Source organism: Sylvia atricapilla, chromosome 17, assembly GCF_009819655.1.
Source record: "Sylvia atricapilla isolate bSylAtr1 chromosome 17, bSylAtr1.pri, whole genome shotgun sequence".
Lineage (NCBI taxonomy): Eukaryota > Metazoa > Chordata > Aves > Passeriformes > Sylviidae > Sylvia > Sylvia atricapilla.
In genome coordinates, this window is record NC_089156.1 from 4567386 (window position 1) to 4637145 (window position 69760).

Sequence of the window (69760 nt, forward strand, 5' to 3'; positions counted from 1 at the left end):
TATGTGAGAGGAATATTTTTAAGTCACACAGAACTAGGTTTTGTTTTGTAAACTCTCTTTCCTGAAAGACATATTGTAAAATCCTAAAAAAAAAAAAAAAAAAAAAAAAAAAAAAAAAAAAAAAATAATGAACCATGACCTGGCTTTGCCCCTTGAATCCAGCCTGCCTGGAATGCTGAACACTTAGATTTGGGTCCAGACAGGAACCAGCAGAGCAAAACTGATGGAGAAAATTTTCAGTTGCTGACAAGAAGTGTTTCTAAGCTTTTGCCATTCCACACAAAGCCTCAGAGGTGTGTCTCTGCTCAGATGTCACCCCTCAGGAACAGGCACTGTGTCCTGCACAGCTGAGTGGGAGCAAAGGAGCCCCTGGCCTGGGGAAATCACCACTCCTGAGTTCTGCTCAGCCCAGGGACAAAGCAAACCTACTCCTCAGAGCAAGCTGCAAGACACTCCCTTGCTTTTCTCCACTCCTTGCAAAAGGCAATATTTAATACCTGCTGCTCACACACCAGCCCAGAGCGCAGAGTAACCAGAGCAAAACCACAGCCAGGGCTTGACTCAAGCACTGGGGAGAGAACCCTGGACACAGCCCAGGCTGCAAACACAGCCCAGCTCCACACAGGTGTGAGAACTCTGCACCAAAAAGGTGCTTTACACCTGCTGTTTCCCTCTCCCAGACCACCCAGGCTGGGAGGCAGCTCTCCATCTCCAGAGCAATTGGACAGATTTGTTCACTCTGTGTTTCCTGCAGGACACAAAGGGACATGTGGCTTGCTGCACCAGGCAGCCTTCAAAAGCCTCCCCACTACTGCAAATTAATTAATCTCAAGGAAGGAAGAGCACACCAAACACAAAGCAGGCTCTGAGCAGAAATGCTGCCTCCAGGGAAGTTATGCTGCCTCCTTCTCCTGCCTCCTCCATCTTATCCCTCTATAAAACTCAGCTTCAAGTCCCGACAAGCAGCGCTTTTAATGTTCTGAGCTGCACAAAGCAGCAGGGTGCACGTGCTCCAGAGCTGCCCCATCTCCTCCCAGCCCTCCCCTCTGCACCTCTGTTCACCCCAATTTCCAGGACACTAATTTAATGAAGATTAATGGGTACCCTCCAAACACGCACCGTGTGCTATTTCTGGAGAAGAAGCATCACGTCATTTTCATATTAAGGGAGCTTTTTTTCCCCACCCTGAGCACATGAAGTTGAAATGCCGCTTAGCACTGGGTGCCTGTTCCATTAAAGCCAGGGAAACCACTCCAAGCTTCACTTAAAAAGTGGATCAACTCCGTTTTTCCCATGGTATTTCCCCAGGAACAGCTGCATTTCAGCACTGCTGTGGGGGTTAAGAGGCTGCAAAGGTGGGGACAACACTTTAAACCACATCAGATGGCCAGAATAAGAGAAAAATACTGCAGCTGATGGATTAATATTCATCTTTGCCAAGTGTTTTGTTGATGACCAGTAGGATCACAAGCTGGCTGTTCAGCTTCTGCTCCAAAGTTGACTGAATTAGCAAAAAAGATTCATGGATTTCCCAACAGATACAACAGGGGAGGAAAAAAACCACCAAGAGTAGTTATTTATCAGCCAAGCTGTGTTTAACCACAGCTCTGAGACCCTTCATTGTCTAAGGGTGAGCTTAAACTATTCTTACACTGGTCCCAGATGTAGAGCAGCTTAAGCTGTGCCTAATCAGAGTCTAGAGAAGCTGATACACATCAGATCCTCGGCTATAAATAGGTGCTTACACCACCCTTAGGACTTTCTGTCCACTCCAACACCATCTGAGGGCTTGCAGGGTGCACAACTTGGCCATTCAGACTTCCTAGTTCTGTTTTCTCTCATTTTGACTTCATCCCAATGCTAACGCTTCAAACATTGCTACACCTTGCACCATTGCTAAAAGGAGGACCAAAACCAGAAAATTCCCTAGACTTTCCATCAAATTGCTTGCACAACTCCTTTCCTTGGAGGTGCCTTTAACCCACAGTCACTGGCCCAGTGCTGGGATTATTGTCTAAGTTTCCCTCTACCAGGAATTCGCACTCTTCCTCTCATTCTGGATCAATCCCACAGTTAGTCATTGGGGAAAAAAAGTCTTTGCAATCTGCAACAACTTCATGATTTAGGACACAAAGCCTTGTTTGACTAAATCATTGCACAGCAGCCCTGAGAGTGCCTGTTGGGAATATGCCAAATTCATATTTCTGTCATTTTCCCCATCCCGCCTGTCCGTACATCCATTTATCCTCATTTCATTAGCAAATCGCCCCATCCATTTACTCAGCTATTTGTCAGTGGGGCTGTCACTTTAATTACCTCTGTCTGCGTGGATTGCTATTATTTATCTGTCTTGTTTGCAGTGCACCAGCCACCAAAACATCCCTCCCTGAGCACAGCCACTGATATTATCGGAGAGCCTGACCCAGGGAGCAAAGCTCTTAGGGAGACAAACTGTTCCCAACACATTTGTGAATTGTTCCTGTCTCCTAACAGCGATGAGACCCCTGAAAAGTCAGTCAGCACCACCCCCTGAACAGGAAAGGGGTTCAAACCCCACAGGGCAGACACAGCAATGGGGCCTGGCGTGGGTATCTGCTGTTGCAGTCCATGGACACCGACCTGGAGCAGCATGGACAGCACCAAACATTGGAATTCTGAGAGCTCTGGGCCCATCTCCACCTGCACAGACCCTCTGAGGCTTTCCTCACCTATATCTGCAGGATTTGTTGTGACACTGCAGGGATGTCCCTTGCCCCATGGGATGACACCCTCTGGAAAGGTCCTGCACATTAACTCTTCCTTAGCTCTTTCCCTACGTGTTCTACTCCATCCCTGTCTCTGGAAGAGTGTTGAAGAAAGCCTACAGAACTCTCCCGTTGTTGAAGTTTTCTTGTTGAAACCCGCTGGAAAGGCTTCACAGGAGCCCCTTTGTGTGCAGGGGCTGGCAGCCACACTTGCATTAGAGGCAGGGGAAACCCTATTCCCTTCTCTAGGGAAGGGCTGTTTTTTCCAGCCTCCCTGACAGGGTTAATCTGGGCTGGGCTGGAAGGAGCAGCCCTTCCACGGCAGCACCATCATCCTGCTGCCTACCTGGGCTGCTTTTCTGTCTGCTCACCACACAGCTGAGCCCTGACTCAGACCTGCTGACCAGCACCTGGACTGGGGAGAGCACCACCATTCCCACCAGCTCATTCCAGCTGTGGTGAGCCCAGAGTCCCAGCTCCTGCACACCACTTCTAGCCTTGCCCAGCACCAGCTGGAGGCTGCACACCCCTTCTGGCCTCAGCCAGAGGCACTTGGAAGCCACAGGTGTGCACAAACCAGTTCCCTGAAGCCTTTAAAGCACAGTTTGTGACACCCCTAAGCCCGGCTCAAGGTGAGAGCAGCAGCCTGGCTTAGCCAGAACCATCCATGGCCTCCCCCTGGCAGGCACAGCAGGGCCCACACATCTTTCCCACTGGGTTTTCCCAGCCTCCAGCACTCTGTGGTTGCTCTTGCCGTGCTCACATGCACACCCAGCCCACACATTCCAGCACAGATCTCTTGGAGTCCCACAGTTGTTCTGTCTCCCTTCTCCTGGTGCCAACCCTGGCTGTGTCAGTGCCTCACACCCACAGAGCCCTGCTGTGGACATGGCCACGGTTTCTAAACATCCTTTCCTTCTGCAGCTTGTTCTCCCTCCGCCAGACCTGTCCCCTAATGTGCCCCACAAAATCGAGATTAGTACAAGACACCTCCAGCTGCTGGTGGTGGTGCAAAAACTCCCTAAATCTTGTGGAAGGTGTCCCTTAAATCTGGTGGAACTCCAGAAGGTGTCCTCGCCTATGGCAGGGGAATTGGAATTAAATTATCCCTAAGGTCCCTTCCAAGCCAAACAATTCCATGGTTCTCTCAGCAGGCATCAACACCGGGTTTTCTTCTCCCTGTGATGTCTGGGAGGGAAACACTTAAAACAGGAGGGCTCCTGGAAATGCCACCCCCTTCACAAGCTCCTGCAGCCCCTTAGGACGAGCCCCAGGGCCCAAAGCAGAGACTAAAGGCCACAAGAACAAGTCTGTTACTGGAGCTGCCGAGATCAAGGGCACAGCCAGTGTCTGAGGTCCTTCAGGAGGTGGGCAATCCTCGCTGGCAGAAATGCTGAGCACGATCTCGAAGGCACGGAGAAGTGACAAGCTGCTCTTGGAGGAGCAGAGGATTCCACGTGATCCTCTCCCGAGAGGTACAGGCATGGGTGGGGGCTGAGAAAGAAAACCCTCAGCCCTGGAACAGTGGAGTGCTGCCAGTTGTGATGGGTTTGTGATAAGCTAAAGAACATCCATGAGCACCCAACTTCAAAAGCAGGGGAAGGAGGAGGGGAGCTGCGAGTCAAACGCCTGGGGCAGCCCATTTTCAGTCAGCTCAGGGAGCCTATTTTTAGCAAACCTGGGTACACCTACAGGAGCACTGAGGCTGGAAAGGAATTCTTCATTTTAACAGCCCCCTTCTTCACAGCACTGTACAGGTGGCGTTTCTACAGGAGCCACTCCAGCCCCTGTCCCCAAGGAAAGCTCTTTGTGACACGCTCCCCCCAAATGAATAAAAATCAAGACAAGAGGAATTATTGACAAAAGGCATTATTGCCAAAAAGCCATCGCAATGTCAGATGCAGACAAGGCCTCTGCATGACAGACTCCTGCCCACTTCCCATCCCCTGGGGTACTTTGCATCAGCCTGTGGGAAAACCAGCCAGAATTCCCATGGGGACCTCCAGCTACGATCTGCCATGGGAGACACGGCCCAGGTGGGAAACCTGTTCATGGAAAACAGGCACATGAGACACCTGAACTGCAGCTCCTGCACCAGCTGCTTCAGGGGCCCTGCAAGGTGAACGAGGATCAGATCCAAAGTGATATTTTCAGACCCTTCTTTGTGTTAAAGGCCCACCAGCTGCAAAGGTTACAGCTCAGAAGCACATTTTCTGCTCGTCCCAAAGGCAGTATTCCAGTTTTCTGTGGGATGAAGGGTGTGAGGAGGGCCATGGTTTAGTCTGAGGGTTGAGGTGATTGGCTTTGTCTTGTGTCTGCCTCCAGCTCAGAGGAACAAGACAGCGCAGTGGTAAAAATCAGCCAGGTCACACCCCAAATACTGACCATTTCCCGCTGTCTGAATGTCACAAGGGTTTGGCCAAAGGGTTTCACTACAGGACACAGTGGCTCTGCACAGACACAGCAGAGAGGGTGCCCAGTGTCCCCAGAGCCCAAGGCTGGCACACCTTTCCTCCTGCCCAGAGTGCCACCAGCTGAGGCCAGGCAGCCAACAGCCCTCCAAGGCCAGCAATGGAAAACTTCAGGATGCCACAAGCCTTTCTCTTCAATAAATGACACCTCTCACTCCAAGGAGCCAACATCTTAATTTTAAAAAACCCCAAAAACATATTAAACCTGCCAATAATCCCCTTTCCTCCTCCCCTGCACTCATCCACTGTTAGTGCTGGAGTCCCTGGAATATGAGCACATCCTCCCAGAAATGAACTGCCTGAACAATACTGCCAACCCTTCTATTTCAGCTGATCTGGAGAAACCCCAGTCAAAAAAAATCAGCATTTCACAAGCAAAAAACAAACCCAAACTGATTCTGGTTTGCACCTTTATCCATGAGGTTGTTGTATGGGTCCCCCAAACCCCCAGGCTGTCCCTAGTGGGAGCTGTCACAGAGGGCGCAGTGAGATTCAGGAGTTATATGGATAGTTAATCTTGGAGCCTTTATCCCATCACGAGGGGTTCAGAAGAGCTGCCAGCCCCACATGCTTTGGGTTTGTAGCCACCAGCTCAGTGGAGAAATTCTTTGAGGGCTAAGCTCTCTCATCTCCCTGGGACAACTTTTGCTCCAGGTGAATTTTCATTTTTGCTGCTGCCACAAGACGGCTGACCCCAAATCCATACACCAGTGCAAGGGGGCTCTGCTCCACCCCACAGCCCCAAATGTTGTTTCTTAGGTCTCCAATTTCCAAAACTTGTGCAAAACCAAAAAAATCCCCACAAAACAAACATTTGCAATAAAAAAGAAAGCTACTGTTCTGTTCTTTTCTACACAGTTGGAGAAGGTAGCGGTGCAGTGACGGTGGAGGAGATAAATGAGAAATAAAACCATTAATTTTTCTTCCCAGCTTTGCCATCAAAACCAATCTGGAACCAGCCCACTTTCCTCTATCCACCACAAAGGAGGAGGACATTTTCTCCTCCTCCAAAGGAAATATTTCTAGGCAACCATTCTCCAGAAAATTTCTGCCTGTTCAAATATTTCAAGCTGGCGAAGAGAAATCATCTCTTGAAAGCCTGACAGCATCTCTCGCTTTGAAATGAGCACTGTGGTTTCAACTCAGCATTTTCTTGTTTGCATGCTAGACACACACTTGGATGGCATCGTGTTTCCCAGCTGAAGCCAACCACATCCCTGCACCTGCATAGCCAACAGCAACAGGAGAAGGCTTCGGCAGCAATTCAGATAGAGATCTATTCAGGCAGCTTTATTGATGTTAATGCAGCTACCTGGGATTTACACGCCCCTAAATCTGAGCACAGGTGGATGATAAATTCCTGCAACTGGTAACAATGTAGGGGAAGGCCAATTTCACCCCTGGTACAACAGTGCTGATGTCAGAAGCCGTGCACCAAGCAGCAGCTGTGTTCATAAGCCACCCTAATCAGGCAAATCAGTTTATTGCAAATAAATCTGCAGATTCACACAGCAGCCCTTGCTAGCTCCACCTTTGAGACTCCAATACAAAGTTTACTGCTTTAAAATATTGCCTTAAAAATAACATTTACAGCCACGGACATGGCAGTAATTTGGGCATGGTCACATCATCTTTTACAAAGTCCTCACCTTTGGAGAGGCATCATTTTGAAGCCACAGCAGTAGCTGTTTGGGGAAGTATAACCCAAACTGGCCTTCAAAGCAAGCCTCTTGGTCTGACTGGGGCAGCTGGGGAGGGATTTCAGTCAGAGACAAGCCAAGGGCTGAGGTGTCCCTGTGCTCATCCCTCAGCACACTGACTGGGAATCAGGACACTTTGCCTTTGCACTTTAAGCCCTTGTCCTCCTCATGGTCCCCAAAGTCCTTAAAAAGGGACTTTTAAAGGATGAAATCCTTAAACAGGCGTGACAGTGGCAGTGCTGTGTTGATGATTGGACTTTATCTTAAATGCATCTTCCAAACTTGGTGATTCTGATTTTAAGTCCCTCGGTGTTTTTTCCCCTGTTGCAGAGGTCTGTAAAATCTCCCCACTCTCCTGTCTGGCCAGAGAAGCAAGGAAGTTTGCTTCCAGTAGGGATCACCAGCACCCAAGGGATGAGCAGGAGCTGCCCGATGCTCTCAAAGACCAGTTATCCAGGGAGTCCTGAGGGTGAGGATGGCCTCAGCAGCACAGACAAGGAGCTGTGAAGATCAGACACACAGGAGAGATGGTAAATGGCCAAAACACAGCTGCTTCCAATGGATTTAGGACAAATCTGAGCCTTACAGCAAGACTTGGAAGTCAGACACTCAGGTCAGTTAGAGACACATCCCTGAGCAGATGACAGAAGTTTGGGTTGTTGCTGGAATCCCAGGCTCTCAACCCTTCCAAATTTACCAGCAGGTGGCCTCAAGGTGTCCCTGCTTCCCCACCAGGGTGTAACCAGCGCCCAGAGACCACCACACGCTCCCTGGGCTCAGCCTCCTGTTCCATATGAATCGTTTGCCACCCTGCCATGACTAATCTGGATTTACAACCCGGAAAGCGGCAGGGAAATGGATCTGATCAAAAGGATGATCCTCACAGCCAGAAAACAAGAAAGAGCTGTGTAGCCAGTTGTTCCAGGACACTTAATCCATCAAGCCTTTGCCATTCTACCCTTGGGCTTAGGCTGAGTCAGTTGTGATTTGCGTAAAACCATGAGAATTCCCTCCTCCTCTCAAAAAAAAAAAAAAAAAAAAAAAAAAAAAAAAAAAAAAAAAAAAAAGCCAGTTATAAAGTTTGTCAAGAAGTTGGGGGAAAGAATACAGGGACTCACGCTACACTTTTACATTCTGAGTCAGTGGCTGGGGAGCAGCCAGCTGGCAGCTCTCCATCCAAGGTATCTCCGAGCTTCTGAAAGCCAAAGCAAACACTTGGTTTTATCTAAAAAAAAAAGTCTTTGCATTCAGCTGGGTAAATTTGTCCTTTTGCTGCCAGTTGCACCTCAGGTGCAGGACCCTCAGGGCCACAGAAGTGAAATCCAACAGCTTTTGGGGCTACAGAAACACCTGGGCTGAGCCTTGGTGCAGGATCACTCCCCAGGCTGGGAGAAGGAGGAATTCTGAGTGCAAACATTCGCTTCAAAGAGACGAAATAGATTTATCACAGCAGAGGCTGTGGCAGCAGCAGGAGCCCTGGCACTCCCCTTTTATCTAATAAAAGGACCAAGAGGAAATTCCTAGTTCAGAAGCTGCTCAAGTGGCCCAGTAAACAAGGCTTTATCCTCCTTCCAGCCCATAAATCCAAACCTTTTCCATTTTGGGTCAATCACTTCCTCCAGCATGAAGATCCAGATTTTGCCAAGACTTTTTTTTTTTTCTTTTCCTTCATTCCCAGGAGCAGAGAATTTCCCTTGGCTTCTAGATCTAACATGAGCTGGGCTCAACCTTTCTCCACTGTTTTCCACCCTTTGGAAGTGATCCAATATCCCCCAGACTCAGAGGCTGTCCATTGGTTTTACTGAGTTCTGGATAAGAGCTTAAAGATGTTTCCTCTTCTTTTTTCCCCCAGCAGAAGTCAGAATCACTTTTCTGTGGTTTTACAAGAGCCAGCTGGAGAAAGGTTGGATAACCAGACATCCCCAAACCCAGGGGAGTCAAGAGAAACCCCGCTCCATGGGGTTTTATGCCAAGTTATTCCATACAACTCTCCTTTCATTTTCAGGAAAAGGCTGCCTGTAAGCCAGCAGTTCCTTTCCTCTTTATCTAATGATCAAGTTCCCTTTACAAGATGACTCAAAGACACCGGCCAGATGTGCATTTTAACTGCAAGTTCGTGGGGAAAAATAAAATCATCTACTACAGAAGTATCAGGCAGGAGAACTGCTTATTTTGCAACGTGGGATCAGTCTTTCCTCAGCTGCAGCCCTCTAGATCATGTTCACCCTGAGCCTGGTTTTAGCTGGAGATTGAACAACAAGCTGAGATAAGTAAGTTGCATTAACAGTAGAGATTTCCTGGAGCAGCAGGAAACATGAACACCTCATAACACCCCCAGAATCCCTTCAGATGCCTTGGCAGTGTGAGCCAGAAATGGATCCAGCGCAGCTGTACACCGAGCAGGCAGAGCTTCAGGAGTCTCAGAGCAAAGATGCCCACAAACCTGAGACAGAATATTGCTTTCCACCACACTGACAGGAGAAACGCCTCTTGTCTTTTTCCCACAGGAGATAACTGAGAAGGAACTAAATATTTTAGTCACTAAAGCAAATAAAACAGATTTTAGAATGGGCATTCAGGGTTTTGTAGGTCAAGGGAAGAAAGAAAAAAAAAAAAACAAAACACATAACCCTCAGCCTCCTTATAAATATCTCATAGATGCTGTAACTGAGAAAAAAATTAATTATGGAAGACGTGAACCAAAAACTGTAATGGAATAACAGAATCAGAGAACGGTTTGGGTTGGAAAGGGCCTTAAAAATCCCTTAGTTCAGCCCTTCTGCCATGGACCAGGTAAGAGATTCACCTGAATTCTTTGCTCTTGTCTGGATGCAGAGACTTTTATCAGCCAAGCCTTTTCTCTGACTTCCTCCACCTTCTGGACAGACTCGCACACTCTCCACGTAACAGGGCAAGATTTGGACCAACTTACTCCAAAAGTTACAGGCCACTTGGAGAACCTGCCCTAGCACAAGTCTATTATTGTACACCCTGTTTACTTAAATTCATTCCCCAGCCTGGGAGACTTTGCGCAAGGAAATTTACAGCTCGAGTTAATAGAGCAAAATGTAAAACTGCTGGCTTTTGGCTGAGGCTGCAAGCAAGGGACAGGCACAGGTTGTGACTGGGGCTGTTTTCACAGGGCCACTGACACAGAATGTGTTTTCAGGGAGTATTTGTTTTAAATAAGGAAAGTTTATACAGCTTGAGAAAATTATTGGGAAGGAAATTAAATCTCGTTCTGGTGCTCTTCCGTCTCACCTTGACACTCGGGGTTCTCCTCCCTCCCCCAGGCCTCGGTGAGGGCAGGTTTCACTTGCAGAAAATTGCCTGCCTCGTGCATTCTGATTGCCAGCCAGCTCGTGGAGCAGCCCTCTGCAGCCACTGCAGGGGAGAAGATGCAGGAAAAAGCCCATTTCCCCCCTGCCCCAGCCCCAGGCTGCAGTTTGGGGGCACAGGGAGGTTCTTGGGGGTTCATCTCCCCCTGGGCAACCTGCAAAGGGATGGGTGGGAACCATAAGTTGGGATCCTCAGGTGAGACTCCCCCGGTGCAGCAGGGCTGGGAGGCACCAGCTTTGCTCCACTGCTGCTCCAGAAGGAACCAAGGCAATGCTGGGAGCAGCTCTGCTGAGGGAAGCGTGGCCCTGGCAGGGATCAGTGCTCCTTCCTCCAGCCCAGCCCCTTCCCCTCCTTCCCCAGGGCTCCCCACCCCAGTGAGCCAGAGCAGAAAATCCAACACAAGGTACAAACAGCCCTGGAACAGGGGCCTGGCAGCTTTTAAAGGTCTTCTCATCTCTTCCTATCATCCCAAGAATTTCCTCCCCATCTTGCTGTGGAATTTCCAAGGGCCTGGAATGGCAGGACAAGGGGAACGGCTTCCCACTGCCAGAGGGCAGGGTTAGGTGGGATATTGGGAAGGAATTGTTCCCTGGGAGGGTGGGCAGGCCCTGGCACACAGAAGCTGTGGCTGTCCCTGGATCCCTGGCAGTGCCCAAGGCCAGGTTGGACGGGGCTTGGAGCAGCCTGGGACAGTGGAAGATGTCCCTACCCAGAGGGCAGAGGTGGAATGAGATGGCCTTAAGATCCATTCCAATCCAGACAATTCTGTGGCTCTGTAAATTTTGCAGCAAAGACTTGGGCACAGTTGCCATCCCGCTGGTCCTGTAGGGTGGGAATGACACTGTCCATAATAATAATAAAAGGAGCCATTTGAGGAAACAGGAGCCAGGTTCCTGCAGGCACAGCCATCTTCCATCCCAAAGGGGCCACTGAACATCCACTTCCCCCTCCCACACACCACAGAACGCTCCCAAATTCCCTACATTGCTAAAAGGCCTGAAATTCAAGACACCAAAAGCCTCAAGATGCACCTGCAGGCAGCTGGACGAGTTCCTAGCACACATCCTCCAGAGTTCCTATATCACAAGGGACCCAAACCTACCACTGCTGCCACTTAACAAACCCAGCAAGTCTGGGAATAAAATCCTCGGGGATGTGTTGGTAGGTTCAGTTCCCTGCTCCCACAAAACCAGTGATCCGAGCAACCAAGTGCCTCAGCAGGGCCTGCACCCCACAGAACAGGTTCAGCTGGGCTCCAAGTGCTCAGGAATCATTCCTGCTCCCTCCTGCATTTCCCCTTCCAGAAATCCCTCCTCCCACAGGTAAAGCAACCCTGGCTGAGCTCATCAGCAGGTGTCAGACAGGGCACTGCCCTTCCCATGGCACACAGCAGCGCAGATTGACTCAGCAGGTACTTGCCATGCTTCAGCTGGAACTAAACCTCCCTGACAGAAAAGAGGCAAAGCCCAGCACAGCCCGGCTTTGCTCAATCCCCAGCCCAAAAGGGCTCAACAGCAGCTTTCAGTTTACCTGTCAGAAGGAATTTATTCAGTGAACAGCTATTTCTACAGGACGCTTTCTAGAAACGGGGCTGGGAGGGGAAAAAATATCTCAATTGATATTTAGGGATGGGGAGGGAGATGAAGATTTTCAGGGACAAAGCTTCTGGCTACAGAGGCTCAGTGTGCCAGGCTTGTCAATCCCTTTCTGAGCCATGCTGAACTGGATTTATCCATGCCTGCCCAGGGACACTCCCCAGCAGGTGTTATTTCAGCTCATAGTGGTTATACCAAGGCCAGGGAAAAAAAAAAAAAAAAAAAAAAAAAAAAAAACCCAAGAGATTTATCCTGTGGCTTAAATCTGCAAAAAAACTCCCAAACTGAGTAAATTCAGTTGTGTCATCTCAAACACAAGGACAGAAATCTGCATCTCTCGCTTGAAAGACCTGAGCTCTGTCCTGACAGTCAACAGCCACAAAACTCCAGCTTGTCCCGAGGTTTTCAGCTGAAGGTTGGTTTGTTCCTTAAATCAAGGGGTCTTGTGGAGGAGCCACATCCTCTCCCTTTGACTAACCCCTAAATCAAACTGCTCCTAAGAACCTTTTGATTCCCCCCTGTGCCCCATCAGTAGTCACGACAGAGGGGCTTTTGTGTGCCCTTCTAAAAGCAAAGCCACAGAAAGGACCTCAGTCACTCCTCTGAAAGTCAGGAGGCGGCAGCACCTTGTAAATTCAAACAATGGATGGCACAGGGTTTTCTCAGAGCGCTTGAAGCCTGATGAGTAATTAACTCTGACACCCTTAGGTGTTATTAATCCCACTAAACAGGGAGGAAACCTAGAAAGGAAACCAGACAAGCCCTTGGACTCATCCCAGTTTGCCTCGGGAGCAAAGCTTGGCTTGGAAGAGCAGTGCCACTCGCCCGGGGCGCCACAAGAATCCCAGATCAGAGGGAAGAGGGACGCAGCTTCCCTGTCTGCAGGAGAGCAGGTACTTCCCCGGCTGGCGGCGGGGTGTGAGCAGGGCAGCAGCCCCGGGGAACCTGCCCGCAGCCCTCCCTGGCGGTGCTCACAGCTGCCTGCAGCGCTGCAAAGCCTCCCGGAGCTCATTCCAGAGCGCCTTTGTGCCAGCACAGCCCAGAGAGCTGGGGCTTGGTGGCAGCTCCAGCCGGCTCCTTCCCGGCTGTGTGTTCCCTCCTAAGGTGGCTCACACAGCAGCTGTCCCCTCCTGAAGGGCCACCAGGCCAGGTTCGGTCTGTGACACAGTCCTGCGCTATTTTTCACCTCCCCAGGTTAGCAATTTTTCCTATCTGCTCCATCAGAGAAGCTCCATTCATTAAATCCTCCACAGGAGCTCATCAGCACACCAGAGAGAACAGTGGAACGGTGCACAGCCTCTCATCCCTCCTGCTTCCCACAGGCTCAGCTTTGGAGTTTGAGCCACAGCCCGTCCTAACCCCTGTGCTCAGCCTCCACTTTCCTCCCACAGCACCGGGAGCTCTGTCTATCCACACCTGAGCATCTGGGGTCCCACAGCCAGCTGAAGTAGCAACAGTGACCAGAGCAAGGTCTTGGAACTGCAGTGTGGTTTGGGTTGGAAGGGACCTCAAAGACTGACTCCCTCACCATGGGCAGGGACAGCAGGTCGCTCCAAGGCCCATCCAACCTGGCCTTGGACACTCTGTGTCCCCTTCTAAAGCTAAGGCAGGGGAAAGGAAAAGGGCCTTGACCCCAAATACAAGCCGTTCCCCTGAAGAGCAGCCCCAAGCCCCACCACCCAGGCCAGCAGACCCCAGGGGCTCGCTCACCACAGGAGCGATTTTGTCATTTATCCCAACATGTGATTTTTGGGCTGCCAGGTTATAGACGGAAGGTGAAGTTTGGGAGTTACCAGGGCTCCAAGAAACCTGGTTAATTCTGCAGCCTGATAAGGACACTCAGATGCACACAGGTTAGAGTCACCTGCGTCACCAGGTGTGCTGGGCTGTCACTCACTCCTTGGATAGGTGACAAGACAGGGACACACCAGGACAGGGAGCCCGCACCACTCCCGGGGGACACGGCACCAGGACAGGGAGCCAACACCACTCCCGGGGACACGGCACCGGGACAGGGAGCCAGCACCACTGCCGGGGGACACGGCACCGGGACAGGGAGCCCGCACCACTCCCGGGGACACGGCACAGGGACAGGGAGCCCGCACCACTCCCGAGGGACACGGCACAGGGACAGGGAGCCCGCACCACTCCCGGGGGACACGGCACCGGGACAGGGCGCCCACACCACTCCCGGGGACACGGCACCGGGACAGGGAGCCAGCACCACTGCCGGGGGACACGGCACCGGGACAGGGAGCCCGCACCACTCCCGGGGGACACGGCACCGGGACAGGGAGCCCGCACCACTCCCGGGGACACGGCACCGGGACAGGGAGCCCGCACCACTCCCGGGGGACACGGCACCGGGACAGGGAGCCCGCACCACTCCCGGGGACACGGCACCGGGACAGGGAGCCCGCACCACTCCCGGGGACACGGCACCGGGACAGGGAGCCCACAGCAGCCCTGCCGGAGGCAGCAGCGCTGCGCGCAGCCCGGGGCACACTCCCATGGCACAGGAGGCAGCAGAAGGGGCTGTGACAGAGGCGGCAGTGTGGGAGCCCCGATGCTGCCCTCGCTCTTTCCCAGCAGCGGTGTCTCGGACCGTGGCACCCAGCCCTGGCCCGGGGCCGGGTGCAGGTGTCTGCCGGAGGCTGCTGCCCGCTCCGCCTTCCTCCTGGGGCCATCTAGTGGCACATTTCCATACCGCTCCCTCCGCCAGCCGCGCCTTCACCCGCGCTGTATGCAAACCGCGCTCTGGGAGCCGGACGGCAGCCCTCAGCAGCATCCCCAGCGCAGACACCTTCCCTGACAGACCACGAGCAGCACACGCTCCCTTTCCCCCTCTGCTAAATTCTTTATGAACATGGAATGTTTTAATAATAATAATAATAATAATAAAGTTTTTATTCGGGCAGCAGGCTTGTAAATTGTGAGGATACAAACTGAGGATACAATTTACCGTGCCGCAAAGCCTGGCACCTCACAGCCAAGTCAGAATAATCAGGACTAACTACAAGGGTTGGCGGTTTTTATCTCCACTAAAGTTAAGGACCTAAACGCTTGTGCCTCTACACCCAGAATTTTCCCAAGTTATATTTGCCATAATGTGCGTGTAGCTGTTCCCATACACTGAGCCCTGAAAACAAAATATCCCAGACTTTGTGCCTAAAGAGATTCAAATGAAATTATCACTTCTTACAAATCCCACCCAAGCCTAGAAAAGCATTCCTTGATCTTGACAAGGCTGCACAGGTATCAGATCAGTGAAATTCAAATGATTTCCCTCCGCACAGGAGCGGAGCCCTCACTGAGGTGTCACCAGCGTGGCACAGGGATCAGGAGGGTGAGGGAAGCCCCACTCCTGCCCACAAAAGTGCCACAAGGGACTGCAGCCCGTCACCTGCAGGAGGAGATGGCAGCAGGTGTTGGAGAAGAGTTATTTGCAGAGCTCAGCAGGGAAACAACACCATTTTTGTGGGCACAACCAGAGCAGAGGAGACCGAGAACCCCAAACCAGCCAGGGCTGTGCCCTGACTCCCCTGTCCTTGCCCTGCTCCCTCAGTGCCAAGACAGAAGCACTTCTTGAGTCTTTCTTTGTGCCTGTTTACCCACTGTAAAGCTGTGAGTGGCTCTCCAGCCCCCAGCTGTAAGACACGACCCTCACAAACACCCTCCTCACACTTGGGGCTGGTAGGTCACCAGAAAACAGGGAGGGCAGCATTTATACAGAGGCTTGGCCACAGCTGGGCAGCTCCTTCCTCATGGCCTTCTGCGTGGAGAATAAACTCCTAGATATTATAAATCCATATGTAAGAATTATTAATCTTCTGGACTTCATGACATTTAGGAAGTTGAAGCCTAGAGGGAGCATCACCCAGCATAAAAACCCGTGGTGTTCACTTCTATGTACAACAGCTCACTAGCTAGCAAATGAAAAACTAATCCAGTGCAGTAGTTTGCCTGGAAAATCAATATTTCCTCAGTGATCAAATATCTGGTATTGTCTTTTGTCAAAGATGAGCATGTTCTTGTGACACTAGGCACAAGAATTATCTGCAGCTTTGAAGGCTGCAGTGGCATCCCACCCTTCCAACATTTTTCTTTTTCCACATTAAACCTTTAGAGGGGGTAACAGATTATTTTAAAGCCAAAGATCACCGTTTCTGGGGAAAGCTTCTAAAAACCAGGATTTATTTCTACTCCATTTCAGTCTGACCAGGACCAGAAGCTCACCCAGGAGCTCCCATCACAGCTCCCACCCAATTCCTGGGTGCTGCTTCGTGCCTGTGTCTCCCCTGCAGCACCGAGGGAACAGGCATTATCAGCAGATGGCTGTCCCAGATTTACTGGGGTGTGCCCTGCCAAGAAAGGAAAATTACACATTGATGCTGTACCTGGCTGAGGCCCTCAAAAAGAAAAACCACTGTGGGGAGTTTGGGGACTTCTCACATAAGAAAGCAGGTGTCGAAGGGCCCAGCCAGGCTGGCAGAGGAAAGCAGGATGATAAGAGGCTGCCAGGCCAGCCTGAGGCAGCATTTCACCCGTTTGTCGAGTTCCTTCCCCTCCAGCTACACTCCTGATTCCAGAGCAGAACCTTTGCCACGCTCATCCCTGAGTTTCCACATCCTCTCCAAACCCAGGGCACCTCCTTTGTTCTCCAGCCAAGGAGCTCCAGAAATCAAAGAGCACAGAGACTGATAGGACAGGACCCCAGGCACAACCCAAACCATTCCCCACCTGCCTCCAGGTGCACATTGCCTACCAGCTCTCAGGGGGTCACACTGGCACCTGGGCACCCAAAACTACGTTGGGCTTGCTTAGGCCCAGCTTGAATCCAGCAGACAAGCAAGGGTGAGCCTGGAAGAGTCTCAGCAAAGACTAAAACCAGCTCAATCCCTGCACAGGCCCCATGGCAAACCTCAGACCCCTGAGATTTAGTGCCTTCCCTGGCTGGAAGCTGCAGCCATGGATGGAGGGCAGCAGGCCCAGCCCCAGCTGAAGGAGCAGGGAGGAGAAGCAGCTCCACAGGGAACCTCCGTGAGCCCTTCCCACATTCTCACACGCTCAGATTTCAGATTTGCACAGAGCAGCTGCTTTCTCCCCCACCCTTCAGCTCCATGTAAATCACATCGCTTCTGTCTCTGCTCATCCCACCGGTGCCCAAAGAAGCAGAAACCAGAAGTTCCAAGACCCTGGAGCCCTTTAGAGTCACAGGGAAGGCACATCTAACACAGCAGAACTCCCTCAAGGGATACAACCCCCCCACAGCTCTTGAGGGGAGCCAGGAAATCACAGAGCAACCATTTCCATCCTGTGCCTTCACCACGTCCCCCTCACTTCTCACACGGCTCCCTACCTTCAGAAGGATTCCAGAGCTCCCCACCATAGGTCCTTGCCCAACAGCCTCTCACAGCTCCTGCACCACCACAGCTCTGAGGAACAATCCTTCTCCAGCCTGAATCAGGCCTATAAAAACCCAAGACCCTCTGTGCAGCAAATCCACACCTTCATTGTCTCTGTGTTGGCCACAGCTGGTTCTCCTTGATCCCGATGGGCACCACTTGAACCTGGGCATGTGAGAAGAGGATGCACCACCCCAGCAGGCAGTGAGTGCCCTCACAGATGTGCCCATGCTTCTGTGAGGAGTCCTGGCACTAAAACTGGTGTGAAGCTGTCACCAGAGATGTGTTGGATCCCCCTCAATGGTGGTGAAGCATCTGGGGAGATGTACAAAGTGATGTGCAAAGAACACATGGCAATTTTCAAAGCTCTTTGGATTGACAGACTGTGCCCCCTGCTCTATTTTTCTGTGATAAACAGGATTTAGCCCTGAAATGTCACAGCCGATTTCAATGCAAACACCAAGGTCTCCAAGCTGCAGGGCTTCATTAAGTAGAGCTGGTTGCACTAGGTGTGACAGGTTTGTGTGCTTGACCATTACATTTGCTCAGGAATCTGCTTTATTTCCCTGCATAAAGAAATCTGCAGGAAAATTTATTTCCTTTAACACAGGAACGCTGTGTCTGATGTGGCCAGATAAACTCTGGAGGAGTCACACGGGCCCAAGGAACTGGAGTGTGTGCTCAGGGCCCCAGAGGATATGGCCAAACCAGCCCCTGCCTGTCCCTTCCACCATCAATTGCCCACATTCACATCTCCAGGTCTGATGGAAATAATTTTTCCAATGGAAACACTTTTTCCAATGGAAACCTCTGTGTGCTCGGAGTGGCCTCACCCCCTGATTGCACCGGGGTGATGTGATTTAAGAGGAAGCCGAAAAAGCAGCGATTGATTACCCGTAAAACAGGGTTATAATCCAATAAATAAATGATAAATCAGCGTGTCTCCTCTTAGTGAGGAGCTGGAGACTCCAAGTTCCCCTGGAAGGAGCTGAACAGAATATCCATTATTCAAACGGATCGCGGCTACCCAAGTGGAAAGAACAGCTGCGCCTTCATGTTTCCTGACACTTTTTCTTGTTACACCATCCTCGCTGAATAGGAAGTGATTTGGACTCGAGGTAACTCATTAAGGGAAGGCAGGGAAGGGCATTTTCTGGGTCTCCTAACCCCTGTCAGTTCGGATCAGAACCCCACACCCAAGGAGCAGAGCAGGGTTACTTGGATACACCTCAAGTGAATCCTGCAGCTCCCGGGGAAGGCTCTGCCCTTGCAGGGTGGATTCCCCCGGAGCTTTGCTCACACAGCTTCATTAAACATTCGTGATGCAGGACCACCACCACCACCTTCCCATCTCACCACTCCCGGGAGCACCGAGCCTCCAAGAGTTTAAAACTCCTTCAGAGATTTCTCAGCCCTCTGGAACCCGGGAATTACCTCCCACAAAACCCCTGCCGGTCCCTGCCGCCCCAACAGCTCTGACGCCGACATGCACACACAATTCACAGCCTTAATGAGAGCACGCAGCAGCCTGGGCAGAGACAATGGGCATTTCTCATCACTCTGTAGACACAGCCAGAAAGTAGGACAGCACTTTATTTGGAAGCTCTGCTAGACCTGGAAATCCGCCTCCCCACAGAAGCCCTGGGATAAGATCCCCTCTGAGTTAATCCCAAAGTTTCACTGTCTGGTCCAAGCTTCTAAGGTGGGGCGAGTGTCTTATTTTCTTTGCACTGGAAAGGCTTTCTTCCCCATTGTGCACCCACTGCACATTAAAAGGCAATCAATATCATTCCCATTGTTTGTCCTGAAGTCTGATGCATGTCCTCCTGCTTTTACATCCTTGTTCTCACATTTTTGTGCCCCCCAGTTTCACCAAAGCCAATTGATCTCAGGCCCAGAGTGAAGCACTTCATGTGAAATGGCAGATTCTGGTGCTGAATGGCTGTGTAATGAGGCAGGAGGCAGAAATCCGAGCTACAACAAGGATGTAACAAGACAAAGTGCTTATGAAGGATAGCTGTGTGCAAGAGGGAGTAAAAGGTGTAAGGCAATGGGAGGAGTACGAATAAAAGCATGAAACAAATCATGAAGACATCGGGTTTGTGCTTGCTCGCATTGGGACCTGTCAGTGAGTGAGCAAAGGCAAAACCACGGGAGCAGAAATGCTCAGTAGCTGTGGAGGGCGTCAGAAACCCAAGGAGACAAAGCAAGGAGGCCTCTGCCACCCAAAGCAGCCCATGGCACGGCCAGGAGGGCGACAGTTCGGTTTGTAAAACCCTGCCTGCTCCCCGAGTGCAGCTATACACACACACACACACCTGGACAGCTCTGGGGGCTTTCCTGCAAAACCCCCGCGCCCAAAGCTGCTTCCCTCGGAGTGCCCAGCACGAGGGTTCTGGTTTAGAGCGTGTGGAAACGCCCAGCAGCCATCCTGTCAGTGCTGGGGGCAGCCTCGCACTCTGCTCTCAGCCCCGGGGAGGTGAGAGGGGCTCACAGGACTGCCAGCAGCGCCTCTCCTGTCTCTGCCTCTAAGAAGAGACACTCTCAATTCAGATCTTTCCCTTTTGGGTACAGCTGCTCGTGTCCGCGCGGTTCCTCACGCCCGGGCTGTTGGGGATCCCAGGAGCCCCTCACCCGCCGCTGCCCCGCCTCGGGAAACGCGGCCCGGGGCTGCCCGCGCTGCCCGCCCGACACCACCAGGTGGCGCTCCAGGAGCGGCTGAGGCCACCCCGGGCCCCGGAGAGACCGGCCCCGCTGCTCCGGGAACGGGAACGGGGATGGGGACGGGAATGGGAATGGGAATGGGAATGGGAATGGGAACGGGAACGGGGATGGGAACGGGAACGGGAACGGGAACAGGAATGGGAATGGGGATGGGGATGGGGATGGGGATGGGGATGGGGATGGGGATGGGGATGGGAACGGGAACGGGAACGGGAACGGGAACGAGAACGGGAACGGCCACGGGAACGGAACGGCCCGGCTGCTCCGGGAATGGGAATGGGAATGGGAATGGAACGGGAACGGCCCGGGAACGGCCACGGGAACGAGAACAGCCCCGGGAGCGGCCGCAGCGGTGCCGGCCGCGGGGACCCCCGCAGCAGCAAGGAGCCCCCTGTCCTCCTGCTGCGGGCTGCTGGCACCGGGCACACAGGTCCTGCCTGCTGCCGGCATTTCATCATTCTCGAATTTAGTGATCCCCTCATTTCAGGAGGGAATGAGCTGTGGCACGAGGATGGAGATTCCCCCTCCCATCACGACCCCGGGCCCAGTCCATCCATCCCTTTCTCCGTCCCTCTCTTCCTCTCTCCCTGCCCGGACACAGCCAGGCCAAGCAGCCGTCGGTGCAGCCTCCTGACAGCAGAGTGGCGAGCTGGGGAAGAAAGAGGGTGAAATTTAAGGTTTCTCTCTCGTCTCTAGCCCTGGTTAATATTTGGCAGAGGGGACAAACCAGAGCCCCTGTGAAAGGGATGCGAACAGAAATACCAGGGACACTCACACACCTTTCCCTCTCCTTGAAGGGCGATGCTCAGGGACCCCAAAGCTGTCCTGGGGGGAGATGAGGGAGTCTTGGGCTCAGCGAGCTGCTGTTGGCAGAGATGAATTTACCCAAAACACGCGGGAGCGAAAGTATCGCTAAACTAATCGAGCCATAGATCCCAAATCCACAGGTTAGAGGCTCCGAGTGCCCGGGCCAGGCGGGATTAACCCGGGAAAGCCGCGGCCGGAGGGGATGTGTGCGGGCAGCGGGGACAGGTCGCACCGTGCCCGGCGTCCCACACCGCACACGTCTTGCGTGCAGTGAGAAAAAAAATGCTCTCAAACCCACATTTCTTTGCATCAGCTTTATATAACGACACTCACGCATGTATTAGAGCGATAGAAATATTTGGAATGTATATGAAACTTAGCGCTTTCTGAATATCATGTGCGGATGAAGCTGTACAGAGAGTGACAGCTCCGGAGCGGCTCCGGAGCTCCTGGAGCGGCCGTGAGCACAGACCTGCGGGCAGGGAGCACGGCCCGTCGGCTGTCCGGAGCGGCTCCCGGCTGCGCTCCCGGTCCCGGGGTCGGCGACGCTCTCCCGGCTCCCCGAGGGCTGGGGCGGCTCCTGCTGCACTCGGGCTTCTGGGCTGGTTTGCCTCTCCTTCATTGTTACTACTGGAAAAATTTGTTATCCGCTAAATAATGACCCGGCCGGCCCAAGCGCCGCTTTTCCTCGGAGCGAACGGAACCCTGCTTGCTCCGACCAAAACCATTTTCGGAGGGGTCGTCGCTCTCTGCGCTCCCACGCGTGCTCCCCCCGTGTCTGCCCAAGGAGCCCTCCCGGGACAGGTCATTCCTCCTCTTCTGGAAGGGTTCCTGGGGAGAAATCATATTTAAAACAAACCAAAAAAGCCACAGGACCACCGCCACCAGCGTGGGGCGGCTCTCGGGCTCACCCCCCCACTAATGACTGACGGCTGGTGCCACTGAGACAAATAAATACATCGTAAGGAGGGCAATGGGTCGCGAGTCGTTTTGGCCCTAAGGTGAGATTTAGCAATGACCGCCCATTAAAACGAGCTTTTCACTTTTCCTAGGGGTAGCCCCTACCCCCACCCGCTCCAGCGAGGCAAGCGGGGGAGCCTCCTGACCTGGTTTATAATTGTATTTAGGTTGGAGGGGTTTTTTCCTGTTTGCTTTTTAGATCGGAGACGGGAGAAATGAAAACCGGCTGAAAAAAAAAAGGGCTCGGGAGAACGGAGGAGTGAAAAAGCGCCCCTCGAAAATCCACGGGGAAGGCCACGGACAGCGGGGGAAAGCTGGAAAAAGGCATTTCCAAGGAACCTATGGGAAATAAAGGCGAGAGCGCCCAAGCGGCAGAAGGGACAGAGCGCTGCCGGAAGATCGCGGTGACACATTCCCAAGGGAGTGCGGTGGCGGGGACCCCTGTCCTGCAGTGACATCTGAAACGGGGCTCCAGGAAAGCTCGGAGAAACCTCTCCAGCTCGCTCCCTGCCCCGAGAACACCTCCTGGTTTTAGCGGCCCGTCAGTCCAGCCCGTGGGATGCTCCAAGCCGGACCCCGCGCCCCCATCCCCGGCCGGCTCCCCCTTCCCCGGAGCCGCTGCGCTCGTACCTGCACTGGAAGGAGCAGGTCCAGGGGAGAAAAGCACCACTGGCTTTTTATCTCCAGCTAATTCCCTCAATAACTTTATTTTGTGAGTGGCGCTCGGGCGGCTTGAAAGGAAATAAAGCTTGAAAGGACCTCGGAAAGGAGAGAAGCCAGAGGCAGAGGGGGCTGCCCCGGGAGGGGACGGAGTCGGGGTGTCCGTGGGGTCGGGTGGGCTCCGCACAGCCCCTCCGCTCGGGGCTGGTTCGGTTTTTATTTCAATGCCTTCTCTGGGAGGGTTTTTTATGTGGGAGAGTGAGGGAAAGCTTAGTTTGGTGAGACCAAGGTGAAATTCAGCAGGAATTACGGCCGCGGTTACCTGAGCTAAAGGTCGAACTCAGTTTCGGCTGACAGAGTTTAGAAATGTAATAACGAGTAAGTAATTATTCTAGAATAATCAAATCATAACAAAAAGAAAGAAACCGAAAAAAAGAAAGAAAGAAAAAAAGAGCTGGATTAGAAAAGGGAAAGCCCGAAGGTGGTGGCTGCGAGGGGCTGCGGGTTGAGCTTCCACGAAGGAGCTGTGGCAGATGAGGAAAATGCAGCTCCAGAGCCCCGCAAAAGCTCCGGAGCCCCGGCCCGGCCTTCGGGGCTCACCCTGCCCGCAGCAGCCCCCGCGTCGGGGCCAGAGGATGGGGCCAGGAGCTCAACTACCACCCTGGACGGCCACTTCCAGCTCAAAGGCTTCGCCTCGCCGTGTTTTTACACGCCTTAATTGTTCCCTAATAATGCGGGGTTTGGGGAGAAGCACGTGGGAAGTTTGGGGTTGGCTGGGGGAAAAAAAAAAACCACCAAAAAACCCTTAAAACACCGAAACAAAAATGCCAACAAGAAAAACTCCCCAAGGCATCACCCTCCGGGGCTGCCTTCCTGGGAACCGCTGGGGTTTTTTCTCCCCATCCGCAACCAAAAAGTCTTCAGGTGCAAAGGGAGATGGTTGCGCGGCTGCGGCAGAGGTCGGGGCGATCCCGGGGTGCGAACCCGCAGATCCCCGGCTGGAATGTCCTGCTGGGGCTCTCCGCGCTGCCCCGTGCCGTGGGGAAGGGGCAGAGGGCTCGGCGTTGCCCCCGCGGACGGGGGTTTCTCGGCGAGGCGCGGCTGGAGGTGCCGAAGGAGGGAGGTTTCTCCCGCCCCGTTTCCCCCATCAGATGATTCCAGCCCCGCCGTCCCGGCGCCTCCAGCGCGGATCCGCCCGGCCGGCTGTCGCTCCCGGCCCGGGTGACAGGGACCGGGGGGGCAGCGGGGCGGTCCCCGCACGCTGCCGAGCGCCAGCGCCTCCAGGCAATCGCCACATCGGCCCCTTGACCCTGCCAAGACAGCGAACAGCTCCGGCCGCCCGTCCCTCAGCCCCGGGCGGGAGCAGCGCGCTCCGGTCACCCGCTGGCAGCGGCCCTCGGCCCGGTTCGTACCCACGGGCACCTTCGGGGGCTTGGAGCTCGCCCCGTTTTGGGAAGCGCAAGGCCGAGGGTGGCCCCGACCCCGCCGCCCACCCGGCACGGCGTGTGCGCTCCTGCAGACACACGGCTGCTAAATTTTAAGCAACACCTCTATATTTTTAATTTTTTCCCCCTTTTTTCTTTTCTCTTCCCTTCTCCTAAATCTTCCTTCTTGTCTTCCTAAAATCGCTTCCCGGTGCAATCCTGCAGCCCGAGGCGAGGGAGGAGGCGGGATGGTCCCCGCTTCCAAGACTTTTACAAACAATCGTTAGAGAAATCAACCTCTTTTTTTTTTTTTTTTTTTTTTTTTTTTTCTTTGTGCAGAGGCCGGAGAGGTCCCTTTGATCTGCGAGGCCTGGCGTGCTCCGGTCCCGCACGCCGGCTGTGTGCGGAGAGGAGGCTCTGCCGCCGCGGGAGCCTCCGAGCCGGGACATGAAAGGGGGAAAAAACCCACCCCAAACCCAACAAAACAGAGAAAAAAGAAAAGAATAGAAAAAAAAAAAAAAAAAAAAAAAAAGGACGTTCATGGTACGGGGAGATCGACCGAAGGGCTTAAATATTTCATATTCCTGGAAGCTGTCAAGGCCAAAAACAACAACACGCCTCCCCCGGAGTGTTTGCAGAGGGCAGGAGCGTGTGTGCGTGCGAGGGGCCGGCAGGCTGCGAGGGGAGGGTGGGGGGGAAGAGAGACAGAGAGAGGGTCATAAATTTTCACTTGTAATCAATCAATAATTAACTAATAGCGGAGCGTGGGCCGAGCGCGCCGGCGACAGCGGGTGCCCGGCCCGCCGGGGTGTCGGTGTCGCGCTGTCCCCCGCGGCGCTGCGGCTCCGGGGAGCGCTTCGTGCTTCCTCCTCCTCTCCATCCCGGCGGGGCGGCCGCAGCCCCGCTTTCCCAGAGACTTTGGACTCGGGGCTAAAACCTCCCGTGGGGAAAACGCGGCTCCGAGCACAGCCTGCGGGGAGCTGCTCCTCGCTGCCCGCCCGGGGGGCTGCGGGGTGTGCTGGATGCCCGGCTCACCCCACCGCGCCCCCAATTCCCCCTGGGTGCGTTCCGTGCCCCTGCCCACGGGCGCGGCGTCTCTCCGGGGGGCTCGGGGGACGCTGCTCGGGCTGCCCGAGAGGTGGCGCCGCCGCCCCGCAGGAGCCCCCCCGCCGCCGGCCGCCCCCACCCAGCGCCGGGTCGCCTGCATCAGCCATAAAACCATTGAGGATATCAAGACAGGCGCCAGGTGAGTAATAGACAGGATAATCCACAGAGATTGCTCGCTGTTTACCTCCATCCACAAGCGCCACAAGAGTTACTCATTAACGTTACTATATACAAATAAGATACACAAGAGATAAAGCCATTTGCAAGTCAGAGTTACACCTGCGGTACACGGATTTCTCGCAAGGGCAAGGCGAGGGGGAGGTCAGCGTTAGGCCCGTGGAAAAGCGGGGGGAGGGTTAAAGCAATCAGGCTGCACTCTCAGCCTGAAAAAAGAATAAATCGTGAGCTCGGGGGTTGCGGCGCCCCGGGGCTGCCGGTGCCTGCCTGGCTTGCGGGGCGGCCGCCGGGCTCCTGGGCTGGCAGGAAAGCGAGATGGGCACCGTGGGGCTGGGTGTTGCTTTCCTCTTGACCATCAGCAGTGAATTCCTCGCCAACTAGGAAATGTCCCCCACTCATACACAGTTCATAGCGGCTGTCACTCTCTAAAAGGCGTTTGGGGGAGCAGCAGCTGAGAGAGGGAGAACGCGGAGGTCCCCGCACGGATCCTGAAGCCAGAGAAGGGACCGGGGGTCTGTTCACGCACCGGCGCCTTCGCGCTGGGGCTGAGGCCGGAGCTCAGCGCAGAGGGACAAGCTGCTCCCCGTGGCTGTGCCGCCCGCGGGGGTTGCTCTGTCCCGCCGCCCCGCTCCCCTCGCCACCGCCTCCCCTCTCCCGGAGCTGCCCCGGCTCCCACCCGTGTGCAGGATCCGTGTGGAAAGCGGCTCGTGGGGCTGCAGCCTCCGGGCGGGCTGCACAGCCGCTGCCTCCTTCTGCGGGTGGATTTATTTTATTATTTTTTTTAATTTCTTTTGCCAGACCCTCCACCACCTCTGTCCCTAAAAGCCCCTCCTCGCCCGGGCCAGCTCAGGGGACCAAGTGACATTTCCAGCAGCCGTCACCTTGGGCCATGCGAGGGAGAGAAAAACTCCAGCTCAGCCCAAACCTTTCTCCCGCTCGGACTGCGTGGATTTAAATAAACCCCATCCCCAAGCCGAAATGGGAAGGGTCCCGCTCCCTCACCAAGGGGAACAGTTTGATGTCTGTGGGGGGATTCTTAAATTAAAAAATCGAGAGGGAAAAACCCCTCCATCGGGACTTCATCGCCACTTTCACCCCCTGGGTGTCCCTTTATGTCGCCGGCACAGGAACCGGGGCCGCGGGCCGAGGGGCAGGCAGAGCTCAGAACAGGATACAGGCTGCAAGTACATCCTTATAATATTTATTACTGGCGCAGGATGAATCGCTTTTCAATATACGGGCCACTAACTGTTGAAGGGACGGGGGGAGGAAAAAAAATCTCATTAACAAGAAATATATATGTTCTGCTAAAGGATGTGCTCATAGTCTGGCAGAGGTACAGCAGGGGCTGCCAGCTCTCCTCAGCTCTCCTCGCCGTGACCTCCCAGGCCACTGCTCCAGCCTGGCTGTCTGTCCCCGTCCCAGCCTTTCTCCAGCTTATATCTCGATATATCGCCAGCCTAAGGGCGAGAAGGGGCGATTCCAAAAAGAGGGCGAGAAATAGGTTTTTAAAATCGTGTGTTTCCAGGTGATACTTAACCGGGAAATCCAAATCCTCTGGCCGGACAGGAGAGGAAAACGAGCCCAGCAACAGCATCAACTCCTGAGCACTTTACCTGGAAACTTTGAAGGAGGGCTCTGCATTAAAATTTAACCGATCTATTCTCTAATTCTTCACTTTTGCGTTATTAATTTATGACAGATAAAAGCATAGCTGAGCCTTTCTCATTAACTTTTCAAACGCCACTTAATATCGTTCCATTAAAAGAGGTGACTTTAGTAGCCTCTGGATCGACTTTAAAAGCGAGAGGGATAAAGACGGAAAAGGTACATTAAACAACTTGCTTAAACCTCGTCCTTCCCCCCCAACAATGCAAATGACACCATCTCGACTGGTTCGTACTGGCTCCTTCCAGGGGAAATATCTTAATATTGGGAACGGGAAAAGGGGTGGAGGAGAAAGGCAGATGAGGGATATATATCTTTCAACCCCTCCATCCTCCCAGGCACTTCGGGGAGGGTTGGGGTGAAGGCATTTCACAGTACGCCCAAGACATTTCAATAAAAATTTATTGAAACTTCAGTGACTTTCAAAAGAGAAGGGGGAAAAAAAATTACAGAAAGAAAAAAATAGCAAGAACTTCTCAACATTTATATAACACAAAATATACCTTCATTTTTTTTTTTTCCCTTTGAACCAGCTCTGAGCACCTGACTTTCAACCCAAGAAAATATGCACTCACTCAAACAAAGACAACAATAAGCACAGTAGTAAAACTCCATCGCGGGGTTGTTTTCTGACACACCGAGGAAACGGGCAAAAATAATAGAAAGTAAAAAAAAAATTCCTAGAATCTTCACTTTTTTTTTTTTCTCTCAAGCCACTGGAGAAGCCTGTTGTCGTGTATAAACGTAGATAGTTTTTGTGGTTGTTGACATTTCGAACACTGAAGAAATCGAGGATTAAAAGCTACCATGGCACACTGATCTGTCTTTTTCTCTCTTTGAATTTTGTTAAGGTCTTTGATTAATTTGGTTTCTTTCTGCTTTGCCTTTTGCATTCGGTCCTTGACCACGGGACGAGGTTTTCCTGAGGGCTGAGCTCTGATTTAAAAACTGAGCCCTCACAAATGGGGGAATTTCTCCTCTGGGTCGGGATCTATGTTTAAAGGAATTAGCAACTTGAAATGAAAACGACTAAAAATAAAAACAGAAGGAAAAAAAGAGAAGACCGCTGCAGCCGTATTTACAGAGATATGTACAATGTCAATAAATTAAAGTTTAATTTCGAGTATTCATATTCCACGTATTTACAAGAGTTATCAAATAATTACATAAATACTTTGTTTTAATAATAGTGTCCGCTCTTTTCTTCTTCTCAGTATGTTAAACCTTGTTATTGCATATACAATTAAAGAGGGAAAGCTGTGATGAATCTACAGTCGAGCTACAGAGGTTTTTAGATAAAATAAATTCACTTTTTTTTTTCCTTTCCAACTACACTTCTTATTTTGGTTGCTACAAGGATGTTTAAGGTAGAGGGACAAAGGTCTTATTTTCGGTTTTATTATTATTAATAATATTTTTTTTCCCTGGGATTTGAAACGAGCATTAAAAATAAACAACAAAATCCCACTGAAATAAAAAATACCACCACCCCCCCTCAAAAAAAAAAAAAAGCCACCAACTGGCTCTCAGACATCACAATAATATTTTAAACACACAGCTTCCCTTAATATCGACTGAGGGGGTTGTGGTTAACAACCCGCCCAGGAAACAACTGTTGAAGAACCAATACGCGAGTTACTTACACACTTTTCTTTCGGAGAGAAAACAAAATCACTTCTCTTACTTAATTTTTATTCATAAGTTTGTTTTATTTTTTTTTTTTGTTTATTTTTTCTTTTAGGTTTTTTTTTCCTTTTTTTTTTCTTTTTTTTTCCGGTGTGTTTTGGTTTTGGGTTTTTATTTTTACACGGATAAAAATAATAATAATAATAATAATAATAAAAGGAGGATGCCACAAACCCCTCCGGTGCCTCGATCCGGCCAGTTTTGCTCCCTGTGAGGAGCCTCCGACCCAGCGCTCCCTCATCCCCGACCCTTTTTCCCTGCTCCACCAGATACCTTGTTTTTTTGTTGTTAAGCACTCACAAAACGCCGCGGGATTTTATATGTTAAAAAAAAAATTAGAAAGAGGAAGAGAAAAAAAAACCCAAACAAAATAAAGGAGGGGGTAAACAACAACAACAAAACAACAACAAAACACTCGCGGGGTGGAGGATGTGGTTTCTTTCAAACAAAGTGCACTGCGAGACCGATTTGAAATGAGCTCCCGGGGGCCGGGGGGGTTACGGGGAGCCGCTGCGGGATCTGTCCTGCTTCGGGTCGAGCCCGCTGACCAGGCGCTGGATGTTTTGCAGTTCGCTGGTGGCCGCCTCCTTGTCCGCGCCCAGCTTGGGGGACAGCGACACGGAGCCGGACGAGAGCGTGGAGGAGCGGCTGGTGAGGTCCGAGGCGGAGTCCAGGGGCACGGAGCCGGGGCTGGCGCTCAGCCCGCCCGCCTTGCCCTCGCCGGAGCCGGCGGCCAGGCCGGGCAGGGCGGTGGTGAGCAGGCTGCTGCCGTCCGACAGCGGCACGGGCAGAGGGTAGGGGCTGTAGCGGAGCCGCGGCCGCACGGCGCTCAGGAACGGGTGCCGGTGCACCGAGCTGGAGGCGGCGCTGGAGGCGGCGGCGGCCGCAGCCATGTAGGTGTAGGGGTAAGGGAAAAGGCTGCCGAAGGGAGACATGGCCAGGCCCTGCGGGACGGGAGGAGAGAGAGGAAAGGGTTACCGGCCCGCACTCACGGCGGGGATGCCGCACGGCGTCTCCCCCGCGCACGCCGCGGGACGGAGAGCTGTCCTCACACCGCCCGGCACAGACACACGTGTCCGCAGCGGGGCACACCGTGCCCGGGCCGTGCCCCGCTCCCGCCGGGCCCGCCGGGGGCCCAGGGCTCTCTCCCCCACGCTGCCCCTCACTCAGCGGGCGATTCTGTTTCCCCGCGGGCCCGGTCCCCCCCCGTCCCGCTGCGCAGGGCAGCCCCGGGCACATCCCCCGCCAGCGGCTCCGCTCCGCGGGCCGGGACCCGCCGCACAGCCCCGAGCCCTGCGCCTGCCCCGGTGACGGCAGGGGCTCGGGGGGTCAGCGGGGAGGGTGGGGGAGCTCAGGGGGATCGCGCTGGGCCGCCCTCCCCGCCCACACCTTTCCCTCCTCCGGCTTCGTGCCAAGGCCCGTGCCCGGCCCCCGAGAGAGGCGGAGGGGGGCACATCCAGCGGGGAATTTAAAGGAGGTGCCCGCTGCCCACCCCCGTCCCCAGCGCCGGAGCCCCCAGGCCCGGAGGGGCGGCGCGGGGGGAGCGCAGTACCTGTGAGGCCAGGACGTGCTGCTGCAGATGGAAAGGCAAAGCAGCCGCCGACGCTCCCGAGAGTCCCTGGGCCGCCGCCGTGGCCATGACCGTGTTGTCCAGTCCCGAGACCCCGGCGGATGCCCCGGAGACGGTGGCGAGGAGGGGCCCCATGCCCGCGGCCATGCCGGAGAAGGCTCCCCCCATGGCGAACTGCCCGGGGTGCAGCAGCAGCGGGTGCCCGTTCCCCAGCGGGTTGAAGAACTGCTGGCCGGCCAGGGCAGGGGGAAAGCCGAGGTTCTGCAAGTGTCCCTGGCTCAGGTGGGCCGTGCTGTCGGTTTGGACCGTCAGGGGGGTGAAGGGCTCTTTCCCCAGCAGTCGGTTCTCATCTACTTTGGGGCCATCCCTGAGGGGGCTTTTCAGTTCCTCGCCGCTCAGGCTTCCCCCCCGGGTGCTGGAAGAGATGGCAGCCGGGCTGTGCCGGGAGTCCGGAGGGGCTTTCTCAGTCCTCTCTCGGCTCCGACTCCCTGCCGAGTCCCCAGGGAAGAAGTGGCTTTTGGAGGGGCTGCCGCCCTTGTCCCGGGGGTCGTCCCCCGCGGTGGCAGCGGAGCTGGCCGGCGCTGGGGTGGCGGCGGTGGTCGTGCTGATTTTGCCCGACTCGTTGCCTTCTAGCAAGGGATCGTCTTTGCTGTCTGCATCGCTGTCTCCCTCGCTGGGGCAGAGATCTGCAAGACAAAGGGGGCCCGGGGCTGGGATCCGGCACTGCACATCCCGAAATCCCCACCGGCCTGAGAGAGGGGGCACAAACGCTTCCTGACCGGCCAGAGGTTTGTGTGAAAATACTTCCCTTTTTTAAAATCATTATTATATAAATAAATACGGGCCCCGGCTCCCACCGCCCGCCCCGTCCAAGCCAGCCCGAGTTTTACACAACGCAGCAAAATTGGCTGCGAAACAAAGCAGCGGCCCGGAGGAGAGACCCCCCAGCCGGGCGGGCCCGGGGCCAGCGGCTCCGCTCCCCGGGGATCCCCGGGAGCCCCCAGGGACCTCCCCTGCCTCCTTCCCTCCCCGGCTGCACAGGGGGTACAGGAGGAACGGGACAGCGGCAACCTCGGGGCAGGGCTGAAGGGCCTTGGGGATGTGTCTCCTACGAAGTTTTCCAAAGTTTTCATCCCTTTCAAGGGGCAAACTTCACAAACAGAGACACCCCGCAGCCGCCTTCTTCACCCCCTGGGCCCCCCTTCTCCCTAAACACATGCACGGCTTCGCTGGATTCCTCTGCACTTCATCTCCTAATTTCAGCGCCCCAGGTGTGAAGCTCTGGTTTGCTTTTCGGGTCCCCTCCCAGCTCCCCTCCCCTCAGCTCGGCAGGCCTTTAAAAAAAAAACGAGCAAAGCAACTACAAAAAAGAGGTTGTTTCCTCCTCCCTCTGCCCCCCCGCCCCGGGATGGATTAATACGTACGGGAGAGCTGCAGACAGCTCCCAGCCCCGCACCGAGAAACCCAGGGTGACTTTTCTATAACAAAGTTCGGGACTGTATCCAGGGGAAAGATCCTTCCTCTAGTAACAGATTCAGGGAGGAATATTAATGGAGTGACTCCAGTTTTGAACTTTTGCCCCGTGGTCTGTCTTTGCTCCCTTGACTCGGAGCTGGCTCCTTTCTGAACCGAGGAAGGGAGGGACGAATGTGCAGCAAGGGGAGAGGGAGGCCGGGGGGAGAGGGAGAAGGAGAGGAAGAGTGAGGAAGGCAGAGAGAGGAGAGTGAGGGGGGAGAAGGGAGGAGAGGGAAAGACAGAAAGAAAGGAAACAAGAAGAAGAGTGAGGGAAAGAAAGAAAGAAACAGAGAGAGGAAAAACTAAAGAGAAAAAGAACAGAGAGAAGAGAGCAAAGAGAGAAAACATGAGAAAAGAAGCAAAGAGGTAGGAAGGCAGGAGGGAAGGAAGGCAGGAAGGGACAGTGGCAGAGGGCAGTGGTACAGGCCAGGATCTGCCAGCACACAGAGCGGGCACCCAGGCTCTCGCAGAGGAGACCAGGGGCCACAGCTCTCACCTTTGAGGCTGGAGGTGCCCACGGCAGGCACGGCGGGGCAGGAGGACTGGGCAAAGCACTTGAAGGCCGTCTGCTCATTGGACGACTCGTCCGAGGTGGGATTCTCCTTCTTCTGCCTCTCGTCGTACACTCGCATGGACTGCAGGGTCAGCTGCTTCCTGCGGGCACAGACCCCGCTGGGCGAGCGGCCCGGGACCCCCGGAACCCCCGGACCCCTCCCTGAGCCCCGGGACCCCTCCCCAGCCCCTCCCGGAGCTCCTCTTCGGGCACGGGTAGCGCAGGGGAATTAAGAGCCACGGCTCCCTCGAGGAGGAGAGCGCGTTTCTGGCAGGCAGGGCTTGGCTGCTAATAAGAGGAGATTTCTTGGAAGCGTGAGCAGCTCCTCAGCGAGGGCTGATATTAAAGACAAGGGGCGGAGGGGAGAGGGAAGCGTTCCCTGGAGATTAGCTTTTAAAAGGCAAGGATGTTCCAGAGATATGAGCCATCTTAATGGTTGCTAAGATTGCTAGGAAGTGGTTATTTTGTTAGGCACTTCATGTAATCTTTTCACCAACAATTAACCCGGAGTAAAAAAATCTATTTATATTTAGAGAAATTAGAAATCATTTCCGTCCTGTGGCTCCAGCGCTGGCTTTATTTTCACACTGATGGACAAGAGGAGCTGGCGTGTGCGTGTTTGTGTGTGTGCTGGGCAGGCAGAGAGGCCTCTTGGTTTACACCACGTTCCCCCCACCTTTTCATTCTGTTGTTTGTTTGAAAAAAGAGGAACAGATCGATTTATTCATTATCTAACCCCCTGTGCAAATGGCTAAAATATCCTGTTTCCTGTAACACAACAAAACAGACATATTCCCCATCAAAGGGAAAAAGCTGTCCTTTTTTTCTCCTCATATTTTCTTCTTATATTAAAAATAAAAGTCCTGAGTCTCATTATAACGAGTTCTGTCTGCCTACCTGGGACACAAACTGCGTCCTGCTGCGGAAAATACAAAGAATCTTCTATCATTAATTACTTCCATATTCATGAGATACCTCTGTCCAAACTGTTTATTTATATGTTTCTCCTCCACGTTTTACTCTTTTCCGTGCAGTCCCCAGAAAAAACTGCCAGTGGAGATTCAAGCAGTGCTCAGCCCTCACTTGTCCCTCTTCTCCAGTCCCAGATCCAAACTACACTGTAACATCCCCCTCTCCGATTTTTAAGGGAAAGTTTTTCTGCGGTAATATTTGTTCAATGTACTGCTGCGCTCCCTTTGGCCAGTCAGCCCCTGCGATGTGAAAACTGAACGTGGAAGGCAGGAAAGAATTCCCATGCAATCCCTTTGACGTTATTAATGCCAAGATCCTTATGGATTTTGGCGGGGGGAAGTGTGGTTTGGAGGCGAGGCAAGGTGATTTTGACCTCTGCTCGTGTTCTGAGCTTAACACATGAAAACCAAACGAAGCAGCTGTACAGAATCGAGCCAGACTCACCTCTTTTCCCTCCTTCCATTCCCGGTGTCCCGAAAACCTTTGGCAAAGGGGTTGTTGTCAATTTTTAATTGTGTGATCTATAGGATAGAGAGAGGGAAAAAAAGAAAAATTAGCCAGGGGGGTGGGGCAGAATAAGGAGATTTTTTTGTATTAAAAAATACAAACCCTCACTCTTCCCAGTTCCCCCAGTGCTGGCAGGATCCTGGCAGGAGGAGGACAGGGCAGGGGGCAAAGGTCCCCGGTTTTTGGGTGAATCCATGTGTTTTCCTGAGCTGTTTGGAGGCAGCTCGCCCCCGATCCCCCGCCGGGCTGGCCGGTGACCCGGAGCGTGGTGGCAATGAAAGAGCCCCGTGTTGCTGCCACCACATCGGAATTAATTGAGCCGTGCAACGAGATCCATGCAAGTTATGCCTGAACTTAAAACTCTTTAAATACCATAATTAAACCGCAAAGGAATCATACCCACCCCCTTGCTATAATAAAATACTTCATATAATCGCATTATGCTCCGTGTGTGTTGGGGCGCCAGGGGTGCCAGGAGCCAGTTCATGTTTTTTAGGGGGGGCGTGTGTGGAAGTTTCTCGGTTTGGGTTTCCTCGGGGTTCAGGGAATGACTGTGGGGAGGGCTGGGGGCTGCGGGGCATCCCTCGAGTGCCCAGTGCCCGTGCCTACGATGCACGGAGCCGAACGCACAGCCTTGGCCGGGGCTCACCCCGCTGGAACAGGATGCGAGGGGGAACGTCGCCTCCCCATTCCCGGTCTCTCGGAGCGGGCTGGAAGCACAGCCACCCCCCAGTTTAGGAGTAGAGGATGACCCCGAAAAGGAAACCCCGCCTGAGTGCGGGCAGGACCGGCCCTGGCCCCCCAGTCACCCCTCCCCGCCCCGCCGCACACACGGGATCAGGAGCGAGCAGGAAAACCCCACTGCTAAAACCAGCGGGACTTTTCACCCAGGTGCTGCTCCCGGCCGTGCCTTCTGCTCCCCCCGCGCCGAGCCGAGCGCTCCCCGCCGCTTCCGCACGCCGCTTCCCGGCCGATTTCATGGCAATCACACAAATATGCTCATTTGTGCCCTTCAACCGAGCCGCCCCCAGCTGATAGAGCGGGCCGGCCAGCCCTGCTGATAAGTCCCAAAGCAAAGTCTACTCTCTGGACACGCATTTTCTTTCAGTTTCCTTGCGAGTGCCCGGCTGCAGGGAGAGAGGAAAATAGCCCGAGCCCCGAGGGGGAAGCGGCTTTTTTGCGAACCGAGGGCAGAAAGGTACAGACCCCCTTCCTTTTCAGCCCGGAATTTTTTACGGTGGAAGATGTGAGGGGCAGAGAGGGGCACGGGGCAGCCGCAGCGAGCGGGCGCTGCGCATCCAGAGCGCTCAACGCACGCGAAGTTGTAATTCACAGACAACAACAACAACAACAAAAAAAATCAAAGCCCCTTTTTTGGCTCCTCCGCTTCCTTCCACTTGACTTAATTATCGTAAATTCGCCGTTTGCCACTCTCCCAAATGTACCACCTTCATCGCAAGCGACAATAAACCAGCAGCAATGGAAAGGCAGCGTTTGCAGCGCTGCAAAACTTTCTCACACGGGCTTTTTCGGCCCTTCCAGCTAAATTCAAGCGAGATACCCCTCTCTGACCAGAGCATATTTCTGCACCACAAAAAATAATAAAACACTGCAGGATGCAAAAAAAAAAAAAAATCATAATATAATAATAATAGGAACCAGACGTGCTCTCCAGCCTTATTGCCAATCGCTGTTAAAGGAGCTAAAACAGCACAAAGGCCAGGAAGAATTACAAAATCTCAGCCCGCTGCTCTCCCCACTCTGTCTTTCGACACACGGAGCCGAGTCTTTTTTATTATTTTTTTTTTCTCCCTGATGCATCTTAGATTAAGTCCACACTAAGAGCAGCAAACCCCACCCCATCCCTTTTCTCATACTGGGGAGATACACCGGGGGAAAAAAATGGTAGAAAACTCCTAAACATTCTCCCTCCCACCCTCAGTCTTCTCTCCTTTTAATTTCTCTCCCCGAGGTCGGTATTAGGAGTGCTCGACCCCCTCCCCCAGCACTTTCCCGAAGTTGGATCAAGGAGGTTTTGGGGGAAAAGATGAGGGGGGAGAGAGAGAGAGAGAGAGAGAGAGAGGAGCGGGATGGGCTTCGTGAGTTTTAAGGGAACAATGCAGAGTAAAAGTTCTCTCAAAAGCCAAAACACGTAAAACAAATCCTCTCTTAATCTCCTTACCTTATCATTCTGGTATGCGGTCACTGCGATGAATTCAGTCTCCGGGAAAACGTAGGTCCTGAACGTGCTGTAAGGAAGCTTGAGGATATCGTTGGCTCGGACGATGTGGAACCGGGGCTGGTACTTGTGCATGGAGTTTAAAATGGTCTGGGGAGGGCGAGCAGCGGCCGGCAGCAGAGAGGGCAGCAGGGGGGGGAAAGAAGACGGTCAGCAGGAGCAGCATTTCCCCCGGCCATCGGCACTTTCTCCTTCTAATTTGCCTTCCCTCTCCTTCCTCCCCTCACGCCTCCTCCCCGCCAAACACACTCCAAACACACGCACACGCCTCGCAGCATCCGACTGAAAGTACTGACAGCTCCAGCTCGCCGGGGGTAGGCTCTCGCTGGACCTCTCGAAGGAGAGGAGCGAGGAGGGGATCCCCTCAGAACTCTGCCCGGAGAGGGGGAGAAGCTGTTCAGGCTCCGGCAGCAATGTCTTTTGATTTCAAAGTGTAAAAAAAAATATATATATAAAATCAAGCAAAGCAGCTGCAGCAGCTACAGTTGCAACACCACCACGAGAGCCTCGGCTCGGTCTAATTGCGTGCCCCAATTCACTTAAGGCCTTCTGCGAACGGCAAAAATGTATCGTCTAATCAAATCACAGCAGCAAATGCAATCTTCGGCGCATTAGAGATCCCCCGGCCGCGGCCACCAGCAGCAAGCCCCGGCTCCGAGGCCGAGGCTTTCCCAGGAATAGAAAGAAATGCCCAGGATCGACAGAGCACTTATCAGCAGGTTTGTTTGATTTCACTCTCAGGGTAAGTTTTTATCTCTGCACACCCGGTAAATGTAAAGGAGTGGATAGACATGAATGGGCAACTTGACCTCTGCTTTTGGTCCCTGTTTATTTTCACTCCGGCTTGCTTTACATTATCCAGATTAATATAGATTTAAACGTTTGCGTACTTAGGCCTTTAAGCCCTTTATACACATATGCATATCGTTTTCCTGCGCTTAGAAAGTGTGATCGACTTTATTAAAAATATATATAGATACATAAAGTCACCGCAGCTCTGAGAAATATCGAGTTGCGCCGTGCTGGAAATGTATCCCTAAAGTTAAGGCTGCATGGCACGGGGAGGTTACAGAGAAAACTCCGGGCTTTAATCCTGACCCCAGCAGGAGGAAAAATCAAGAGCTATTATAAACCGGACAGATGCCCGTCTCCGAGTGCTTGGGGAGGATTTTCTGCCCCGTTTTCCCCTCCTTTCGGCCGCTCTCCGGGGCTGCCAGCGGGGCCAGCCCGGCCCAGCAGCCGCCGTGCCCCGGGCACTCCCCCGCCGGGACCCCCGCGCCGGCCGGGTGGCGAGCGAGGGGAAAAGGGGGGCAAAGGAAGGTGTAAAAGGCACTCACAAATCCGTGCTTGTCAGAGATGTTGTTAGTGAGCTTCAGCTTGTGAAAGGTGACGACTTTGGACATCCATTGTTCGCCGGTGGCCGGGCTGTCCGGGTGGATGTACATTCTCTTTGGCATTTCAGGGTCAGCCTTGCCGGCTACCATCCACCGGGAATTATGGAATTTGTACCTACAATCATCAGCCGCCACAATATCCATCAATAAAATGTACTTGGCCTTTTTATCCAGTCCAGTGCATCTCACTTTAAATGGAGGGAACATTCTCCTATGGGCAGAGGGGGAGGGAGGAGGTGGGGGGGGGGGGGGGAGGAAAAGAAAAGACAAGACAAAAATAAAATAAAATTAATTACGGCGTTTAAATAAGCTTCTGGATTTCGGTAGCGCGTCTACCAAGAAACTACTTCAGCTCTCAAAAGCAGCAGAGTAAGCCAGTGTCCAGCAGAAAGGTTTCCCCCCACCAGCACCCCCCCGCCCCCAGCGAAAAGGTTCCTCAAATGCTTGAAAGTTGGAGGGGAAAATGGTCCCTGGATGGGCAAGGTACGCGTTCCCTAGAAATCTGCAGGAGCCTACCTCTCTCTGCCATTCCTAAACAGCAAAGGCCCATTTGGGGCTCTCTGATCTCTCATTAGTTTCCTTTTTGCCTGCTAAACAAAGAAATGGGAGCTGATCGCACCCCGATAAAACAAACCGTCTGAACTGTTCCAACCCAACCCTCCCGCTGAAGTGCGGAGTTTTTTACACTTTACAGAGGAGAATTCAAAACCCCCGGCGAGGGCAGCGAGGCTGCCGGGGCTCTCCCCGTGCTCCGGCCACCCGGGGATCCCCCGGTGTGCCGAGGGTTCTGGGCAAACCCCGCTCCGCTCCCAGCTCCGGCTCCAAACTGCAACAGGATACCACAAATTTGCTGTTTATTATATCGAGCGCTTGGCATTCAGCAAATCTCAACTTAAAAGGAAACACATGACTTTGCAACTCTTAATACTGGCCGAGGCTTTCACGCAAAAAACCCTTTTGACCACAATTTAAAAAAAAAAAAAAAAAAAAAAAAAAAAAAAGCCAACCCAAAACTTCGGGAAAGCAGTAAAATGGGCGAGAATTTTTTTCCCCTCCTTGCTGCTTTTAGGGCTTGTATTTATTTATTTTTTTTTTCCTCCTGATCCTGTAGCCTGCAACTGGTGCTTTGCAAACCGGCGAAGCTCCAGCAAGGCAGCTGAAGGCCATCTAAGAAGACTTTTCAGGAGTGGCTTCCTCGAGTAATTCTCCTGGCAAATCACATGTGGAGAGTTTGGGAGGTTTCTCAGAGAGCCCCTTAGAAAAACACCCGGCTGCAAAGGGGGTTTTCGCCCTATGTCTCATCCCAGCAATAGGCAGAGTTGTAAAAGAGTCCAGATGTCAATGAGTAGCGAATATAGAGAGAGATTTCAGACGGGTAAACCTATAAAAAGCAGAAATGCCGAGCGTGGACGCGCCGTGTGTGTTCATTCATTCCCACGTGAAGGTTACATAAATACAGGGACAGGCAGCGCGGAGCTGCAAACCCTTCCCTGCCACTCCAGCAGCGGCTGCAGGACGGCTGGGGAGTTTTGTCAGCTTTTCTGTAATTTTCCAGACACAATCGGTGAGCACAAACCCAGCCGAGACCCCAGCACAGAGAGGGGCACACCAAGCCTATCTGCCCTCCTGCCCCACCAGCAGCCAGACGCCGCTCAAAAGGATTTTTTTTTCCCCCTTCATTTCCCTTTCTTAAGGAAGAAAAACTGCGTGTAGCGAGGCTGAAAAGCAGGCCAGCCCCTTTGCCAACCCCAAATTATTTTCTTGCTGCTCCCAGTTTTCTCCAGCAAGCATTAAGCTACTGAACCATGAAGGGACCCTCTGAGCCCCTGCACACGCACATGCTGAGCAGGGCCGGGTCGTGCTCGGGCTTTCCCCGGCAGCCTGGTGCCCCGGGACGGGCTCGGATCTTCGGCTGCCTAAAGCTTCCCGTAATTCCAGGTGAAAGGGGAGGTTTAGGGAGGAAAGCGCCTTGCCCTGCTGGGGTGCACAGAGTGAGGGGTGGGCGACAGGGCGGGAAAGAAAGGCACGAGCCCCCCGAGCCAGACCTACCTTCCCGATTTGGTAATCACCATCTCCGTGCCTCTTTTATGGAATTGCTCCCAAAGCTCTTTAGCTTCCAGATGCACTTTCGGATCGTCTTCTACCTCTTCTTCCGGCTCCAGAGTTTTTAAAGGCCTCAGATGGGCTGCTGCCTGGTGACCCAGGGAAGAAAAGGGAATACCAGTCTCTGCAGCCCCCACCAACTGATCCATGATGGGTTTAGCCAGAGCCCCGGGAAGGGACAGGGCGGCTGCCCCGTTGGGGGGCAAAGCCAGAGCCGGGAAGAACGGAGGCTGATGTCCCAGCACAGCGCTCATGGCAAAGTCCGGTGCCCGGTGCGGTAAAAAAGGATGATAAGCCATGCTTGTCCCAGGGATTACTGGATCTCTCATCGGTAAATTCATCCACTCCACTCCTCGGTCTTCCTACTGCTGGAGTAGTCCCGGAGTGGTTTCTAACAGCACATCACGAAGAAGAAAAATTAAGATAATAACAATAACAGCGATAAAGCACCAAAAAAAAAAAAAAAAAAAAAAGGCTGGGGGAAACAAGCTCTAAACAGCACAGTACATGAGGGAGAGGCAGAACTTCTACAGCCTACAACTTCCCGAGCCGGGGCACATCTCCAGCCCTCGGGACAGCGGATTAAGAGGATTGTTCATTATTAGTCTTGCTTTTTCTCGTGTTCGGTCTCTGAGGTTTTGTTTTGCTTTTTAGCTGTTTGCGTTTTTTTTCCTGAGTGGAAGTCCTTGCGCTGGAAAAGAAACGCCGAAGAAGAGAAGAAAAAAAAAATCCACCGGGTTCGCTGTCTGCTCCTGTTGCCGCAGCAGGGCTGGACAAGCCGAAATCCTTTTTTTTTCTTCTTCTTCTTCTTTTTTTCTCTTAGTCCCAATTCCCCTTCTCTTCTTCCGTGGCGGAGGGTGACGGCTCGAAGCTGGGTTTTCTTTTTGGGTGGCTGGTTCTCTTCCCCCTCCCCCCCACCCCTCCACCTTTCCTCCGTACGGTCAGGCTGCAGAGCAGAGGCTGGGAAAGGAGGGAAAGCAGAAAGAAGCAAACAAACCCACCCCCCCTCGCCGGCCGAGGAAGGCTCCTGAGCAACCTTCAGCAGCAAAAACTTGTAGGGAAATCTCGTTTCCGCCTCGCCTTCCTCACTCCCCAAGCAGGAGCTGGTCAGGGTGCCCTGATTTCCATCAGGATCTCTTCTTTCTTTCACCCTCCTCCTTTTTTTTTTTTTTTTTTAAATTTATTTTTCCCCCTCTCTTTCTCTTTCGCTGTGCTTTAAAAAAAGAAAAAATCTGGCAGAATTATACTGTTGTCTCCATAAAAGAGAGAGAGAAAGCGAGAGGGAAAGAGAAAGGAAGAGAAAAAAGGGGGGAGGGAGAAAGAGAGGAAAAGAGAAAGAGAGAGAAGAGAGAGGGAGAAGGAGCCTCTCGGCTCTGAGAATTCCCTGTGAGTCTGTGCTCTGCGTGCACCCGATCGTAGGGATGTGTTGTGGGTTACAGGGGAGCTGGAGCCGCCTTGATTGGCTCTTTGACGCTTTCGGACCAATTGTGAGGCTCCATAGGCGGGGTTCTGACAGCTCGGGTGGAGGGGGACAGCGCCGAGTTATAAAAAGAAGGTGTCGGAAACTGTAACGCTGCAGCAAAGCATCACTAGTACTCGGGGCCGTGTGAATATGTCAACATGATCAGAGGGGAGGGAGCAGGGAGGGCGGAGGGAAGGGGCCGGCAGCGCCCGCCTCCAGCGGGGTGCTGGGGGCCGCCTCGGCCCCGGCCTCCCGCCGCCCCGGCAGCCTGGGCACGGCCGGGCCGCGCTCCCCGGGAGGAGCTCCCCGAGCCCTTCTCCAAACGCCGCCGGTCCCGCGGCGGGGGGACCCTCCGTGTGTCCCCCCCCGGCCCGCAGCCACCTCGGGAGGCCGCGCCGCGCTCCCACCCCATCCCCTGCCGCCGCGCTGCTGTCACCCCCGCCGCTTTCCCCCGCCCCGGCCGAAGTCGCTTTGTGAAACGACCCCTCCAGGCCGGGAGCCGGGCGCTCTCCGTCCCCCCGCCGGTGCGGGGCTGAGCTGCGGGGCTCGGCGGTGGCTCTGCGGCTCTTCCCCCGCGCTCGGAGCTCGGCTCCGGCTGCTGCAGCGGCCGCCGCTATTATTGTTGTGGTGGGCGGCTGGAGGCTGCGGCGGGCGGGCGGCGGCCGCGCTGGCTCGGCTCCGGCCCCGGCGGCTGCTGAGCGAGGAGGGAAAAGCGCGCAGGGAAGCGGGAGGCCGCTGGAAAATGGGATTTTAATGTATTTATTATTCCTTTTATTTATTTTTTTTTCTCCCTTTCTTTGGCGTTGCGGATTAAGGCCACTCGGCTGGCACCGGCGCCGACAGGGTTACGCTCCACACCCCTCCTCTTCCACGAGGTGCGCGGGGAGGAGACGGGAAGTGCGGCTTTCCCTGCGCCCGGGCCGGGGCAGCGCCGGGCGGGGGGGCCCAGCTCCGGGTTAAGCCGGGCTCGCATGGAGCCGGCCGCCCCCCGGGGAAAGCGTCACGCGTGGGGCTGATCCGAGCCCAGGAAGAGGGAAGAGCCGGGCAGGATCCTCCTGGGAAGTTTCTGGGGAGATCTATTCCTTTGGGAGGGGGTTGCGGGTGAGGGCGGGTGTGTGACAGTGCAGGGCAGCAGGAGGGGGCTCGTGGCTGTGCGTGTCGCGGGCGTGCAGGGCACGGAGCGCCCACGCGTGTCAGGCCGGGTATCCCAGCGCTGGGAGGTGCCGAATCACTGCCCTGCCCTGGGGGGCGAGGGGGGGATCTCCTGACGCCCCCCACCCTGCTTTAAAGAGGGGAGGATAATCCTCCGGGAGCGGAGCGGGGGAGCGCGGGGGCTCGGCGCTGGCTGCGCGCAGATGGGAGCGGAACCTCTAAAGTGATTAGCTCTTCTAACATTGCATTTTTGACGCACATGGTTAAGAGCGCTTGGCGCCAGCTTGGTGAAGTCCCTGTAGTAACCAGCGTCTAGGATCGCTTTGCATTCACCAAAATATCTCCCCTTTGGTCGGGGGTGGGGGTGAAAAGAGGAGGAGGGAGGAAAGGAAGCGGGAATAATGCGTTCAAAGAGGGTGAGGGGGGGGAAGCCTGATGTGTTTCACGAAGCCAGGAGCCGGTTACCCGCGCAGCGCTCGGCTGCGCTGTGCGGCTGCTTATCGACCGAGAGAGCGAGTCTTTCCAACCTCTGCTCGGAACCGGTTCTCGGGCTGCTGCCGCGGTGGGAACCCCCAAAGCCTCGCCTTTATCATCCTCCACAGCAAACGCCCGGCGGCTCCGAGAAGTTCGCTGCAATTTACCCCAACAGGGCCGTCGCTCTTCTCAGGGCGACCAGGAGGTGCCCGCGGGACAAGCGCTGCCGCCCCCGGCCCCGCGCCCGGCCCTCCGGAGCGCGCCCTCGGCGCCGCGGCACAAACCGGAGTCGCCGCCGCCCTCCGCGGCCGCCCCGCACCTTGCGCCGCGCTCCGCATCCACCCGCGCAGGAAAATAAAATGTTTGCCGCTTATGATTTCCAACTGCAGCGTCTGGCTAATGGCGTGCAAACTTCCGCCAGTTCCGAGTGACCTCCCCGGCGAAGCCCCCCGGAGACTCGTATTATGAAGGGAGGCTGCACTAATCTAAGATCAAAAGCGGGAAGGTGCGAACAGTCTTTGTCTCCCTTCGGCCGCCTCATTCCCCCTTCTGTGTGTGATAAATCTACCCTGGCGCCGACTGCGCGCTGGATGATTAATTTGCAAGCAAACAAAAGGGACCTGATGGCCAGCCATCTTAGTTAAATATTGGCCAGTGCTTCCAGCTACTTGTTAGCCTCCTCTTTGCCAGAAATAAATAAGCGAGGCGCAGGAGTAAATAAATAAGGAGACCCGCAGAAATGAATGACAAAGCGAAGGGATGGTAAGGGCGTAAGGAAGAGGGTGAAAAAAAAAAAAAAAAAAAAAAAAAAAAAAGGAAAAAGAAAAAGAGATCGGGATGGCTGACGGTGAAGTGCCGGGAGCGGGTGGAGGTGGGATTGGGGCTGGTGGCGGGGGGAGCCAGGGTGATAGCACGCTGAGATAGCCGGCTGCCCCCGCGCCTCCCGGCCTGTCTGCAGCCTGGGCTTGCACCAAGGCCGACACTATCTTGGCTCTTCAAAGAGGCATGAAAGGTCTCCGCTGTCTCCCCGGAGAGCGGCCAGGCCGGGGCTCTCTAATCTCAGAGCACAAGAGCTAAAGGCCAGGGCGGGGGGAGCGGCTCCCACCCTCCCCAGCTCTTCTTCAGCATCACCAGCACCTCGATGGGTTTTCCCCTGTTCAATCCAGACCCCGGGTATGGGTGGGTGAGCGGCTGGGTTGCTCCGCTTCCTCGGATTTCACTCTCCTAAGCAACTTTTAGCGTTTGCACGAGAGCCCGGCGCTGCAGCGAGCCTTCCCCGCGCGTATGTGTTGGAGGTGTGGGAGGAGAGAGGCTTTGGCTCTCTCCCGGTGGCCTGAAGAGCCAGCTGGAGGAAGGAGGCAAGTGGAAAATAAAGGCAGCCCAGCTTTCGGGCCCACACGTCCTCTCCCAGGCCTGCGGGAGCAGCTCCGAGGCGTGTGTGCGTGCGTGGCGGGGCTCCGTGCGCTCCACGGCCTCGCGGGGATGCGCTGTGGGTGTGTGGCACCGGGAGGGATCCGTGCCCTGGGGCGCACCGCCGATCCCCGCTCCCACAGCAGCCCCTGAGGTGTCCCTGACACCCCCTCCGTGTGCCGGGTGCTCTGCAGGAAAGAACAAGCCTCGGTGCACGGCGAGCAGGGCCAACGTGCACAGCCTAAAGTGAGGTTTTGCATCCTGTATCTCTGCATTTCCTTATCGCGCCGCCGGTTCCAAGCATCCCCAGGGGCCCGGAGCCATCCTGCCTGCCGGCAGCTCCGCATCCCGCAGGATTTATCCCTCTCCTCCCTCCCTTTCCCACGGCGACGCGGCCTCCGCTCCGTCTGCTGCCCTTCAGAAGGCAACACCCCGGCGTGGCCACGCTGTGTTTATCCCAAATAAAACGCAGCGGGCCGGTTTACTTTGGCAGGTTTGCAGTAAATACCGGCTGGAGCGCGGGGGGCATCTGGGGAGCGGTGATTACACGCTTCTTCTGAAGGAAAGTCTGCCCAGCCCCGGGCAGGCCCTTGCCCAGCCCCACAAAAGGTGTCAGGAGATGGGGGCCGTGTTGACACGGATCCATCCTGGAGTGGCACTGCAGGCCACAAGCGGAATGGAGCAGGTCCCTTAGGGAGCTCGGCTATACACTCGGATTATACAAACTGCTGTGGGGAGAGGGGGGAATCACTAGAGCAGTTCTTTGCCTTGTCCTTTGGCAGAGCGCTTCCTCCAGTTGCAAATTGGATTTCATGGAAAGCCTGGCCTAAAAACTTTGAAAAATAACCTGCCAGAGTCTTAAAAAAGAAAGCATTGTGAGGCATTAAAGATAGCAAGAATTAAACGCCCCACATCTGTCTCCAAGCAGGCTCAGCCCCATCGTGCCCCACTGCAATCAAAGGGGCCGTTCCCATCTCTCGGAACAGAAAATCTCCCACCAGGGGGATCAGGCCCCTTCCCAAGGCAGCCGAGGTGAGAGCTTTGCAGAGCTGGGGGAAGCCTGGAGAGAGCGTTACTTGTTGGAATACTGGGGGCAAAAAGAGAGGAAAGCACCACTTTTGGAGAGGTTTCTCCTCCACCACCTCTCACTGGGATGCAGTCCTCAGGGAAGGCTGCTGGTGGCCCAGCCGGGTGGGAGCAGTGCAGCCCTGAGTGTGCCAGAGCCACTGTGGGGTCTGACAGCGCTGTCCCCAGCACGGGCTCACCCCCACGCTGCCACTGAGCAGCCCTTCCTGCACTGCTCCAAATCCCCTCACTGCTCCAACTCCCCTCACTGCTCCCAACTCCCCTCACTGCTCCAAATCCCCTCACTGCTCCAAATCCCCTCACTGCTCCAAATCCCCTCACTGCTCCCAGCTCCCCTCACTGCTCCAAATCCCCTCACTGCTCCCAGCTCCCCTCACTGCTCCAAATCCCCTCACTGCTCCCAGCTCCCCTCACTGCTCCAAATCCCCTCACTGCTCCAAATCCCCCTCACTGCTCCAAATCCCCTCACTGCTCCCAACTCCCCTCACTGCTCCCAGCTCCCCTCACTGCTCCAAATCCCCCTCACTGCTCCCAACTCCCCTCACTGCTCCAAACTCCCCTCACTGCTCCCAGCTCCCTCACTGCTCCCAGCTCCCCTCACTGCTCCAAATTCCCCTCACTGCTCCAAATCCCCTCACTGCTCCCAACTCCCCTCACTGCTTACAACTCCCCTCGCTCCCCCTGGACACCCAGAGCCTGGTCGGGATCCTGCCAGCTGCTGGCTCTGCTGGAAGCCCAAAACATCAGAGCTCCACGTGCTCAGGTCAGCAGCCCTGTCCCGATTCCTGCCCTCCCCACAAGACCTGCGTTCACCTTGTCCCCATCCCAGCCGCTCTGACATTCTCCAGTTGCCTCCACTTTGTCCTGGACTGGAAAAGAAAAAAAAGGAGCACCCGGAGCTGCCTGCTGCAGCTCTCCCCTCTGCCTCGGGCCAGGCCCAGCCTCACCGACCAGGGCATGTCAGGGCACAGCAAGGTTTGAGGCCGGACCTCTTCTCTCCCAAGCTCACATCCCTTTTTACCTTTTCTGAGCCCTTCTTGGACCATTCAGCTTCTGCTTGCCACAAACCAGTGCCCGCTGCACTCACAGATCTTGCGACCCTTTCCGCCCCCCGGGTCTTGCCCTTCTCACCGATGTGCTGCTGGCAGAAGCAAAATGAAAGCCCTGTTTCCTCCCTTGCCCTCTCTGCGCCCATCCTCCTGCTTCCACCAGCGCTGGCCAAGCAGAAATTGTAAATAGAGTTCACTATTTGGATAAGGCTTTTTCTTTTTTTAATACCCAGGCCATACATCCAGTTTGCCGCTCAGGAAGTCGCACTAATTGTCCTTTCCTATAGTCAAACAGATCTATCTTTTCAATGCCGTCTTTGTGTCTCTGCGTGCGAGGGAGAAAGAGGGAACGAGTGGATACGTTTATTCAATTATTTAAACACACACACAACACAACAAGAGGGCCGAGGAGCGCCGGTTCCTCCCGCAGGAGCCCTGCAGCTCTCCAGACGCGGCACTGCTCCCCCACCTCCCCGCAGACCCAGTAGAACAAGGCACTCGAGAGCACCCGGCAAAGAAACCGATTTTATCAGCTTTGACCATCGGCCGTGTTCTTTAACAACCCAGAACCGGAGCCTTTCCCATCTCCACACTCTCTCCCCCCCGGGCGTCTCCTCCGCGGCCCCGGCCCCGCGGGGCGAGAGCAGCTTCCCCCGGGGCTGGGAGCGGGGCCGGAGCCGCGGAGGGGCCGAGCAGCACCGGGCACACGGCAGACGCTGCGGGTCAAAGAGGGGAGCCGGGAGCCTCTGGCACCGCCACTGACACCACACTTCGCTCCCGTTTTCTTCGAGATGCCACCAAGTCACCCGGTCATCGATCGCTACCCCGGGCGGGGGGAGGACCAGCTGTTGCAAAAGGACATGGTAAATCTAATAGGGGCTGCCGTCAATAAAGAAATGACAGGGAAGAAGAATCGGCTTCTTAAAGTCTGCTGAACTAACACTCATCATGCAGCCGCGGACACGTATTCTCCATCGAAGCCTGGTATCCATTACTATTTTCCTTTCGAGGTTTCAATTAAAGAGCTGTAACCCCCACACGCACACCCCAAGGCAGGGCATACATGAAAGGGAAGAGGACGCAGCGGACAAACTCCTGCCAGCCCCGAGCCTCTGACGTGCCCAAGCGAATCCCCCCGGCCCCGAGCGGCAGCGGGACCCGGCAGCGGCCCCGCTCCCTCCGGCCGGCGCCTCTGGCCATGGGCTGCGCGACCCAAAAACTGCTCAAGGTGCGTGTTCCCCGCGAATCTGGGCACCAGAGGAGCGGCCGTGTCCCCAAAAACTTCATTTCACTCCTCCCTTCTCGCGTGAAACAAATCCTAAATTGTCCCCTTAAAAAAAACCTACCAAAACCCAAAAAACCCCAAACCAACAAGAACAAAACCCAACCAACCAAAAAAAAAAAAAAAAATCCCCACAAAAAAAACCAAACAACAAAAAACCCTCCAAAAACCAACCAAACAACCCCCTTCTCAAAACCACAAAAAAACCCAAACAAAAAAACAAAACCCCACTCCACCTTTTTTTTCCTTTTTTTTTTTTTTTTTTTTTTTTTTTCGGTGAAAAGGAGAAGACCTTTATCTATTTCTTTCTTTATTTCTTTTTTTCTTTTTTTTTTTTTCCCCTCAATGTTTCAGTTAGGAGGTTCGGGGCGGGAGGGAGACTGCTGGGAACGGGATATTTTTTCCTCTCCTGGAGCCCTTCTGTGCGTTTGACCCTTGGCATCTGCCTGCGAAGGGCGAGGGAAGGGCTTCACCCGCCCTCCCTTCAAACAGGAGCTGCAAAAGGCAACCGAAATGTGCCAGCTCAGCCCTGGGAAACCTTCGGGTAGCGGCAAATTTCTCAGAAGAACTTGACCGCTTCGGTCAGCCTGAAACTCTCACCCGACGTGCAGGGCAGGGGGCTGCGGGCTCCCTCGGAGCGCCGCTCCACAGGGTGTGGTGGACGGAGAAAGTCCTCTCCTCCTTCCCCACCCTGTCCCCAGCGTCCCCTCTGTCAGGGGACACCTTCCCGCGGGGGCTGAGCCAGGAGTTGAGCCCCAGGACTGAGAGCCCCTGCCCCCGGCCCGTCGGGGCACCGGTTCCCACTGAACTTCACCAAAAAATCTCCTCTACACACAGGATCCAGCAAAACCCTCCGGAGATTATTTCCCTGGGGTGCACGACAAGATGGAAATAAATAATAATAAAAAAAAAATAATAATAATAATAAAAAGAAGCAGAAAAATAAATCAGGGGCTCCTCTCAGTCTCTGGGGCGTGGGAGGTTTTGTAGCGCCGTTTTATTTTAGTTGAGTATTTTGAGCAAACTTCAGATTGATTTCCGGAAAGCGCAAAGGCGCACACATGGGAAAGTGAAAAAACCGGTCCTTCGAGGTCATCTGAGAAGGGGAGACGGGATCTGTATCCTTCTTCCCCGCCTGCCCCCCCACCCCCAAAAAAAGAAAAAGCCAAAAAAAGAAGTAACAGAAGGGGAAAGATCCCATGTTTTTATAGTTTAAAAGTACTTTGAATTATTTGCTTTTAATGGCACACGTGGCTGCAGCAAAGCCGGGCTCTGCTTTCGATCTTGCACTTGCTCCCTGCTTTTCTGTACATCTATGTCTGGGTGTGTATACATCCCCGAGCTTTACAGCCCCCATTTCACGGCCAGGTTTCTCTCTCCTCGTCTCCCCACCCTTTCCCCTGGACCAAAAACAAGTCCCAGGCCACTCTCGCTCCGTCGGTAATGACTGTTCTGCTGGCATTCAGCAAGGCGGGCAGAGCCGGCTGCTGCCGCGGCGTTTCTCTGGAGCAGCGGGAGTGTTGCGAAAATTTATTAAACCCAGATGATCCGGGAGTTGGGGCAGACGGAAAAGATTTCCAATTAAAGCCGAGCGGAGCAGAATACAACCAGCTCCGCGTCGCAGGTGTAAACTGCTTTTGTGCAGCTCTCGCTGCGCTTCCCAGAGCGGCTCCTTCCCTTTGCTGGAACTGGGCTTAGAGGGGAAAGGTTTGGGGTTGGGGTTTGGGTTTTTTTTTTTTGTTTGTTTTTCCCGCAGGAGATTTTGCTAGGGAGCCACGGGGCTCGGCCCGGCGCCGGGCTCCGCGGCGAGGAGCATCTTTCCCCGCGGTCGATGCGCGCCTGGGCGGCTCGGTGCCGGCAGCCCCCGCGGGGCCACGGGCCGCCACCTCCAAGCCCTGAAAATTCCCCGCTCACCTGTTGCTTCAGCCGCTCCTTTAACGGCCATGGGCTTAAGGAGAAGCTAAAACGCTCACAAAGCGGCTCGGGGGGAAGCGGCGGTGAGAAGGAATGACTCCAGGTAGATGGGAGAGATGGGGAAGGACAGAACAGACCAGGAGCCGGGGTATCGCTCCCGATCCTCGGGACAGGAAAGGGAATGCGCTCCCGCAGAGCACAGCCGCTTTCTGCTCGTTTTGGTACCGCTTCTCGGGGGAGTTGGGAGCGTTAATTCTCCCCGAAAATTGGGTCCTTGTTCATCAGGAGTATTCGGGAGCCCAAACCACGCCGTGGTCCCCGGGAGCCACCCCCCTCAAAGAGCTTTTTGCTCCTCAGAGTGAGGCTTGACACACAGTCCGTGCGCGGGGCACTCAACTTTCTGATGTTACAGTCTAAATAAGGGAGAAAAGCATTAATGAATGTTTAATCCTTGTTTTCTTTAAATACCATTAGGACAATTGTCCGGACCCCGGGTCAGGGAAAAATGCTGTTCAGTGGAGACAGGAAGGCGACGGCTTGGAAGGAGAAGGGGGGATTTGAAGAGCGAATAAGTGGGTGCATAGTGCCTGGAGCTCACCTTCTGCAAAGACAAGGTGTGATTAATGCCCGACACTTGTGGAGCCGTTTGCCCCTGCCCTGGCTCACAAATCCTGCTGCTCGTCCCCCGACAGCCAAGTCAGCAGAGCAGATTGTGAAGCCTCCGCACGCTGGGAGGGGGGTGGGAGAGGGAAAAAAAAAAAAAAAAAAAAAAAAAGAAAGAACATACAAGACAAGCCCGTCCCAAGAGCTGGAGTGGGCAGAGTATTACATGTACAAACATCCAAACAAGATTCGAGCAGTACAAAGCGTCGGAAAATCCAGAGCAGCCACATAAAAAGAGAAGTTAAGTAGGAAGTGGTGTAAAAGTGTTGTCATTTATTTTGCCTTCCCTTACAGATGTTCTGCATAAAGCCCTATCTTAATGAGACGGAGCGAGGGAGGGGTGAAGGCCGGCTGAACCCCGCGCTGCCGGGGAGGGGGCGCGGGGGTCCCGCCGAGGCTCCGTGGGCTCCGACCACGGGATGGCGCCGCGGCCGCCGCCTCTCACCTGCCGGAGCGGGGCTCACCTGGGCGGCCGCGGCTCCTCCAGCCCGGCCCGGGGCACCCCCAGGCCCGACCCCGCCCGGGGAGCGGTGGCATCGCTCATCCCAAGGGATCGCAATAAAAGAGCTTTTTGAAGTGACAGCCAGGCGTTTATGGGCTGAGAGACAGCGCCAGGCACGGGCACAGCATCGCTGCTCCTGCGCCGGGGACCCGCGGGTGGCGCGGGGTAACCTGTCCCCGGGGAGGGCGGGGAGGAAGGAGGGAGAAGGGGATGGGGGAAAGTTCCGATCCTGGCGGTCAGAGTTTGGCCGCCAGTCTCAGCAACTCCTGAGCTGCCCAAGAGGGAGAAATAACGCGGCGGGGGCAAGAGAAGCTCTGAGCCAAACTTAGGCATCGGGAAAGGAAAGATCCGTTCTTCCGAACAGCTGGACTAAAAATATCCACCCTCCCCCTCCAGACCGAAGGCCGGGTGAAGGTGTACGAGATCTAATATTTCAGGTGACATAAGAAGGGAGCAAACACCCTGCCAAAAGCATCCCTCATCCCGCACCACCTCCTCCCCCGAGCTACAGTGACCACCCCCGCCAAAAAAAACCCCAACAACCCTCGAGCAAATAAATCCAAAGTCACGTCTCGCTGTCACCCATCAGCCAAGAAAAAAAAAAAGAATAAAATTAAAATCGCGTTTTGTGAGCCTTGATCAGATCAGGAGAGGAGCCGGTCGCTTCTCGCTGCCCCATTCCAGGGCAGGTGCGCCCACCGCCCGCTCCCACCACCCAACCACGATCCCACCGCGCTGGGGACAGTAGCTGGGTCTAAGCATAAAAAAAGAGCCTGTTTGCTTCTTTATTACTGTCGAGCCTACTCTAATTACGAGAAATCGCTGCTCTCGGGCTGAAACGACGTGTTGTCCTGTGCTTGTAAAATACATTTCAAGTAATTCTTTTCTGTCTATAAAATACAGCGTGTGTGGGGAATATAAATAAACTGCTGTCCATTTGTTTAATGCTATTTTAGCCAAATTGACTGGCCGGATTGGAATTCGACATAAAAGCTTTAGTTTGCAAAACATCCGCACTGTAACGTCTGGGAGACAGGGCTCGAGCTCCAGCGCGACGGGCACGTTAACTGCATTAAAACCCCTCCATACATTTTCGAGCTTTTGCTTTTTTTCCCCCCTCTTGCAGCACATCCAGCCGCTCTCCTCCCCGCCTCCGGGCGCCTGCGCCTGGTTTTCTCCAAATGAAGTATTTTACGTGATCGATGGAAGGAGTCATTTGGCCCATAATTAGGTCAATAAAATCAATGTTTATTCCTCTGATGGCCTGAAAGCTAATAAATTCCTCTTTTATATTCGCTCCCTCCGAAGATTAGAAACGAGCTGCCCCAGCCCCAGCGACAGCAGAGCGGGGTGGGCGGCAGCCCCGGCCGGCGGGGATCGCTCCTTTCTGCCGGGGAGCCGCGCTCCCAGCCCGCCACCAGTTCATAAAGAAAAAAAAAAAAAAAATTAAAAAAATTCCCTACTCCTACCCCTCCCCAGTCCTGTTTATTTTTCAAGACAAGCCAATTTACAGCACTTCCAAATTGAGTCCAAACCCCCTGGAGCACCCCCCCATCGCGCGCACACACGCTCCACTCCTGTCTCGCAGATAACTTTATTTATTTCGCTCGATTCCCTTTGGAGCCGCTGTTAGTCACGGACACGCAAGGTTTGGAGGCGCCTTGGAGAAATCCTACCAGACTGGAAGAAAGTAAAGCTTTTGGGACAATTAAAAACAAAACAAAACAAAAAAACCCACCCCTCAACCTAAACCCGCGACAGTTTTACTTTTCACGCAGTAATCGCGAGGAAAAAGCATCGCGGTCCTAATCAGATCAATACAGAGACACACAAATCTCCGCTAAGATTTAGCAGTTTACAGTGGGTTCCAGACCTTTGACATACATTGCGGATTAATTGGGCACTGTCAAGAGGGGGGAAGAGGAGGTGGGATTCCAGTTAATTAGTCGAGAAATGAATAAAAACTAAACATTATCGGAATTGTCTGCGGGTCCCGGTTTGTTAGTGGGGATTTGGGGATCAGCTTTTGTGCGCCGTAAATTGGATCTGAGTAGCGTGGTGCTGTCTTACACTGTCGTTTTGTGAACTGGCGACAGCTCGAGTCCATGGGAAAACTTAAAGGGGACCTGGGGCCGGTCACAGAGCCTCATTATCTCATGTCGGATACCATCTTTCGGGGAGAGCGTTTAATCAACAGTGGCACACAATCCTCCCCTCTCAACCTGGGCAAACCGCACCACCTTCCCTTCCCTCCGTCCTGCAAACGGCCCGGGAGAAAAAAAAAAATTAAATATATATATATAAGAGCCCCGTTGCCCGAGTGGGTGACACCGTCCCACGAGCTGGCGGAGATCCCGCAGCCGCCCGCGGAGAGTCCCCGGCCGGGCACGTGGGGCTTCGCCCGTCCCTGCGCTTGAAGGGCTGGCTCTCCGCGGTGTCTCGCCTTCTGCCTCCCCGCACAGAGCCGGGAGAGAGCCGGGCCCGTGTCCGGAGGGAGTTTTCCCCGCGGCGCTGGACGGGGCGGTCCCCGCTGCCCACCCGCGGCACCGCCTGGGCGCCGCTTCTCTCCCTGCCCGCCGACAGCCCGGCTCCGCCGGCTGCTTCTCCCTCTTCCCGGCCTGTTTTCCTCGAGGAAGTCACGGCTTGTCACCCGCTGGTTCTCCGGGCCGCCCCGCCGGGCAGGCGGCGGAGCCGGGCGGCCCCAGGCCAGGGTGTCCCCGGCTGAGCAGAGAGTTTCCTCTCGCTGGCAGCGCGGTGAATCCCCAGGCGCTCTCCTCCCTCCGCCTGCCCTGGAGGGTCCGGCTGGCAGGAGCACGGGAGACGGGGAGAGAGATGGGAACGAGCGAGGGATCCCGCAGCACCTTCCCTCCGGTCTCAGGACAGGAATCCTCCGCGGAGGAAAAGCTTCAGAGCTGAAGGCGAATGTTACTCCCCGAGCACGGGGGGCTCCGGGCGGGGGGAGCCGCACGCTGAGGGTCCCCCTGTTCTGTCCGAGAGCAGCGCAGAGGCGGGATGGAGCGAGGGGAGCAGAGAGGGGGAGCCCTCAGCCCACGGGAACTCCCGCCTGGGTGTGGGTGTCCCCCGCTCTGCGGGCTCCAGGTGGGGAGGGGACCCCCGTGAGGGATCTCTGGGGGTCGCTCCGTGTACCCGAGCGGGGATGAGGCTGTGGCACCCCGGGTCCAGCCAGATCCCCCAGCATCCCGCGTGGGGCTGGGAGAGCCCGAGGGACGGACAGACGGCCCTTGCCGAACGGTAAAACCCTCTGCACTCTGCTGCTTGTAGTTAGGGCGATCCCTGTCCTGCGAGTACCCTAATCCTAAACCGAACCCCTCCTCCGGGGCTGAGCAAAGAAGGGCCCCGGGGACGCGAACTGCCCGCCCGGGATGGGACAGCTGCCCCCGGCGCTGCTACCGTGCTCCCGGCCACCTCCCGGGCCTCCGCTGCGGGTCCCCGGCGACCCCCATCCCGCGAGGGAGCTTGGCAGAAGGGAGGTCGCAGCTCTCGGATCCCTCCCTCCCGGCGCAGGAACCTCTCTCTCTCGGAGGAGGAAGGCAAACCCCGCTGTGTTTTTGGGAGAAGAGGCTTTGGAACAGGAGCGCATCCCGGTGCGTGCCCGGGAGGTGCCTTCATCCCCCGCGCGGGGCGGCGCGGAGCCAGCGGCGGTGGCCGCGGGGCCGGGGACAGCCCGGCAGAGCCCGGAGCATCCCCCGCTGCCCCGGCCTCCTCCGGGCCAGCCATTGGGTGTGCTTAAAATCAACCCGGCTAACGAGCCTGTTGTCCTCCTCACCCCACCCCCGCGTGTGAAACATTGTCATTAGGCGTCTAATATCTCCATCGCTTCCAGGGGGGAATGGGAAGAGGCTGCTCGAAAAAAACCACAGACAAAAGAAAGTGTGTGAACTCCCAGCGCCCGTACGCACAGCACAATGCAAAGCGGGTTAATATCAGTTAGCAGTTCTGCAGTGACCTGTAAAGTTGCCTCTCTGGAAAGATTCTTGATGTATTACTTAACATGGCTACACAGTTATCTGTCTCGGCATTAATGCGTCCATTAAATCACTGTTGAGTAGCATCAACCTACTCCAGAGTCTTCCCGTCCCCTGGGAATATGGTTTCTAAACAGGATCAAACATGTGATGCTGACAAGTCATGAGATAAGTTATAATTAATTAGAGTTTGCTACATCCACAGAATGGGTACTTGGGGGAGTGGGGATGGACCGGGCCATTAAGGACTTCAGCCAGGAGGGAGGATCTATAATATTGAGTTGGAAAACAAGAAGAAGTAATAATCAAAGGTGGCCGAAGAAAACTGCAAACCTTTAGCTTTCAGAACTCGGTCAAGATTAAAGTTGCTCTTGATGGGAAACACACCATCCACTCCTTAATGAAAACCATGGGGAGACCGATGCTGCGGATGGCTCCTTGAAGAGGGAGAGGAATCCTCGCTCCAGGTCTCGAGGACAAGAATCAGCGGCACAATTTGCAAGGGGAAGAAGAGAAAGAGAGGAAGGAGCTGGGAGAAGGGAGCCGCCTCGCCGGGCTGAGCGGCGAAGCCGCAGCCAGGGGTCACGTCTCCACCCGACACACACTTCGGGGTCGTTCCGCAGATGTTCCCCCCGGTTCAGAGAGGCCCGGAGCATCCCCCCGCCCTGCCCCAGAGCGCCCTGGAAGCTGCCGAAGCCCCTCTCCTCCTGGCAGACAAATGGCCCCTCTTGCCCTGGGCTGGGGCCAGCCCGCAGCTCTCCCTCCCCCTGCCCTCTCCGCCGGAATGACAGTTAAAAATCAGACTGCAAACAAGTGGATTTTGGTCTGAGCTGTAATAGCCCTTATTTGCTTTGCTTTAACAAACAGCTGGAGGGGGGATTTACTCTCAGGCCGGCTGTAAAAGCTCCACACGGGAGGGGAAAGGCAGGGGACGGAGGTTAACCGGCGGCACGGGGTGTCTTTTCATGCCCTCTGCGAGTCAAAGCAATGGCTGCGTTTATTTGCTTGCTCTCCGCAACAAATGGGAGCCCTTCAGGTGAGAAGATGTCGGGAGGTGGAATGACAGGACAGATTTACACCTGTCCTTACAGCCTACTCTGACAACCCCTATAGCCTACAGAAATGACCAGTGGTGCCGCGGAGTCTGGGGAAGTCAGCAGGTTCACTCGGCTTTTTTGATGCTCTTTTCACTCTGTCCTCCCCCACCGCTGCCCCTCCTGCTTCCTTCTCCCTTTCCCTTGTCTTCTTAGGGCACGACACGAAGCACAGAGGGATGGACCCGACTGACAGGCTCCCGCAGCCACCCTGTGTCCCGGGACCATCACGGCTGACCCCGGGGAGCCCCTTCTCAGCACCTCCTCGGTGGCACGGGGTGCCCAAGGTCTCCTGCTATGACCTCCTCCAACTCTCAGCTGTCCCCTCCCAGACAAGGAGGCAGAGAGGAGATAACCCCCGCTGTGCCCTGTCTCCCCCCAAACATCCCACCTCGATGACAGAGGCTGTCCAGATGCCTCTGGAATCTGGCTGGACCCAGCTGCCATCTTCCTCCGTGGGGAGGACAAAGGCTGCACTCTCCATGTCCCACCCCAAGCTCCTGTTGCCACCTCCTCGTGCCTGCTGAAAGGCTCCTCAGAGGCAGCTCTCGAGCGGGCGTCTGCTGGAGCCAGGAGCACTCAGCCCCGCGCTCAGCACGCCTGGAAGGCTGCAGCCATTCCGCCCGAGGGCACGGGGGTGTTGCTGAGGGTCCTCTGGAGAGGATTGGAATAGGTTTCGGCAGCCCCTGGCCAAAAGCATCTCGTGAGCAAGGAGCACCGCCCAACATCTCATCACTCAGCCTCCCCAAACTGCGCTGGGCAGGACCTGGGGGGGCTCTGCTCCAGCATGGGGGCCTGAAGTTACAGCCAAAGAGGCGAATATAAAAGCCCCACGACACGGCAGTGCACAGCTGAGGTCTCCTCATGGATCCCACCGCGTTCTCAGGACAGAGCTCCGGGGCAGCGAAGTGCTCAGGCACGGGATGCACTCATGTGGGACATCAGGCAGAGAAGAAATTACAGGTCCTGAGCTCCTCTAAAGCATTTTCACCTCAAGTTTGTCAAGTGCCACATTCTGCTGGAGAGCTCCAGCTGGATTCCTCCTCCTGCAACAGGCAAGGGAGCCAAAGCCATCAGTTCTAACAAAAAACAAAAAAAAAAAAAAAACAAAAAAAAAAAAAAAAAAAAAAAAAAAAGCCAGAGGTTTGTCATGTCCCTATCAGGCTCATTGCAGCAACGATTTCCCAATTACACGGAGCCAGTTTCAACAGAAAAGACTGGGAATGCCTCACAGGCCGACTCTGGCCTGCCCCAGGCTAGGAAAGTGTAGAGAACCTGCCCCAAATGAGGCAAGTGCGGGGATTTGCAAACAGGTACCGCTGCTCAAGGCGACAAGCCTAAGCCCTGGAATGGGGTTATAGCCAGAGGCAAGCACTCGAGATTCCTCTGAAATCTTTGGGAACATCTAAGGGTTCGGCGCTTCTAAAAATCTCTCAAGGCTTCTTCAGATGCCTGGAGAGAGATTTCACAGCTTGTCTTCTCATAATAGCTGAGTTTTTAGTCTCTGGCCAGAAAAAAAAAAAGCTGTGCAACTTCACTGTGCCTTCCTTAAAATAATTAGGATTAATACCTCACCATCTCACCTGTGATACACATCACTGCCACGGAGTAATCACGAGATAACATCGTTTGTGGTAACACTGATCCCAGCGAGGGTGGCCGAGGGTATCACAAAGGGGGAACAGAGAGAGGAGTTAAACCTTCTGCAGCCTGGGAAGGGCTGGGACGCCTCTCCCTGCTGCATTTCCTTCCACGGGCTGAGGCTTTATGATCCTGCCAAGGAAGAGATGGCAGGGACTGATGAGGCCAAGAACACCCTTTGGAAACTTAAGAAGAAAGGTTTATGTTTTCTCCTGCGCAACGGGGATACGCAGATGAGTTTGCGTATGACCGCTCTGTGGAGTAAATGCCTTCCAGGGAAGAGACCAAGGTGCTCCTCGGGATTGGCAGGGGGAAGAGGATGGAGGACAAGGCTATTTTGAATGACCTTTTCCCAGCCCCTCTGGAGCTGATGGGGTGGTGTTTCAAGGGAGGCATCGATCCAGGTGCACAGTTAATCTCTCCATGGAGGTACCTCCTCGGCCATTGCCATCCACAGTTTGACACACAGGGTGCATTACCGACAACTGGGGATCTGCCATCACCACACAGCCAAAGTCAGGGTCTCCTCCTCATTCCTTTAAGTGATCAGGACCCTGCCTCTCAGAAAAAACCCACTTCCCCCTCCTGAGTGCTGGGAGCTGCTGGAGTTTGTACCAGGGGGAGGTTGTGCAGGGGGCAGTGCTGACAGCTGGCTTTGCTCGGTGAGAGGCCCTCGGCAGCACAACCACTTCTCACCTCCCTTTACCAAAGCCTGGCTGTGGCACCCTCCTGGTGGAGATCCACCAAGGATTTCCTAGGATTTCCCTGCCCTGTCAGGCCCCAAACACGCTGGATTTCCTTCCCACTTCTCCGGGAACACAGAACACATCCAGGGCATCCCAGGAGCACTGGGTTTGCTGCTGATCTGCACATATGCAATGACCACGTCTGGGAAGACTGGAGGGGTTAAGCCCAGGCATAATTTCCAGGCATGGAAAGGGCGTGCTCAGAAACCCCAGACGTTTTCTAAGCCTACTCAAGACCTGCCATGATCAGATGGTTTGTCCAGCCAAAGAAGTCCTGAAGATGGAGCACATGGCTGGGGAACATCACATTTGGAGGGAGTTAAGGACGTTCAGAAGACAATTCCAAACGTGCAGTTTTTCTTGCATGACACACAGGGTCACTCTTGTCAACAAATATCCCATTTTAATATTTCATTAAACTTTCATGGTGTACTCTGAGTCCATGATCTAGGCACAGTCAACAAACGTAAAAATCAATTAATCAGTCCCTGAGTGAATACCCAGTGAGAAAGAGAAAGGCTCCCATTAATTTCTCCAGACTTCAGGTCAAGCCCTAAATGTATAAAGATCAAAAGACCTGGAGATTAGCATTGAGCCAAGTCATCAGCAGTGGGATTTCCAAAGGCCACACTCAGCCCCTTGCAAGCAGATTGGCAAAAACACACTGACCCAAGAATTTTTAGTTCCTTTCTTTTTTGTGCAGTGAGGCAACTTCGGATTTTATTTTTTTTTATTTAAGAAAGGAAACGGTAAGAGAAGTTGTTTGCACTTTTTACCACAAGTGAGAGTTTTCCTCTGCACACTCACACAATCAATCCAAAGCTCCTGAGAAGATGAGTGACAGCCAAATTGCCTTGCACCCTTTGCTCTTTGCACATCTCCCTGCCAGGTCTGTGCCGAGAACAGGTGGCTTTCACACCTAGCACATATTTGTGCTGGCTGAGTGTTAGCAGTGAAATCAAATCCTTTCCTCTGACCCAGGAATTTTGATGGCAGAGGGAAGGGTGGCTTGTTTGAGGGGGTGTGGCACTTCTTTCCGCAGGAACATTTATCATTTCTCTGCTGAAAAAGAGACCAATAACTCATACCTCGTGCCTGTTATTACCCTGTGAATTCAAAGGTGTCTCGTTTTTAATGGGCCCTTAGCAATAGCGCCGGCACCTCATCATTTATCATCTCGTGATGACAACTTCCTTGATGCACAAAGCTCCTGAATGGCACCTCTGAAAGAGGTGTCAGCAGAATGAGCCGTGAGGGGTCTTGTAGCTGTTCCTGCAGCCAAGCAAAGGAAGACCCGAGGTGTGTTTATATCTTTGAACTGGAATATCAGTCATTATAGCAGACCCTCTGTGTCCTCCTCTCTAGCCCCGTGCCAGGCAGAGCGCAGGGGACGAAAATCAGCCTCTGAAGGCCACATCTCCCTTGTCAGCCAGGGCAAGAGGGACGGGGCACAGCAGTGCAGGCAGGAGAGCCCTGCTCCCCACTGCCTTCCCAAACCCAACGACCACATCAGAGTCAGCACAGCCTGGAGATACCCCTGCACAGGGCAGAACTGGCCCAAAGGACTTCTCCTCCTTCCCAAAGCAAAGCAGAAACCAAGGGGTGACTCACAGCTTTGACCTACAATTTGAAGCCTGCTTTTTTTCCCAGGGCTTTAAGGAAATCTCGTGTTAAATCCATAAGCGAGTCCTAAGGGAGACAGGCAAAACATCCTCTGACACAGCTGACCTCCTTTCTCTCGCTCTCCCTCTCTCGTCCAGAAGATGTTTTTCAAGGAAAGGAGCCAAAAATTGAGCTTAGGGAAATGAGCAGAGCTTGGCTGGGTTGATGGGGCTGACTTTGGCCAGGCAGTGCTGCCTCCTAACCTGCTCCTATGCAAATCCCAGCAGCAGCAGAGCCTGGCAAAAGGCTGCTCTTCCCTCCTGGTTTGTGCAAATGCAGTTTGCCACAAATCCATTTGCAATGGCCTCCAACGACAACAGCTGATTTTGACGCTGGCAACAGTAAATCTTCCATTTTCCCCTTGGAGGGTTTGGCAGAGCCAGGCTGATTTTCTTCTCCAAACCTTGCCTGGCGAAGGCTTCCCTATCTCATAGCCTCATGCAAGCACAACTCTGTAATTACCAGGTCCAGAGTCTTTCATTCAAGTGCCTTCAAGGACTTTAAAGAATTTTGACTTGGGGCCCCCTGGGGCGAGAGCCCAAGGATTGCTTTGCCCAATTTAGTTATGAGTAAACTGAGGCACGGCAGAGGGAAACCTGTAATTTTCACGAGTCTGTTCATTGAGGATTCCTCGTTTTCCACACTCCCAACCCTAAAATGCCCTAAAGGCTTCAGTATTCAGGGCTGCTGAGCAGCCAAATATTCAGCGGAAGGATTCTGCAAGCTTTTCCCAGAAAGACAACTCCATCCTCCTTCCAAACCACCCACTCAGACAAAATCAGGGCATCCAAAACTCGTGGTTTGTGACACTCAGCTGATAATAGGGTATGCTATTAATGAGCCCCAAATCTCAACCTCTCTGCACTTCCACTGAAGAGATATCTAGAGGGAAAAACAGGAAAGCAGGTAATGGCTTCCCCCTCTTCTGCCCAAGAGCTCAGCGTGCGGGCAGAAGGTGGGAGGAATCTCCAAACAGCCCCACAGGAGGCTCAGTGCTGCTGCTTGCCAGGAGACACCTCAGTCACAGGCGGCACGTAGGGAGGGCCAGGAGCCCCAGCACCCCAGGAGCACGGCCTGGCTCCCAGCACCCACGGCTCAGTTCCCATTTGAATGAAATCCCTCTGAGGCTCAGGCAGGGATTCATCCCTCCTCTGTCCCCAGGGGCTGTGCACAAGGGATGGACTCTCTGCCAGCATCCTCACGGACACCAGGGATGTGGGCACCAAGCCGCTGCTCCCTGCCTGGATCCTCTGCCCAGAAATGAGGGCTTGCAGCAGTGCCTTAGTGGGCATCATTAATGGTCTCTATCCCACTGCTCTCCATTCCCACAAAAGTTTCAGGAAGTTTTCACCCTTTTTTCAACTTTGACTGAAACCACCATTCAAAAGCTGCAAGGGCAAGGTGGTGGAGGGGAAGGGCAAAGCCACTTCAACCTCCTTTTCCCAGCAGCTGTCTGAAGAAAAAGGAATAATTGTGTATTACCCACATGCAGCCAGAGAATAAGTTACAGGAAAGAATCCATCAAAGGGGGAAAGGAGATTCAGATATTCAAGGACAGGATTTCCAAGTTGACTTATGATTTTTCCTCCAGGATCTCATTGCAACAGGCCCTGTGCAAGCAGCGAGAGACAATTTCCTGCACTAGATATATTAAAATCTAAGAGTCAGAAGGAGTGTGGGAGGGAAAATGGGAGGGTTGAGGAGAATTGAACTGACTCACCCTGGGTTACTTATCTGGTCAAGAATAGAGGCAGGGAGGAATAATCCAAGGCTCCAGAGTGCCAGTCCAACACTGTCCTTCAGACAAGGTTGCTCCTACCTACCCCTTTGATCTGCTCATAACAGCAGGGAGCAAGAGCCACCTCCTATCAAAATGAGAAGCCAGGCCACAGCCAAGGAGCAGCAAACAGAGAAATATCAGGAGAAGATTATCTGAGAATGCCAGGTACTTGTGAGAATAAAGTGTCTGTCACCAGCAAAAACATAATGGTGTGACCTGTGGGCTGGGATAAATCAGCCCAGCTCCCCAGCAGCCAGGGCTCTGCTCACTAAACATCAGCAGGGTCTGCTCCACCTTATCAATCACCAGTGCCAGGAGGGGAGATGGGAGCTCAGTGAAGGCCATTCCCCAGTTAGGAGAGCACCAACATGTGGTCCCAAGCCAAGGGTCTGGATGTGTTTGGCAAAGAGAGAGAGGGGTGATAAACAGAGAGAATAATGCCAAAATAGTGATGTAAGTTAACCACCTTGAGTAAAGGAAAAGAAATGGCAATCCAGCCCTGCTAAAGGTGAAGTAAACCTTCCTCATCCCTCTGAATCCCAGAAAGAGTTAACAAATCGTAGGAAAAGGAGAACAGAGATTCTAATTTATGGAGAGGTTCAAAGGGCTTTTGATAAAGCCCTTCAGTAGAGTCTCTGAAGGAAATTTTATAATCATGGGGTTGGGAGATAAAGTGCTGTCATAGATTAAAAACTTGTTGAGACAGAAAACAGAGGAGAAGGAAATAAATGGCAAATGACCAGCATGGAAATAATTTAGGAGAGGTGTCCCCAGGATGAATTTGGAAAGTGGTTAACTGTAGTATGACTTTATGACTAATAGCAATTAGACCTGGTAGAATAATAAACAGAAGCATGGCAACAACGTTGATCTGTACCCGTGTGCTGCAAGGATCTAGAACAACTCACTGGCCTTTTTTTGATTATTTCAGGGGAAAAAATCCAGCATGAAGCAACACCAAAGCCACGTTGTTACTCCCATTCCTTCTCCCTGAAAGTAAATCCAGGAACATTTCAACGACACCTCCCCATCCCCACACTCCCTCCACGGGCAGAGGTTCCCAGAGCTCTCTGACAAAGATTCCCTGGCACCAGCAAAGCGGGGGAGCAGGATTTTTTCTGGCGTTCAGTTGCAATAAAGTTTTTTGTGATTTCCTCCCCCTCACCTCTCCCTCCCTGAATTCACCAGCTGCCTTCCCTGAGCTTGCTGGGGCTGTGACCCACGGGCTGAGAAACACCCGTGGGGGAAAGGAAGCTTGGCTGAATGAAGAACTTGTAGTCAAGTCGAGCCCAGCTGAGAATTGCAAGGACCAGGGGGATCCAGGAGGATCACACAGAGGGTGGGAAACCTGGAAATGCAGCTGAGCAGCAGCTGGATATCAGCCTAAACTGGGCTCACTCAGTGCCCTGAGATGGAGAGGAATGAGAGAGAAGTGAGGCAGAACCTGCTCCACCACCCCAGGGAGCCCCCAGCCCACGGCCTGAGCTGAAAGTGCTGTGCAAAGAGCGAGGAGGGGGATTTCTCTGGCACCAAAGGATCCTCCTGCACGCTGTGAGGAGATGCTGTGAGGAGACCCTGGCAGGGGTCACGTGTGGCACAGGCACAAACACAAGGATTGCTGTTGGCACCTCTTCCCAAAACAGGTGTAGAAAAGGTGACAGGAAATGCCTCTTCCTTTTCCCACTTCCCAAACACAGGAGAACAACCACCACCCGGAATGTTTTCCACGTGCTCATTGCCCCCCACATCAGCAGCTCTGCTCTGAGCCAGGCTCGGAAAAGTCCCTTCCCACCAAGTCCAGCCCCTTGCTATACACAGAAAAAAAAAAAAAATAAAATAAAAGGACAGTGTGGAGATGAACCAGATTGCACCGTACATTTCAACCAGCCTTTAATCAAGTCATGCCAGGGTAATTGGGAAACAAATGAAAATTGATACGATTGAGGCATACTGAGAGCAGGGAAAGGCTGGATGCAGCTGCTGCATGGGCATGGAAGGATGCTCACAGTGGGCCCATGCCCTCCCCAAGAGGGAAGAGCAAGGCAGCTGCCCTGAGGCAGAGGGGAGAAGGTGCTTGGCATTTCAAAAGAGCTGGAGTCTCTCCACAAGGGAACGGTTGCAGGAATATTGATTGCACAAGATGGCTGGGTGCCTGCCTTGCCTTTGTGACTCTTCCTCTTCTTTTTTTTTTCCCTCCCCAGTGCGCCCACAATGGCAGCCCTTTTATGACAGAATGATTTCAGCGAGCCTAAACACAATGTGCCTTACAGCTGTAATCCTGGGACTCCTCGAGCATGAATCATATGATGCACGGAGCTGATAGTGGGGGCAGAGGCATTTGCTTCGTTTCCAGACAGAGGGATGGAGTCAGGCTCCATCCGGCTGAACCAGTGCTTCCACTGCTCCTGCACCTTTTTCCAAACACCACAAAGCAGGGCCAGGCACCTGTGCGAGCCCTGTTGGCTGGAAACCACCTTCCCCAGCCGCTGTGCCACTCAGGAATCAAAGCTCAAGGCATTCCAGCCCCTGCTCTCTTGCAAAATCTCATGACCTTGTGGGGGTAAGGCTACAAAATTCACTTGTTTGACTTCATTCTCAGACTTTCATTGAGTTTGACTTAAGGAAAGAAAAAAAAAAAAAAAAAAAGCCAAGAAAACATCCAATAACAAAACACAAAGCAGCAGAAATAAAAATAAAACCAAAAGGAGCAGGGTTTGCAGGGAGGGAAATCTCACTGCCCTTCCCTCCTGCCTGGAGTTTTGGCTGTTGGGGGGCTTTTTTTTTTTTTTTTTTTTTTTTTTTTTTTTTTTTTTTTTTGAATATCCATCCATTCTTTCACTCCTTTCTAAGCCAATCATACACAAATCCATCTATCTGGGCCTCCTGGAGAAAAAGCAGTAAAGAAAACCTTGGGATGAAGATGTGAGAGGCAGGGAAGGATCCAAGAGCACACACAAATTAACTTCCTCCAAGCAGGATTGAGCATTTCTCCAAAGCCCAACACGCACTGGCATCGTCCTGCTGACTTCAGAAAAGCCATGCTCCCTCAGGACTGGAATAATCTTCTTTAAGCAAGTGCTCATAATGATTTTTTCACTCTCTGGTGGAAACCAGCACTGTCCCCACCATCCTCCTGTTACACAACTCATCCCAAACCCTTCACTTACGTTTTATTTATGTAGCCTCACTAAAGAGGTCACTGACGCAAAAAACCCACCCCATTTTCACTATTTGTAAGTCATGAGATTTCACAGGTATGAGTGTCCTTTTATGGCACGGAGGCAAACAGCTAAGAACATATTTTGATTGCCCTTTAAAACTTGCAATAAAGGTGTTAAAAGGAAAGAGTGTTTTTACGTGCCATGTCAAGCTCTAATCTACTCCATATCTCACACGCACGCTCTTCCAGCACAGAGCAGTTGTTTCAAGTCTGTCTCCAGTGTTGTTTTTATTTTTTTTTCCCTAAGTACAGCTTGTATAACCAGCAGAGGAAAGGCAGAAAAGCTTATCTGCTCCCGGCTTTTTAAAGTAGCAATTCCATGTTGCTGCTCTCCTGCCCCAAGGAGTTATGTGTGACGCTGCTGTTGCCTTCCCACGGGACGTGATAAGAAAGTTTGGGCTCAGGTTACCAGCAGGAACACTGGTGACAGTGAACCTTTAGTGTCCTGCCGGTGAGGAGCATGAGTCTGCCTGATCCAGGAACCCACAGCTCCAAGGCTCTGCTCTCTCCTGATCTGCCATCCCAAATGGGGGCAGGAGCTGGGGACGTGGGTCAGGCTGTGGGGTCTCCTGGGCTGTGGGTCCTGCAGTGCCCAGCCTTGTCTCCAGCCCCATCCGCGACACCAGAGGAGAATTAGGGGCCCTACAACTGGAATGAGAGGAGACCGAGAGCTAAGCAAGGCAGTGGGAAACACTTAGGAGATAAGCCTGGGCTTTGTCTCCCTTTCACTCAGAGCTGCAGCGAGAGCAGGGTGAGGAAACAGAATCCTTTTTTTTCCCCCCTTTGGCTATTTGTCATGAAGCCGGGGGAGGAGGGCACTTAAATGCCATAAAACCATCCCCTAATCCCCCTCCCAGCACAGAGAGAGCTGTCAGGGGTGCCTGTCTTCCCAAACTTGCTGGAGCCCTCGTGTGACACCTCCGAGGCACAATTATCATTAGCTGAGATTCCCAAATGACTCCCGGAGCATCCCCGGTGCTCTTTGCTGCTACAGCCCGCCCCAAAGCCGCCCAGAGCCCGTGCCAGCGCTGCCTCTGCTCCCTCCCCAGCCCGCCCTAAGAGCCGCAAGGAAAACACGCTCCAGCTCCTGATCGCCTTAAAAACAAACAAGCGGCGGCTCCCCTAAAACAGGAGAGTCCAAACAAATAATTATCACCTCCCCCTTGACTCTGGCGAGCGGGGCCGCAGAGCTGGCTGCTCTTTCTGCTCCTGTGTGGTCTCTCCCTTATAGACAGGCCGACATAAAGGACTAAGTCACTGAAACTTAACGAGTTGCTGCTCGTTAGCTGGGCGCATTAAGTGCCCGCGTGCTCCCTCCGGAGAGCGGGGAGCTGCTCTTTGTGTTGGGAACGGGCTGCGACAGCGTTTTCCAGCCTCTGAGGCTGGTTTCGGAGAGATTGGCAAAGGTAACTGGAAAACAAACCACTTGTCACCGGGGTTCAGCCGCTCACTCAGGGACTCGCAGCCAGCAGAGGCAAGAAGAAAAGGGTTGGTGTAGAGGGAGGAAAGGCCGGGCTGAGGCCATGCCCAGAGCAGGGACTTGGCTGGGGAGCACAGCCGAGAAGTGGCAACTCATGAGGGGATTAATTACACGCAACTACCTGTCCGTGCTGTCATTGCCCACGTGTGAGCAGCGAGACCGCTCTCTTCTGCACCCAGCACGGAGGGAAGTAAATGAATAAGCCAGCAATTAATTAATACCCCCATTCCAGAGGGAAGTTGCAACACGGCTGGAATCCCCAAAGACAGAGGCCTTGTGGCTCTGCAGAAAAACTCAGCCCCAGCTATTTTTAATCTCCCTCTTTCAGAGCGCTCCGAGCTGCGATGCTTTCAAAGCATCTTTTTTTTTTTGAAGCGCAGCAAATATTTTTTTAAGAAGGAAAAGGCCAGAAAAAAAAAATTACGTGGGGTGAAAAGGGAAGGAGGAGGCGCTTCTCTAGGTGACTTCCCAGTTGGGATGGGGTAGGAGCAGCCCCACAGACAGTTAGTGAGGAGCACTGACAGGCTGTGGCTTGTCGGCGTGGCCCTGCCCTGTGTCAGCAGAGCCGTAACCAGATAATTACACTTCTCTCTCTCTCTCTCTCTCTCTGGACATTTTGCACAGAGGCAAAGCTCGAGGCACAAACCTAAAGCAAATTGCATGGTGGCATCTGTGTGTTAATAAAGTGCCTCTGCGTTTGGGAGCGTGAGAAATCAGCGCTTTAGAAAGCAGGAGGGTGGAGGGATGACGAACGTCCCCACTGGTCCCAGGGGGATGTGGAAGGAAGATTTCCATCTGGGTTAGCCCATCCTCGCTCCACGCTCATGTCCCACAGGTGAACTCAGGGCTGAAACCTCCCAGCACCAGTTCCCGGGGGTCTCGGACATAAATCCAAGGCTCTGGCTTGGGAATGTCGACTACAGCAGTGCTGCTTCAGCCAGGCTTCTACTCAGGGGGGGTCATCTTTACAGGTTCTCTCTCCATCAACAAAGCTTTTGGGGAAAAAAGAAGTAATAGTAACTTAGGAACATTTGAAATCTTTGGGTTGATGATTTTTTTACATAGCCTAACTTGGTTGGGATCTCTCATCTTCTGTAAAACACTACAGTTTTATCTCAGGGTGGAAATTTCATATGAAATCCAAATGTACTTTATGATTCCTTTCTGTTGCCAGCTCTTTCATTTTTAATAACTTCTAAGGCAAACGAAGCAATGCTATTTTAGGCAAATGTTTTGTACAATCTGTCCAGATGTTCAAATTCCAATACAGAAGTACTCCAAGAAGAGAAGGTCCTCTCTTCTGTCCTTACAAGAAATATGTTTGCTATCACAATATTAACAGACAATCCTCCCTTGGTGATCAGCAGAAGTAAACATCAATTTTTATTTGTATTTTTGCAAATCTTTCTCCATGCCATTTATCTAATGAACTCACCCCAAACAGCATCTCCAACTAGTGCTGCACTATCATTTATACTGCTGAGCTAATAATTTAATTTTCATTGGGGAACAGGGGGGAGGAAGATGGAAGGAAAGACATGATTTTACTAAATTGCTTCACTTTGGATAATGTTCATCCTCTGGCAATTTCTGATTTATAGCTACAGTTGGCATTTCCAGTTTCTTAGAAATTAATTCCCGTACTTTAAAAGAAGAAAAATACCTTGACTGAGCCCAAGACTGTGGGGATTTTGATGGGGCTTGGCCAGGGCTGGGCAGGGCAGAGCCCCGGGCATGGGAGCAGTTTCTGCTCCTCCATCCCCGCTCCAGAAAGGGCCGGGAATGCCCCGTAGGGATCCCCAGGGACTGGTGGAAGGTCCCAGCACCGGTGCAGGGAGTGCTCAGCCTCCTCCGGGGCTGTGGACAGGGGGTCACACCCCAAACTTCCCAAAAGCCCGGGTTGTCCGAGCTGAGCCCACCTCCCAGAGCCCCGAGGTGGGGTGCTGGGAGCTGGCTGTCCCCTCCCTGCCTGGGGTCTCTCCCCACCACGTCCTGCACTGCTCCTGGCCTGCTGCACGCTCTGGAGGGGAAAAGAGAAGAGAGGAAAACCCAACCAAGGTGCCATTAAAGTTAATTGTTTTTATTGCTGGTTTAACAATGTCTTGTAAATCTTTTTATGACCCAGCCCAGGAACACCAGTGAGGCCTAAACTGGAGCAGGATGAGTAAGGGAGCAGGGACAGGGGAATCACAGAATCCTCTGTTAGATTTAAGGTTGGAAAAGCCCTCTAAGATCATCAAGTCCAACCACCAACTCAGCACTGCCAGGTTCACCCCTAAACCGTGTCCTCAGGTGCCACTTACACACATTTTCTCAACACTTCCAGGGACAGTAATTCCACCCCTTCCCCAGGCAGTCTGTTCCAATACTTGACCATCCTTTCAGTGAAGAAAGTTTTCCTATTATCCAATCTAAACCTCTCCTGGCACAACTTAAGGCCATGTCCTCTTGTCCTATTACTTGAAGAGCAGCTCTTGCTCTGGTCTCCTCCCCTGAAAGCTGCAGGTGAGGTGGGACATGTGGCACCGTGATGCCCAAAAGTAGCTCTTGGCAGCACATAAGAGGGTGGGATAAGCCCTAAAATGCCCCCAGCCCTTCCCTACCCAGCCCAGTCCTGATCATCCCTTGTGCCCTGGATCAGCTGAGCTCATCAAATTTGTTCTGTCAGAAACCCCAGAGGATCCCACGCATGTCCCTCCTGCCAGGGACACCGAGGAGGAGCAGGGGCACCTCACCGAGGTCCTTGCAGGGCACGGGAAAACCCCTTTGATCTTGCAGTACATGCAAGGAGAAAGCTAATCCCACGTTGTGATGTAAGTACCAGATGCTTCTTGGAAGAATTATACTGGGGCACAGGGTTAATGCTCCAGCTTTTCTTTAAAGTGTCCTGTGGATTATTCCCCCATTAAAAGGATTGTTCCCCAAACGGCTGGAGTGTCAGCCCGGCTGTTATTGTTGTTGTTGATACGTGCGGCAGCAGAAAGGACCTGGGGGGAACAGGGTGTTGGGATTTATTTGCTGCCTCAACAACCTTTTGCCCCCTCTTTGCTCGACCCCTCTTCTCCCATCCGAGCTCACCGAGGGTGGGTTGGCCCCTGCTGGAGCTGCTCCCCCACGAGGGGAGGGAGCGAGGTTGGGAAGAGGGTGCTGAGAGGGCACGGAAAGATTTTCTCCAGGTCTAAGGCATCGGGCATCCACCTCCACCTGGGGATGAACTCGTGCAACGGGAAACACGCACACACACGGGTAAAAAGGGCTCAGCCCCTGTGGAAAGCAGCGCCCTGCCCCAAACCCCACATCACACCTGCTCAGCACAGGGACACGGAAGGAATGAAGGGAAAAAGAGAAGGGAATAATTAGTCTGGTTTATTCCCAAAGCTGCAGGTTCCCCCACACACCCCGCGGGGAGCCACCCGTGGGGACAGCCGGCTGCTCTGTGCCTGCAGAGACGTCCCCGTGCCCGAGCTGCTCCCTCATTCCCTTCCTTACTCCTCATCGCCGCTTTTTTTGTTGTTTCCTAGCGGGTTTGAGTCCCAGCTCAACCTGCAGTGACCTTCCCACCGGCCGCATCCCCTCGACCCGAGGGGGCCCGGAGCTGAGCGAGCGCGGCGGGCTCCGGGCTCTGGCCCCGGGCACTGCCAGCCGGCCACCTCCTCATAACCCGCCGCTGTTGCCAAAGAGAAAAGTCTCGGACTTAAAACGTTGTAAATGTTTTAAACCGGGACGGCGCCGGCCTCGGGAGGGAGGAAAACAGCGTTCCCCAAAAGCGGGGAAACAGGAGCAGCTCTGCAGAGGGACAAACGCATCATCCCTCCCCAAAATCACTGCCGAGGCGCC

At 53.8% G+C, this 69760-nt stretch overlaps 1 protein-coding gene and 1 long non-coding RNA gene across 2 annotated transcripts; one reads left to right on the forward strand and one right to left on the reverse strand.

The window, feature by feature from the left end:
• Positions 1-27165: 27165 nt before the first annotated feature.
• On the reverse strand, positions 27166-40952 carry TBX3 (T-box transcription factor 3). The gene is made up of 8 exons (XM_066331328.1): positions 40322-40952; positions 39267-39711; positions 37161-37428; positions 35767-35913; positions 33522-33598; positions 32049-32206; positions 30020-30723; positions 27166-29411 (listed from the first exon to the last, which is right to left on the reverse strand). The coding sequence occupies exons 2-8, from the start codon at positions 39659-39661 to the stop codon at positions 28965-28967; spliced, it is 2196 nt and encodes a 731-aa protein (XP_066187425.1). The 5' UTR covers positions 39662-39711; positions 40322-40952; the 3' UTR covers positions 27166-28964.
• Positions 40953-45991: 5039 nt separating this feature from the next.
• On the forward strand, positions 45992-50152 carry LOC136368877 (uncharacterized). Its single transcript, XR_010744923.1, has 3 exons — positions 45992-46937; positions 49624-49763; positions 50107-50152. It is a non-coding gene; the product is annotated as an uncharacterized lncRNA (long non-coding RNA).
• The last annotated feature ends 19608 nt before the right edge of the window (positions 50153-69760 follow it).

What these genes read in the sequence shown, in the direction of transcription:
- TBX3 (XM_066331328.1), bottom strand. Translation starts at nt 39,661, where the DNA reads ATGAATTTACCGATGAGAGATCCAGTAATCCCTGGGACAAGCATGGCT. An exon ending in TCTCTGACAAGCACGGATTT is followed by an intron (nt 35,914 to 37,160) that starts GTGAGTGCCTTT and finishes CGCCCTCCCCAG; the next exon opens with ACCATTTTAAACTCCATGCA. An exon ending in GGGCACCTCCAGCCTCAAAG is followed by an intron (nt 30,724 to 32,048) that starts GTGAGAGCTGTG and finishes TTTGTCTTGCAG; the next exon opens with ATCTCTGCCCCAGCGAGGGA.